The 71,768-nt window shown below is 45.4% G+C and overlaps 4 protein-coding genes and 1 pseudogene across 5 annotated transcripts; 2 read left to right on the top strand and 3 right to left on the bottom strand.

Annotated features, from left to right (window-relative positions):
• Window positions 1–28,110: 28,110 nt before the first annotated feature.
• Window positions 28,111–30,259, bottom strand: LOC125537973. The gene is made up of 5 exons (XM_048701294.1): window positions 30,054–30,259; window positions 29,189–29,936; window positions 28,932–29,084; window positions 28,580–28,837; window positions 28,111–28,466 (listed from the first exon to the last, which is right to left on the bottom strand). The coding sequence occupies exons 2-5, from the start codon at window positions 29,246–29,248 to the stop codon at window positions 28,338–28,340; spliced, it is 600 nt and encodes a 199-aa protein (XP_048557251.1). The 5' UTR covers window positions 29,249–29,936; window positions 30,054–30,259; the 3' UTR covers window positions 28,111–28,337.
• Window positions 30,260–31,058: 799 nt separating this feature from the next.
• LOC125537960 lies at window positions 31,059–32,143 on the bottom strand. Of its 2 annotated transcripts, none has more exons than XR_007296150.1 (2): window positions 31,859–32,143; window positions 31,059–31,759 (listed from the first exon to the last, which is right to left on the bottom strand). XR_007296150.1 is itself a non-coding variant. In XM_048701281.1 (2 exons), exons 1-2 carry the CDS (start codon window positions 31,947–31,949, stop codon window positions 31,489–31,491), a joined length of 333 nt encoding a protein of 110 aa, XP_048557238.1. In that variant the 5' UTR covers window positions 31,950–32,130; the 3' UTR covers window positions 31,065–31,488. The 2 variants fall into 2 exon arrangements, 1 of the variants encoding a protein (XP_048557238.1); XM_048701281.1 differs by having other exon boundaries at window positions 31,065–31,730; window positions 31,859–32,130.
• A 2,445-nt stretch (window positions 32,144–34,588) lies between these two features.
• LOC125527388 (uncharacterized membrane protein YuiD-like) lies at window positions 34,589–37,060 on the top strand. The gene is made up of 5 exons (XM_048691901.1): window positions 34,589–34,925; window positions 35,580–35,736; window positions 36,449–36,499; window positions 36,661–36,756; window positions 36,880–37,060. The coding sequence occupies exons 1-5, from the start codon at window positions 34,735–34,737 to the stop codon at window positions 36,940–36,942; spliced, it is 558 nt and encodes a 185-aa protein (XP_048547858.1). The 5' UTR covers window positions 34,589–34,734; the 3' UTR covers window positions 36,943–37,060.
• Window positions 37,061–37,785: 725 nt separating this feature from the next.
• Window positions 37,786–39,357, bottom strand: LOC125527378 (pentatricopeptide repeat-containing protein At1g07740, mitochondrial-like). The gene has a single exon (XM_048691893.1). The coding sequence runs from the start codon at window positions 39,317–39,319 to the stop codon at window positions 37,985–37,987; it is 1,335 nt and encodes a 444-aa protein (XP_048547850.1). The 5' UTR covers window positions 39,320–39,357; the 3' UTR covers window positions 37,786–37,984.
• Window positions 39,358–48,449: 9,092 nt separating this feature from the next.
• On the top strand, window positions 48,450–49,547 carry LOC125537952 (annotated as a pseudogene).
• The last annotated feature ends 22,221 nt before the right edge of the window (window positions 49,548–71,768 follow it).

Here is a 71,768-nt window from a genome sequence, read left to right as displayed (position 1 = left end):
CTCCTACTCATGCTAGTGGGTTTCATCTATTTACTGTGGCAATGACAGGTCATGCAGAGGATAAGGGGTTCAACTACCGCGGAAAGTAACAGATGAATCGTTGTTGTCCTAATGCAGTAAAAGAGAGCAGGAGCAAGAGAGTGGGATTGTATCGGAATGAGCAAGGGGGTTTTGCTTGCCTGGCACTTCAGAAGATAGTATAACTCTTCATCGGTGTCATCGATCTCATCGTCGAAACCACGTCTATCGAGAGGGAACAACCACCAACAAACAAAGTAGAAACACAATCAATGCCATGCAACAATATGATGCATGAATGTGACATGGCAATATGCTGTTGATTGGCCTAATGCAACTAGCCACAAGTTAAATGGAGTTGGTTTGAACACTAGGTTCAAATTCAAACTCCATTTGTGCTTTCTTAAATGCCATTTAATTGAATTGTCCTAAACAGAGGACGTAGGTTGCTCTAACATGCATGCAAATGGTACAGATGGATAGATTGGATTTTTCTTATCATTTTTCATATATAAATTATTTCATTTGGAGTTACGGTTGAATTTATATGAATTTTAGAAGTTTATACTATTTTTTTTGAATTTCCTGTATAAGAATAAATCTAGAAAAGAGTTATTGCGTCAGCATTGCGTCAATGTGATGTCAGCGGTCAACAGGCGTGGTCCAGGTCAACCCTGACCTGTGGGTCCCGTTTGTCAGTAGTTAGTTAACTAACTAAATTTAGCTAGCGTTAAACTAATACTAATCCTAGTTTAGTTAGTGGCATGGGGCCCACATGTCAGTGACCCAGGGGGTCAAACTGGGCCCACCCGGTCAATGGTTAGCGGGGGTCAAACCCACCGGCGACTCGACGCCGGCGAGGCCCGAGACGGTGGCGCGGCTCGGAAAACGCCCACAGGGCACGGGCGAGGCTGTTCTTGGGCTCGTTGGAGAGCTCTTGCAGGCGCATGTCTAGTGGTGGTGGAGGCTGGGCCTATGGTGGCCGGAGCCAACGACGACGAGCAAGTCCGCGGTGGCCGGAGTTCGGTCAAGCTCGGGGTCGACGTTGCGGTGCACGGGAGGACTAGCTGATGGTGGTGTTGGGTTTCTGGGAGCATGCTAAACACGTAGCAGTGCTCAGACGCGAAGGTTGCTAGCCTATTCGCCGGCGACGATGAGCGCGGCAGCGGTGAGCTCTCGGGTCCGGTGACTAGCACACCTATAGCATGCAAATGAACATGGGAGAGGGGGGAAAGATGGCGGGTCTCACGACGATCACGAAGAGGGGCTCAGCTTGCTCAGGGACGGCTTGGCGACGGCGAATCGACGTCGGCGGTGACCGGCTCCCGAGGTTGAAGACGGTGGCGATGATGACGCTACGGAGCGTCCCGGTTGGCTTGGCTCGGTGGACATGACGAGGAAGATGATGCGGAGCTCGTGGGCACAACAGAGGGGCGAGGGAGTAACTGTGGCCGTGGTGGTTCTCGTCGGCGGTCTCGGGTGCGTACGGTCGGTCATGGGAGAGAGAGTCAGAGGAGGGGGGAGAGAGAGCTGCGAGGGGAACAGGGGGAGAAGGTCTCGGGCGTCTCCGTCGCGCATCCAGAAGAGCCGGGGCGCCGCGGTGGAAGCTGGAGCTGGCGCGCGTGCGGCGACCACACGCCCTCCTGCCCACTGGCAGGAGGTTGAAGACAGTAGGAGGGAGGAGGAGGTGGGCTGGGCCGGCAGAAACTGGGCCAGACTACAGGGAGGCCAGGTGAGGTTACTCTCTCTCTCTCTCTTTCTAATTTAGTTTCTGTTTTCTATTTTTTCTGCAATTGTTTTGACTTAATTAAAATGCTAGGACATTTCCAAAAATCATGAAACTAATCATGGCTACTGTTTATAATATATCCAACAGTAAACATTTTAGTTTATGATTATTTGAGCATTTAAAATATTTTATAGCTTTTAAATGCCCAAATGCAAATAGAGTATGATTTAATTCAGAGCCCAAATATGTCATGGAAAAATGTGCATCACCTCTGGTTACTGTTTATAGCATTTTCCATAAATGATGAACATTTTTTAAAGCCATTTGGATTTACTGAAAATATTTTAGTTGAACCTAGTGACTTCCTTTGATGCTAGGGGTTTAGGCAATCCCCATTTCAAGTTTCTTTGGAATTTAAACATGATGGCATGATGAACAAGCAAAGTCAAGCAAGGGCTGAACTGGGGCTGTGACACATTGTTGGAATATACAAGCCAAGTTCTATAATGAAAAATTCCCACTAGTATATGAAAGTGACAAAACAAGAGACTCTCTATCATAAAGATCATGGTGCTGTTTTGAAGCACAAGTGTGGAAAAAAGGATAGTAGCATTGCCCCTTTTTATTTCTTTTATTTTTTGGGCCTTTTTTCACCTTTTTTGTTTGGGACAATGTATTAATGATGATCATCACACTTCTATCTATTTACAACTCAATGATTACAACTCGATACTAGAACAAAATAAGACTCTATATGAATGCCTTCGACGGTGTACCGGGAAGGGCAATGAATCAAGAGTGACATGTATGATAAATTATGCATGGTGGCTTTGCCACAAATACGATGTCAACTAAATGATCATGCAAAGCAATATGACAATGATGAAGCGTGTCATAAATGAAATGGTGGAAAGTTGCATCGCAATATATCTCGGAATGGCTATGGAAATGCCATAATAGGTAGGTATGGTGACTGTTTTGAGGAAGATATAAGGAGGTTTATGCGTGACAGAGCGTATCATATCACGGGGTTTGGATGCACCGGCGAAGTTTGCACCAACTCTCAAGGTGAGAAAGGGCAATGCATGGTACCGAAGAGGCTAGCAATGATGGAAGGGTGAGAGTGCATCTAATCCATGGATTCAACATTAGTCATAAAGAACTCACATACTTATTGCAAAAATCTACAAGTCATCAAAAACCAAGCACTACGTGCATGCTCCTAGGGGGATAGATTGGTAGGAAAAGACCATCGCTCATCCCCGACGCCACTCATAAGGAAGACAATCAAAGAACACCTCATGTTTCAAATTTGTTACACAAAAGTTACCATACATGCATGCTACGGGACTTGCAAACTTCAACACAAGTATTTCTCAAATTCACAACTACTCAACTAGCACAACTCTAATATCACCACCTTTATATCTCAAAACAATTATCAAGTATCAAACTTCTCATAGTATTCAATGCACTTTCTATGATAGTTTTTATTATACCCATCTTGGATGCCTATCATATTAGGACTAGTTTCATAATCAAAGCAAATTACCATGCTGTTCTAAGGGACTCTCAAAATGATATAAGTGAATCATTAGAGATCAATAATTTCTATAAAATAAAACCACCACCGTGCTCTAAAAGATATAAGTTAAGCACTAGACCAAAATTATCTAGCTCAAAAGATATAAGTGAAGCACATAGAGTATTCTAATAAATACTAACTCACGTGTGTGTCTCCCAAAAGGTGTGTACAGCAAGGATGATTGTGGTAAACTAAAAATCAAAGACTCAAATCATACAAGACGCTCCAAGCAAAACACATATCATGTGGTGAATAAAAATATAGCCTCAAGTAAAGTTACCGATAGAAAAAGACGAAAGAGGGGATGCCTTCTGGGGCATCCTCAAGTTTAGGCTTTTGGTTATCCTTGAATTTTACCTTGGGGTGCCATGGGCATCCCCAATCTTAGGCTCTTGCCACTCCTTGTTTCATAATCCATCAAATCCTTACCCAGAACTTGGAAACTTCACAACACAAAACTTAAACAGAAAATCTCATGAGCTCCGTTAGTATAAGAAAACAAACCACCAACATAAGGTACTGTAATGAACTCATTATTTATTTATATTGGTGTTAAACCTACTGTATTACAACTTCTCTATGTTTCATAACCTCTGATACTAGCCATAGATTCATCAAAATAAGCAAACAACACACGAAAAACAGAATCTGTCAAAAACAGAACAATCTGTAGTAATCGGTAGGTTTAGAATACTTATGTAACCCCAAAAATTCTAAAATAACTTTCTGGAAGTAAGGAATTTATCTATTAATCATCTGCAAAAAGAATCAACTTAATCTCACTCTCCAGTAAAAGATGGCAGCAAATATCGTGAGCGCTAAAGTTTCTGTTTTTTTACAGCAAGATGGCAAAGACTTTCCCCAAGTCTTCCCAAAGGTTCTACTTGGCACAAACACTAATTAAAAGCATAAAACCACATCTAAACAGAGTCTAGATGAATTATTTATTACTAAACAGAACCAAAAAGCAAGAAACAAAAATAAATTGGGTTGCCTCCCAACAAGCGCTATCGTTTAACGCCCCTAGCTAGGCATAAAAGCAAGGATAGATATATGTATTATCATCTTTGGTTTTAATTTTTTTAGCGGAGTCATGCTCGAATCCAGGAGGTTCTTTACGCACTACTAGGAAAAGGCCTGTTAGTGGCGCACCTGTTTTGGCCATTAATGGCGCACTACAGGTGCGCCACTATCATCACGCCATTAGTAACTAATACTAATGGTGCACCCCTAGTGCGCCATTAGTATATCAGACAATAGTGGCGCACCAGGCATTGCGCCATTAGTATATCAGACAGTAGTGGCGCACCAGGCAGTGCGCCATTAGTATGTCCCATGGTGCGCCATTAGTATGCCTCCCAAGGGGCCATATTTACCTTCTGCTCTGGGTTACTAATGGCGCACTAACAGACAATGCGCCACTAGTATTTTTAGAGCAGTGTGCCACTAATGTGCTGTATGGTACGCCACTAGTATGAATATTAGAATTTTTTTTATTTTTTGATATTTGCACAGGTTACAAAATATATTACTGCACAGAATATAGACAGCACCACACAGCAACATCAGATTTATCGAATACAATAGAAGATTAGTCTCCGAATACAATTCATCATATTAGCTAGTCTCCGAATTCAAAATAACGAACAAAGTTAGAACATTACAAGTCTCGAGACCGCGAGTAGCGAGTTTGTCTTCACATTACAAGTCGATATCGGTCATCTAAACTACCATCACATAGAAGAGAGCTGCGGTCATCATGATTAGCATCATCGCGATGAAACTGATCTTCATCCGGTTCCTCCTCCGCTCCCTCCTCTCTCCCGCTAGGTAGCGCACGTATCTAGCTTCCGCCTCCGCCCTAGTGGTGTACCCTTTGTAACTGTTACCGCTGAAATGGTGAACCTGTCTCCGACACTCCTCCCGGTCGTCGTAGACTCCGGGAACCTTACCCTTGTACACGACATACGACGGCATCTCTATGCACTAGCCAAACAAAATGTTAGTAGCAATTCACAAACAATACATAAGCAATATATAAGTATGCAACAAAAGGATCGGAAGAGAAAAGCAAGACATTAATAGCACGATTCGTGGTCCTACTAATAAATAGCATCGATTACATATAAGTTGAACGACTGTCCAAACCAAAGAGACGTACAAGTTCATTAAAGTTTAATTACAACATGAGCTAATCGATATTTCAGAACTACACATAGCATCACTACTTTTGACTCGACTCAGGGACCGGAGCATGGATGAAGCCGCTGTTTGTCGTGATGGTCATGAAACCGCGGGCGTTGCCAGCCTGCATTTGTAGCGTTGTTTCTATCTCACTGTTGGACGGTTGATATCTGAGGTAGAACTGCCCGAGGTATGAAGTACATCTTGATGGATGATTTCCGCAAACTCCGACTGGATGCGAAAGAATTCTTGTCTGATGTCCGCGTCCTGGATTGCCGACAATCTTGCGGCCCAATCTTTGAGATTATTTGGTAGCAGAAGGTGATTATGGTCCCGTACGATCACCCGCATGTGATGGAGGGCATAGTAGGCATCCTTCGGACCACCAGGCGACTGCTTGATGCAGGGGAACGTCGTTTTATGGGCGAACACGTGCTTGCCATACCTACGAATTGGCCTGCTGAAGGTGCCTCCAGATCTGGCGTAGGCGGGGAGAACATCATCAAGAACTTTCTTGATATTTGTGTAGTCTTTCTTCGACTGACAGTCTGAGTCGAAATACGTGGCCATGGAATATTTCAGGCTTAAGAGGATGAGTGTGCAATGTGTGTCACTGCACAAAACATGGAATGTTAGAAAAAAAAAGAACGATCGAATAAGAAATCATATGTTACGGGGCAGTGAGGGGATGACTTACTCGGGAAAGTAAGGCACGAGGAAGTTATCCTTATCTGGGTTTGCCCGAATGACGCCTTCGAGGTATGAACTCGCGACTTGCCGGTCCCCAGCGCTGCCCAAGATCTTAGCACGCATGTAGAAGGGGTCGACTATCACGATGTCCTGGGTCTTGTCTCTAATGATCCGCATCTCCATACTCAGCGAAAATAGCCGAACGAAGGTGTAGTGCAGCGGATGAAGTTTAAACATAGCGAAGATGTCATCAAACCGCAGGACGATCATACCCCTGATGGCGCTATCCACAAAGCCCTTGCCCTCTGGCACCTTGGCCATGAAAACCGGGTATGCCACATCATTCTCTCGAAAACGCCGCTTCTCCAAAGAAAGAACACTATCATGCAGACTCTGCATAGCACCGGTTGCAGCATTGAGCAGATTAGTCGGTAGCATCGGCCTACCTGCCACATGCACCCTCCTCAAGATATCCTTAGGTGAAGGTGGCCCGTCCTGAGCACGGATCGTACTCGGTGCCGGCTGGCTCGCACCCTTGTTACTCTTTCTTTTTTGTCCCTTCTTCTTCTGTTGTAATGGGATCGAGTTCTGCTCACAGACAACCTTCTTGAGTGTGTTGGGGCTGATAATATTTTGCACCTCGGCTATCTGAGGCTCAGTGAAGGCGGCAGCTGGAGGCGTCTCCTGAGAACTGAACGCTAGACGATGCCTGTTGCAACTGGGTTTCTCCATGGTACCAGCTAGATCGTCTTTTGCAGGGTTGGGTTCTTGAGAAGGAGGCCCCAAGAATTCTTCACCGTACCCATGTTCGTTGAAGTACTTATCGACGTTGGTAAATGTACCATCGTCGTCGTCGTCCGGATCATGTGCCATATGCATGTCCGGATCCTGTGCCATATCCATGTCCGGCATGTCCGGTAGTGTTGCGGGGGTCTTGCCATGGCTTGGCGCCGGCACGGCTGGCGGTGTTGTCTGTGGGGTGGTGTCCCCCACCCTCAAACGAATCTGGCCCTTCGGCCAAAGCATGGGCCAGCTTATGCAGGCGCTGAGGGTCATCACATCATCTTCATCGGCCCCATGGGGTCGATATGGAGGTAACATGTCGTCGAAGCTCGGCAGCACCCGAACCAGTTGAACCCTATAAACGGTGGGTGGCATCTGATTACCATGGAACACGCGGCTGCCCGGTTGAACGATTCCTCCCTTGGCGACATCGACCAACTCGTCGTTCACAAAGTGCAGGAAAGTGCACGGAACATCGCCGGCGCCCTGCAAAAACATGTAGGGTGTCAGGGATGCCCAGTCAAAGGCAAGGAGATGAAGTCATCGGCCGAGAGGCTTAGTTAGTTACCGTGATGGCGTCGAGCTCGGCTAATGTCGAGGCACCGCCAACGGCGGGCGTGCAAGTGACGGAGGGGCCGCTTGCTGCCGAGGTGTCGGTCGGCGTATTCTTCCCACACCCGGGTGTATTAAGCTGCAATGTCGGCGCCGCCGCGGGAGACACCAATGGTGCCACCGGTGCGTTGCGCGAGTTGCTGCCCGTGAAGCTGGGAATCGGGGGCGGCCCCTGTTGGCCGCCCGCAATCCACGCCTGCAGCCCAGAAACCAAGGTAGGCATAATGGCGGTGATCGTCGCTTCCAGTTGGTCTCGCACTTGCTCTTCGACGATCTCTGGAATCCGCGCCACTTGTGCCTTGAGTTGTTGAACCTCGCGCTCCTGGCTTTCCGAGCTGGTCTTTCTCTCCTTTCGCCCAGCGGTATAGTACTCCGACCATTTCGTGGACAAGCCTTTGCCGGCCACACGACTAGCTGACGTCGGCTTACTAAGCTTATCCTTGTTTTTCACTATGTTCAACACCCTATTTAAAGGGGTGTCGAAAGGGGAGCTCTGAGACGACCCCGCGCTACTGCTTCCAGTGTCCTGCAGAAGGAACGTGAACCATTTAGGAATTTGGCTTCATTAATTAGAATGCAACCATATGGAGCTAATTACGCGGGGGTGTATTCCTTACTAGAACACGCTCAAGAGCCTTGGTCTTCGGATCCATGGTAAGCTCCTTGGTTACCGGGTCAATCTTGTACCGGGCCCTAACATAGTTCCTGGTCTGCTTGTCACGGTATTTCTCGAAGAGGGGCGGTAGGCCTTGCTCGGCATGCTCTGCGTCCTCCTTGTCCCATATAGGTTCCGCCACTCTATAACCGTCGGGACCGAGTTTGTGGACCCCTAAGTTCAAGTCCCGCATCTCTTTCCCCCACTGACTTGATTTCGCAGATGCGTTGCTCTCGCACTTGATCTTGAACTCCCGGTAGTCATCTTCGCTGATCGAAGGATTTTTCTCCTTGATCTTCTCATAACTATCACCTTTTTCAATCATGCTCTTCACCGAGACTCTCCAAGTAGCCAGGGACGTGCTCATCTTCGTGAGGGCGGCACTGTTCACTTTATTCCCTAAGAGGCGTGTGTTTGCAAAGTCACCGGGGAACTTGTATCGTTCGTGCAACTTCGTGAAGAGGAGGTTGCGCAAATTCCCTCGGTCATGATGCCTTAGGTTCTCGGTGTTGATCGAGACGGTGCTCCGAAGAATGCACCCGAGCTGTCCCGCGTACCCCTTGACTATTTCTTTGGGCACCGTTGGATGCCCCTCGGAGGACACTTCAGTAAATTCCTCCTTGACGGTGCCGAGCACGTTCGGGCGCCGGTCCTTCCGTTGCTTCTTCGGTTGGCTGCCATCTGTGCGTGCACCGCCATCATTAGTGGTGGCATCCTCGGCGGCACCATCAGTCGTGTCATCCCCGACACCACTAGGGGTTGTGTAGTCGGGATTGGTGTCTTCTGCGGCGTCCTCATAGCGGTGAGGTTCTTCCTCCATCTCCTGGGACAGCTCCAAGAATGCCTTGCCCGAACCGCCGGCCTCATCGTTGTGGGCCATGTTTCTCTCTAAATAGGAAAAAAATTGGTCAAAAAGTTGGTTATTCTCAAGGAACAAGATCATGGTCTCATCATTTAGGGTTTTTCGACACCGAGGCATCCTAAAAGCTAAGCTTTTATCATTTAGGGTTTGTCGACGCCGAGGCACCCTAAAAGCCTAAGCTTTCATCATTTAGGTTTTTATCGACACCGAGGCACCCTAAAAGCCAAGGTTTTATCATTTAGGGTTTGTCGACGCTGAGGCCCATGCATAACACAAGAGGCAGTTGATCCTACTTAATTAAGTACTAAGATACCCCGGCCCATGCATTAGTCGCAAGTACCCCATATGTCTATTTTTAGCAAAGTCGTGCTAAAATTCACGGAAAATTTCAGCATGACCTTTGCTGAAAATAGGACGTATGGAGTACCCGAATTTGCCGGAACAGAAGTTAATCGACATTCCGGCAAACTCAAGGGCCTCTCGGGGTACCTGCAAAATCATCACGACACGATGGTCGGAGACAAAACCCAGCAAACTAGCACCACAGTGTGCCTCTACTTTCATATGGAGGTGTTGCAACAACGTATATACTTTATCACATTATAAGTCTCACACCATCAACTATGACAAAATCTGAGAGTATAAGTCTGGTTACATTCACCCAAGTCCAAACATAAAATTATGTCCAACATAGTACAACCCACTTTGATAATTTCATAGGATTTAATATACCAAACGAAACCTGACAAGTGATATGTATTTTAAGTATCTACAGAACAGCCTCTAAAATTTTCATGTTGTAACTTTATTTTAATACCACCTCAAAATATTGTACCCAGGAACATATATTTCGGGACAGCAAACTAAACTGATAGCTGCTCTCAAACTGTACATCCAAACGACACAAATAAATACTCTAAAGAAACCTTGAAACTTTATCTAAAACTTATGTAAAGGGCCAACTCAAAATTCTGAGCCTAGCTAACTCATTTTTCAGATATAAGCTTGCTGTCCAGATTTGACAGTGCAGTTTTTAACCGAACCAAGTTCAGTTTACAGCCAGAGCCACCCCAGTTTTTAACCCAATACGAATCACAGATTAATAAATTCTGGAGTTATGCTCACAACAGAAATATATGCGCAGGTGTGCAATGACAAAATTCTGGAGTTATGCTATGCAATCTAGAATGTAGTCTCTAAGGGGGACTAACTAGCAGCAGCTCATCTAGAACACATGCGATACGGCTGGGCGCGACCCGGGCGTAGTGGAGGCGCGGTCGCGGTGCGGTGAGCGCGCCTGGGCGGGGCCAGGGCGCGGCCAGGGGCCGAGGGGAGCACGGCCACGGGGGGCGGCAACCAGGAGCTAGGGCGCGGTGGTGCGACAGTCTACGGCGACGAAATCAAAGGGGGGGAAGGGGAACCGGTGCAGCTCACCGAGAGGAAGATAATGGAGAGCTCGTGCGGGGCCGGGGTTGAGGAGGTGACGCGGATCGACGGTGAGGCCGCAGTGGCCGGAGGTGGAAGAAGGCCTCGATCCGCACGATGCAGAGTCGTCGAGCTCGAACGGGTGGCCGTAGGTGACGTAGAAGAACACTGCAAAGCTCCTGGACTCCTTGGTGGGGTGCGGGGACGACGGTGGTCACGGGGACGATGCAGTGACGGCGACGACCTAGTCGGGTGAAGCAGCGCGAGGGGAGGAGAAGTGGGGAGGTGCTAGGGTTTGCACAGGGGTGTGGCTCGGCCTTATCCAACAGGGGAGCCGGAGCGGGTGTGGGGCGGGCGCGGGGGTCATCGGAGCGGGCGCGGGGGTCATTGGAGCGGGCGCGGGGGGTCGTCGAAGCGGGTGTGGCGAGGGAGGGAAGGGGGATCTGGCGAGGGAGAGGGAAGGGGGATCGGGCGAAGGGGTATCCAGCTAGAGGGGGAATGTTAGTAATGGCGCACCATCTAGGGGTGCGCCATAAAAACACTGATAGCAATGGTGCACCATCCTCTGGTGCGCCATTAGTAACTTTTTTCTGATAGCAATGGCGCACCCTCCTCTGGTGCGCCATTAGTGACTTTTTTTTCATTATTTTTTGTTGCATCTAATAATTTGTTTTTTTATCAAATTTGTTATTTTCATGAGGACTAGAACAAAAGATATCATCAAATATCATCATTTTTTTGAAAATATCATCAATTTTTTTATTTTTAATTGAAAATATCATCAAATTTGTTATTTGAAAATATCATCAAATTTGTTATTTAAAAATATCATCAATATTTTTTTTGGATTTTTAGTTGCATTCATTTGTGAATTGGTAAAACATTTATGAATATGAAAAAATATCATCAAATTTGAAGAATATTCATGAATTCAAAACGTGCCCATGAAATTTAAAAATATTCATGAGTTCAAAAAATATTAGCAAATTCAATATTCATGAGGACTAGAACAGAAGAAATATCATTTTAAAATGTCGAAATACAATCGAGAAATGAAGACTATGATTTAAATACAATCGATCTTAGCTAGCTATCTTTTCACAATCTTCTTGCCCTTCTTTTCGCAAATGGAGTTCTTCTGTTGAATGGACGTGCTTTAGGTAGGGTGGTCCTGCTTCTTCTTGTGGTGTATGGAACTTCATCGTCATCGTCATGTTCCATCTTCGGGTCGCCGTACTTGTCGAAGTCTTGCTCATTGGCGACTCCATCCATTCTGATGATCTTCCTTTTGCCTCTCCTCACGACAACACGACTAGGCTTTGACGGGTCGGTAATGGAGAAGCATTGGTCCACTTGGGAAGCCAGTACCCATGGCTCATTTTTCGCGGTGACTTTGCATCCACAGTCTTGGATTTGGCTTCGGGTATAACCATGGTGGTGAAATACCGGTCTTCTTTTATGACGCTCTTGGCCCATCTGACACGAAACATCGGGACCTTCTCTCCAGCGTAGCTCAGCTCCCAGATCTCCTCGATCCTTCTGTAGTATCTGTCCTTGTCGTTACCGGTGTAGGATTCCATCGTTACCCTGGAGTTCTGATAACCATCGCTCTTCATGTCCTTGTCCTCGGTGTAGAATGTGTAGCGTTGATATCGTACACCTCATAGGTCATCAGGTTGTGCTCGGCGCCCTGTGATAAGGCGAATATGAGTTTTTCTTCCGCGGAATAATCCTCATGTAAAGGGTACGACAGAAGCTTCTCCTTGAACCCAACGCGTGAAACATGAGTTGTGCTCTTTCATTATATCTCCATCCGTCCTCTGTTGGCCTCGGTCATTGTACATCTTCTCAATAAAGGTTTTGTGCTCTACCACCCAAGGATCGACCACGTCTATGTGTTGTAGCGCGACTAGGTTTGCTCTTTCAAAGTCGGCGAGTCGACCCTCAAAGTCGACATGCATTTCGCGGCAACCCTCATGGTGACCCCATCCAGCGAGCCTGCCGAGGTGCCTGTTGATGGGCAGACCAACGGGGTTCTCGATGCCTAGATAATTCGTGCAGTAGGAGATGCGCTCTTCGGTCAGAAAGCCCCTGGCTATGCTTCCCTCTGGACGTGACATGTTGCGAATGTATCCTTTGATGACACCATTCATCCTTTCGAACGGCATCATGCTGTGTAGGAATGTCGGCCCGAGTTGGATGATATCCTCCATGATATGGACCAGCAGATGCACCATAACATCGAAGAATGCGGGCGGGAAGTACATCTGAAGCTCGCATAGTATCACCATGATATATTCCTATAGCCTTCTGAGTTGCGTCACGCCAACCGACTTCCGAGAGATGACGTCGAAAAAGTTGCATAGGCCAAATAGCGTTTCACGGACGTACGCGTCCATGATCCCATGGATTGCAACTGGAAGTATCTGCGTCATCAGCACGTGACAGTCATGAGACTTCATCCCGCTGAACTTCTGCTTCGCTGAGTCTAGGTATCTGCTTATCTTCCCCGCGTAACCATAAGGAAGTTTTACTCCTACGAGGCAGGTGAAAAACTGCTCGACCTCCTCCTGACTTAGAGTGAAGCATGCGGGAGGGTAGTCATTTCCGGTCTTCTTGGCCTTTTTGCCTTTGCGACGACTTTCCGTGTCCTGCTTCGCCTCATCATCATCATCATCATCATTAGCATGAAGCTCCTCCCTGATGCCCATTGATTTCAAGTCTGCCCTTGCTTTCGGCCCATCTTTGGTCCTCTCTGGCATGTTGAGCAGGGTACCAAGCAGACTCTCGCACACGTTCTTCGTGATATGCATGACATCAAGGCTGTGAGGCACACGGTGGATCTTCCAGTACGGCAAGTCCCAGAAAACAGACCTCGTTTTCCATACCTTCAGCAGCGGCTCTGGCGCCTTACGCTTCTTTCCCAGCTCTGGCGCCTTTTTCTTCTTTCCCAGCAGTGGGCAATCTTTCCAAATTTTCAACAGCTCGTCTATTTCCTCGCCGCTCCTCGTACGCGGGTGTCTTCGGGGTTCGGTTTCACCATTGAACAGATCCTTGCGTTTTCTCCATGGGTCATCGTCACGAAGCCACCTTCGATGTCCCATGAACACAGTTTTCAAAGACCTGGGATCTCTATCTAGCTGGCGATACATTGTGTCATCCATGCACCTGACGCATCCAGAAAATCCGTGGACCACCTGCCCCGTGAGATATCCGTAACTGAGATAGTCGTGCACCGTCGTGAGCAGTGCGGCTCTCATAGGGAAATATTCTTTCTCTGTGGCGTCCCACGTATTGGCTGGCGTTTTCCACAGCATGTCTAGCTCCTCTTTCAGCATCCCCAGATACAGATTGATGCCGTTCCCTGGTTGTTTCGGCCATTCAATTAGCATACTCATGTGAATGTACTTCCTCTTCATGCACAATCAGGGGGAAGGTTGTACATCCACACAAACACATGCCAGGTGCTATGTGTGCTTCTCTGGCTGCCAAACGGATTGACTCCATCGGTGCTCGTGCCCAGCATGATGTTCCTTGGATCGTCCCCAAATTCTGGGTGTTCGAAGTTCAACGCTTGCCACTGGCTCGCATCCTTAGGGTGACTTAGCATCTTGTCTTTTTTATTTATCTCCGGATCATTTTCGTCATCTTCTTGCTTCTTCTCCTCCCTATCCGCGTGCCAACGCAGGAGCTTTGCTAGCTTAGGGTCCGCGAAATACCGCTGCAGACGAGGAGTGATCGGAAAGTACCACACCACTTTTCGAGGAGCTTTCTTCCTCTTCTTGTATCGAGTGACGCCGCACACCGGACATATGGTAGACTCCATGTGCTCGTCCCAATAAATGATGCAATTGTTCATGCACAGATGGTACTTCACGTGCGGTAAATCTAGAGGACACACGATTTTCTTCGCCTCCTCGAAACTGGTCGGGCACTTGTTCCCCTTGGGAAGACGTTCGTGCCAGAATGACATGTTCTCGTTGAAGCATGCGTCGGTCATTTTGTGTTTTACCTTCATCTCCAGAGCCATGAGCGTTACTTTCAGGCGGGTATCCTCGGGCCTGCATCCTTCATACAATGGAGTAACCGCGTCTATCTCTAGTTGATCCAGCTTGGCTTTCTCTCGGACGGCAGCTCTTGCGTTATCCGTCTGCTTGAGAAGCAGCTCTTGAATATGAGGGTCATGCACCCAACCCATCGATGGTCCATCATCGTCTGCTCCGGCATCTTCATCTTCATGATCATGCCCTTCGTCTTGATCTTCCTCATCATCATGTCCAGCATCACCGTCATGATCATGTCCTGGAGATTCTTCGTCTTCTCGCCCGCCCTCGCCGTCGTGGTTGTCTTGCTGCCCTTCCTCATTTCTTGCCCGACCCCCATGGACGACTTCATGGTCATCTTCATCACCTTGCCACCGATAGCCATCCATGAAACCACGCAAGAGCAGGTGGTCCCGCACCTACCCAGAATCCAGGTCCGCAATAAGGCTCTTCAGCTTGCATCTTCGACACGGACATCTTATCTTCGTCTCGTTCTTTTGAAGCATCTCGGGCTTCGCGGAGCTCAAAAACCTATTCACGATGCCTTCGGTCATCGTGCGGACCATGGTCGCCTGCGGGGTAGAGCAAAACGATATTTTAGAACCAAGAAAAAATTTGGCATGACTTTGCCTAAAATAGGACCAAAAAGAATGCATAGTGCCAAATTCTCGCCGAAACGGAAATGAATCAACATTCCGGCAAAATATTGGCAACTATCGCATTTCAAATACCGGTACCTGCAAACACAAACATATATGCAACACCACAAATATATGCAACACCACAAACATACGTACATCTAGCTAGGCCATAAAAAGTGCATGTGCACGTTGTTGGAGGCAGAAAAAAGTAGATCTACAACATAAAGAAAGCTTTCCCCTTACTTACCTATCAAAAAAGGTAATTTAACCACTTAATTTGGGTGAATCTATGGTGCAAATGAGGTGAGGAGGAGGAGGTAGCTGAGAAAAGCTTGGAGGAGGAGGAGGAGGAGAGAATGAAGTGGGGAAAGTGAGTGTGGTAGGTGGCTGTCCAAAATATCTAGCTGGTCTCAGGTTACTAATGGCGCACCACCTAAAAATGTGCCATTAGTAACTGTGGTTACTAATGGCGCACCTGCCAGGGGTGCGCCATTACTAGTTTTGCAAAAAAATATAATTCTCAGTAGTGGCACACCGTGGGTGTGGTGCGCCATTAGTAGTTTGAGCTAGTAATGGCGCACTTCGCCCAGGTGCCCCATTACTACTTTTGGAAAAAAAAGTAAAAAAATTGTCAGTAGTGGTGCACCGAGCGTGTGGTGCGCCATTACTAGTTAAAACTAGTAATGGCGCACTGTGCCCTGGTGCGCCATTAATAGTTTTGGAAAAATAAAATAAATTTTTTTGCTAGTAATGGCGCACCGTGTGTCTGGTGCGCCATTAGTAATGAGGACACTAATGGCGCACCTGTATCTGGTGCGCCACTGCTATATAGCAGCGGCGCACCACATACATGGTGCGCCATTAATGTCCATATCAGCTATAGCCCTTTTCCTAGTAGTGACGTTTCCCTTCATATTCAGAAATTTTTAGATATAAAGAATCCAACCGCTTATTGCAAAGGGTAATCAACATATTCATGCGGTGAAGGTTTCCACTAACACTCTTAAGAGGTTCAAGAGACTTTTTAAGATTTTCGTTACTTCGCAAATCTTTTCAAAAACTTGTGTCTCTTCCTGGGTATGATGTGACCCCTTTTGTTGAGGTAGTGCTCCCACTATTCCCTCTATGATTTCATGAGCAATACTAGGATCAATTTCGATAAAATTCCCTTTGGCAACGCAATCCAAGAGTTGTCTATTCGACATATTCAGCCCAACATAAAAATTGCAAAGTAAAATTCTAAAATTCACCTCTAGGGTGCAATTACGATAAGATTCCATCATCCTAAACCAGGCATATTTTAAATTTTCTCCTTGTCTTTGTTTGAAGTGAAGAACTTCAAACTCGGGAGACAAAGTGGCAGATAAGGGACTAGCCATGATGACACACGGTGATGCAAGAAGCAAGCTAAAAGAGACGAACTAGAAAAGAGAAGGGGAACGGAAAAAGACGGCGAATAAAACGGCAAGGGTGAAGTGGGGGAGAGGAAAACGAGAGGCAAATGGCAAATAATGTAATGCGAGGGATAAGAGTTTGTGATGGGTACTTGGTATGTATTGACTTGTGGTAGATCTCCCTGGCAACGATGCCAGAAATCCTTCTTGCTACCTCTTGAGCACTGCGTTGGTTTTCCCTTGAAGAGGAAAGGGTGATGCAGCAAAGTAGCGTAAGTATTTCCCTCAGTTTTTGAGAACCAAGGTATCAATCCAGTAGGAGACTACACGCAAGTCCCTCGTACCTACACAAACAAATAAGAACCTCGCAACCAACGCGATAAAGGGGTTGTCAATCCCTTCACGGTCACTTATGAGAGTGAGATCTGATAGAGATAATAATAATAAGATAAATATTTTTGGTATTTTTATGATATAGATTGAAAGTAAAGATTGCAAAATAAACGGTGCCAGAAATAGCTTGTTGATGGGAGATTAATATAAAGGAGAATAGACTTGGGGGCCATAGGTTTCACTAATGGATTCTCTCAAGATAGCATAAGTATTACGGTGGGTGAACAAATTACTATCGAGCAATTGATAGAAAAGTGCATAATTATGAGAATATCTAGGCATGATCATGTATATAGGCATCACGTCCGTGACAAGTAGACCGAAACGATTCTGCATCTACTACTATTACTCCACACATCGACCGCTATCCAGCATGCATCTAGAGTATTAAGTTCATAAGAACAGAGTAATGCATTAGGCAAGATGACATGATGTAGAGGAATAAACTCAAGCAATATGATATAAACCTCATCTTTTATCCTCGATGGCAACAATACAATACGTGCCTTGCTGCCCCTGCTGTCACTGGGAAAGGACACCGCAAGATTGAACCCAAAGCAAAGCACTTCTCCCATTGCAAGAAATATCAATCTAGTAGGCCAAACCAAACTGATAATTCGAAGAGACTTGCAAAGATAACCAATCATACATAAAAGATTTCAGAGAAGAATCAAATATTGTTCATAGATAAACTTGATCATAAACCCACAATTCATCGGATCTCGACAAACACACAGCAAAAAGAGTTACATCAAATAGATCTCCAAGAAGATCGAGGAGAACATTGTATTGAGATCCAAAGAGAGAGAAGAATTCATCTATCTAATAACTATGGACCCGAAGGTCTGAGGTAAACTACTCACACATCATTAGAGGGGCCATGGAGTTGATGTAGAGGCCCTCCGTGATCGATTCCCCCTCCAGCGGAGCTCCGGAAAAGGCCCCAGGATGGGATCCCTTGGGTACAGAAGGTTGTGATGGTGGAAATAGGGTTTCGTGGTGCTCCTGGATGTTTTCGGGGTATAAGAATATATATAAGAGGAAGAAGTAGGTCGGTGGTGCCACAAGGGACCCACGAGGGTGGAGGACGCGCCCGGGGGGTAGGCGCGCCCCCTGCCTCGTGGCCTCCTCGTTGGTTGCTTGACATCCACTCCAAGTCCCCTGGATCACGTTTGTTCCAAAAATAACTCTCCCGAAGGTTTTATTTCGTTTGGATTCCGTTTGATATTCCTTTTCTGCGAAACACTGAAATAGGCAAAAAAAAACAGCAATTTCCACTGGGCCTTGGGTTAGTAGGCTAGTCCCATAAATAATATAAAATTGTATAAATAAGCCCATTAACATCCAAAACAGATAATATAATAGCATGGAACAATCAAAAATTATAGATACGTTGGAGACGTATCAGCTAGATATATAGACTTAATTACAGAAGTAGTACTTACACACGGTAGCATGTCACGAGTGTTTTGTCGAGGGCCTTTTGATTGTATAATTGGAATAACTCATCAAATTCAACAGTGAACAGACCAGTTCCAACGGGGTCGTGCTCCTCTTTAATTCTCATTGTCAAAACATCCTTTCCAGACTCGCTGTAGGTTTTCATGTACCATTGATGGAATCTTCGCATCATCATTGTTAGAGGAGGACTTCCATCTTTGAGGAGAGGCTTCCCGTACTGGTATCTGAATTCGTCCACCTCCATTGTTTCAAACTATACATCATCGCCCAGGCAATCAGCAGGATTGGTACCGGGCACCATCCCCAGCAGATTAGCGACGAGATCGCTAGACACCTTGAGCGGGGGCCACGATTGGTTCGCCTGTTCGCCGAGCTGGGGCATTTTTTCCCACTTCTTCGTTTTGCTAACCTTTTATCACTGGAAGTAGTTCCTGACCGCCACGCATCTTCATATGTCATTTTAAGAGTGCGGACATAATTGGAATACGGCGAAGGCGGTGGTGGTCGCTTCAGGGCATCGATAGTGCGTTGAGCTTTCACCGGATCTATATTCTCCTTCAGAGGTGGAGGTTTCTTTGCAAAAAATCCCTCACTTGGGCTTCACAGATCTCCGTGTTTTCCTTCTCGGTCCTCTCGTATGGTAACTTTTCCAGAGTCTTGAGAGATGGACGTATCTGAATTGCCGCCTCCCGCCTCTGCTTGTACTGCTAGCCGCCGAAGCGGCGGCGTCTCTCTTCCGTTGTTGCTTATGAGGCGCAGAAGGAGGCAGAGTGCTCCAATGTGCCAGAGGAGCCGGAGCGCCGACGTCTGGCTTCCACCGTTGCTGACAAGGCGGAGGAGGAGGCGAAGTGCTTCGATGCGCCGGAGCAGACGAAGGAGGAGGCGGAGTGGCCTCACGCACCGGAGGAGGCGGAGAAGGAGGCGGAGTGCCCTGATCACTCACCGGAGGAGGAGGAGGAGGAGGCGAAGGCGTCCAGTTTGGAAGCTTGATGTACTCCTTCCGCCATAGACATGTAGTCCTCAGAGCATGACCCAGCTGATTCTCCGCTTCACCTATAGGGTGGTCAAGCTCGAGCTCCTCAAATCCCTCCGTTACTTCATCCACCATCACAACAACATAGCCATGTGGAATCGAACGGCAGTGAAAACTTCCGTCAGGTTGAGGAGGTGCAACAGAGCCGACGGCCGCCTAGATGAACTAGGACGTGCGTCATGATATTGAAGAAGGATGGTGGGAACACCAGCTCGAAACTAACAAGACATTGCACCACATCACTCCTTAACCTTGGTAGGATTTCTGGATCGATCACCATCTGAGAGATTGCATTGAGGAATGCACATAGCTTCACAATGGCTAATCGAACATTTTCCGGTAGAAGCCCCCTCAATGCAACCGGAAGCAGTTGCGTCATAATCACATGGCAGTCATGAGACTTTAGGTTCTGGAACTTTTTCTTTGGCATATTTATTATTCCCTTTATATTCTACGAGAAGCTAGACGGGACCTTCATACTGAGCAGGCATTCAAAGATTTCCTTCTCTTCTTTGGTAAGAGCGTAGCTGGCAGGACCTTCATATTGCTTTGGAGGCATGCCGTCTTTTTCGCGCACACGTTACTGGTCCTCCGGTGCCTCCGACGTATCTTTTGTCTTCCCATACACGCCCAAGAAGCCTAGCAGGTTCATGCAAAGATTCTTCATCACGTGCATCACGTCGATTGAAGAGCGGACCTCTAGGTCTTTCAAGTAAGGTAGGTCCCAAATTATAGATTTCTTCTTCCACATGGGTGCGTGTCCCTCAGCGTCATTCGGAACAGATAGTCCGCCGGGACCCTTTCCAAAGATTACTTGTAAATCATTGACCATAGCAAGTATGTGATCACCGGTACAGACGGCGGGCTTCTTCCAGTGATCTGCCTCGCCTTTGAAATGTTTGCCTTTCTTTCGACACTGATGGTTGGTCGGAAGAAATCGACGATGCCCCGGGTACACATGCTTCCTGCATTTGTCTAGATATATAATGTCGGTGCCATCTAAACAGTGCGTGCATGCGTGATATCCCTTGTTTGCCTGTCCTGAAAGGTTAGTGAGAGTAGGCCAATCATTGATGGTTACTGATGACCCACAAGTGTAGGGGATCTATCGTAGCCTTTTCGATAAGTAAGAGTGTCGAACCCAACGAGGAGCAGAAGGAAATGATAAGCGGTTTTCAGCAAGGTATTCTCTGCAAGCACTGAAATTATCAGTAACATATAGTTTTGTGATAAGGTAATTTGTAACGGGTAACAAGTAATAAAAGTAAATAAGGTGCAGAAATATGGCCCAATCCTTTTTGTAGCAAAGGATAAGCCTGGACAAACTCTTATATAAAGGAAAGCGCTCCCGAGGACACATGGGAATTATCGTCAAGCTAGTTTTCATCACGCTCATATGATTCGTGTTCGGTACTTTGATAATTTGATATGTGGGTGGACCGGTGCTTGGGTACTGTCCTTCCTTGGACAAGCATCCCACTTATGATTAACCCCTATTGCAAGCATCTGCAACTACAACAGAAGTATTAAGGTAAACCTAACCATAGCATGAAACATATGGATCCAAATCAGCCCCTTACGAAGCAATGCATAAACTAGGGTTTAAGCTTCTGTCACTCTAGCAACCCATCATCTACTTATTACTTCCCAATGCCTTCCTGTAGGCCCAAACAATGGTAAAGTGTCATGTAGTCGATGTTCACATGACACCACTAGAGGAGAGACAACATACATCTCAACAAAATATCGAACGAATACCAAATTCACATGACTACTTATAGCAAGACTTCTCCCATGTCCTCAGGAAAAAATGTAACTACTCACAAATCATATTCATGTTCATAATCAGAGGGGTATTAATATGCATAATGGATCTGAACATATGATCTTCCACCAAGTAAACCAACTAGCATCAACTACAAGGAGTAATCAACACTACTAGCAACTCACAAGTACCAATCTGAGGCTTTGGGACAAAGATTGGATACAAGAGATGAACTAGTTTGAGATGAGATGGTGCTGGTGAAGATGTTGATGGAGATTGACCCCCTCCCGATGAGAGGATCGTTGGTGATGATGATGGTGATGATTTCCCCCTCCCGGAGGGAAGTTTCCCCGGCATAACAGCTCCGCTGAAGCCCTAGATTGGTTCCGCCAAGGTTCCGCCTCATGGCGGTGGAGTTTCTTCCTGAAATCTTGGTTATGATTTTTTTTCCTCGACGAAAGACTCCATATAGACAAAGATGGGCATCAGAGGGCTAACAGGGGGCCCACGAGGCAGGGGGTAGGGCGCGCCCCCCACCCTCGTGGACGGTGGGTGGCCCCCCTCTGGTACTTCTTTCTCCCAATATTTTATATATATTCTGAAACGTGCTCCTGTGAAGTTTCAGGACTTCTGGAGATATGCAGAATAGGTCTCTAATATTTGCTCCTTTTCTAGCCCAGAATTCCAACTGTCGGCATTCCCCCCTCTTCATGTAAACCTTGTAAAATAAAAGAGAATAGGCATAAGTATTGTGACATAATGTGTAATAGCAGCTCATAATGCAATAAATATCGATATAAAAGCATGATGCAAAATTGACATATCAGTTACAAACAACAACGCATGTAGGTCAAATTCTTGTTGTTTGTGCTCATCCCACACACGTACACCATTTCCATTCCACAGCTGTAAAAGTTCTTCAACTAATGGCCTTAGGTACACATCAATGTCGTTGCCGGGTTGCTTAGGGCCTTGGATGAGAACTGGCATCATAATGAACTTCCGCTTCATGCACAGCCAAGGAGGAAGGTTATAGATACATAGAGTCATGGGCCAGGTGATGTGATTGTTGCTCTGCTCCCAAAAAGGATTAATGTCATCCGCGCTTAAACCAAACCATATGTTCCTTGCTTCACCTACAAAGTCCTCCCAGTACTTTCTCTTGATTTTTCTCCACTGCAACCCGTCAGCGGGTGCTCTCAACTTCCCGTCTTTCTTACGGTCCTCTCTGTGCTTCCTGCATTTGTCCAGATATATAATTTCGGTGTCATCTAAACAGTGCGTGCATGCATGGTATCCCTTGTTTGTCTGTCCTGAAAGGTTAGTGAGAGCATGCCAATCATTGATGGTTACAAACAACAACACATGTAGGTCAAATTCCTGCTGTTTGTGCTCATCCCACACACGTACACCGTTTCCATTCCACAGCTGTAAAAGTTCTTCAACTAATGGCCTTAAGTACACATCAATATCGTTGCCGGGTTGCTTAGGGCCTTGGATGAGAACTGGCATCATAATGAACTTCCGCTTCATGCACAGCCAAGGAGGAATGTTATAGATACATAGAGTCACGGGCCAGATGCTGTGATTGTTGCTCTGCTCCCAAAAAGGATTAATGTCATCCGCACTTAAACCAAACCATACGTTCCTTGCGTCACCTACGAAGTACTCCCAGTACTTTCTCTCGATTTTTCTCCACTGCGACCCGTCAGCAGGTGCTCTCAACTTCTCGTCTTTCTTACGGTCCTCTCTGTGTCATCGCATCAACTTGGCATGCTCTTTGTTTCTGAATAGACGTTTCAACCGTGGTATTATAGGAGCATACCACATCACCTTGGCAGGAACCCTCTTCATGGGGCGCTCGCTGTCAACATCACCAGGGTCATCTCGTCTGATCTTATATCATAATGCACTGCATACCGGGCATGCATTCAAATCCTCGTACGCACCGCGGTAGAGGACGCAGTCATTAGGGCATGCATGTATCTTCTGAACCTCCAATCCTAGAGGGCATACAACCTTCTTTGCTGCGTACGTACTGTCGGGCAATTCGTTATCCTTTGGAAGCTTCTTCTTCAATATTTTCAGTAGTTTCTCAAATCCTTTATCAGGTACACCATTCTCTGCCTTCCACTGCAACAATTTCAGTGTTGTACCGAGCTTTGTGTTGCCATCTTCGCAATTGGGGTACAACCCTTTTTGTGATCCTCTAACATGCGATCGAACTTCAACTTCTCCTTTTTCACTTTCGCATTGTCTCTTTGCATCAACAATGACCCCGCGAAGATCATCATTAGGCACATCATCTGGTTCCTCTTGATCTTCAGCTTCCCCCCGTTGTAGCATCACCATATTCAGGGGGCACATAGTTGTCATCATCCTCTTCTTCTTCGGTGTCTTCCATCATAACCCCTCTTTCTCCGTGCTTGGTCCAAACATTATAGTGTGGCATGAAACCCTTATAAAGCAGGTGGGTGTGAAGGATTTTCCGGTCAGAGTAAGACTTCGTATTCCCACATATAGGGCATGGACAACACATAAAACCATTCTGCTTGTTTGCCTCAGCCACTTCGAAAAAATTATGCACGCCCTTAATGTACTCGGAGGTGCGTCTGTTACCGTACATCCATTGCTGGTTCATCTTCGTGCATTATATATAATTAAGTGTGTCAAAAACCATTACAGAACATCATGATTACAGAAATGACCAAAATAATAGAAGTTCATCATCACATTAAAACCAAAGTACATACATAGTTCTCATTGAACAACATATAGCTCTCCAGAGCATCTAATTAAACCATACATTGAAACTATCTAAAACATTTCAATGCAACAACAAATGCGATCATAATTGCAACTAAGGTAACAATTGATCCAACGGCATAATGATACCAAGCCTCAGTATGAATGAGAGAGAGCGGCGATGGCACGGACGGGCTCGCACGCTCCTGCTATCCGGCAAGGACGGAGTGGCGACGCGTGGCGTATAGTATTAAATGCAATTGTATGTACAAAGCACCGTTACATACGTTTGCAAGCGAGTTGACGAAGACGGTGACGGCGAATCTAACAAGGGAGAATCGGTACAGGATATTATTGTTCCGTTGGTACAGATGGGTTGTGACTGCTCACGTTACACAATTCCGTCTCGTGATTCCGTTGCATAAACGCGCGTGCGGGATGCCTAGGTGAATACTATAATGTAGGGCACCGTCATCTGTCCGGGGCTGGAAAGTAAAAGCAGATCTGTCTTCTACCCCTGGGGCGGTGGCGATAGCGAGGAGCTCATGGCTATGGAGGTCGCGACCGCCGGAGAGGAGGAAATCGATTTCTTGTCCGATCCGGTCGACAGGTAAACCTTGCCGCTCCCACTTTATGTTCTCTGTGGTAGGATAGAGCAGTTCCTTACTTTCATACTCGTCCCGCTTGAAAAATAGATTTCCACTGCTGGATCTGGACGGAGCAGAGCCGCTGTTGAAACATGGTGCGAACCAAGCGCCAGTGTGCGGGCCTGCTGAATCCAGCATTGCTGAAGCGGGAGATGCCATAGTAGCCATGGAAACTGATCTGAACAGCACTTGCGAAGCAGTAGTGCTGTCTGCAGCAGCTTCAGAGCAATCTACAGGGAAAGACAACCCTGAAGCCCCTGGCTGGACGAAGAGGTACATCTGCACGCATTAGCTTTACTATGTTTGATTTGTGCACTAATTGTTCCTCCATGTGCATGCCATGTGCTAAAACACCTAAGTGAAAAAAATTCTGAAATACATCTCTATACATGCAGAATCCGGGTTGGGCATGTACCTGAGGAAAGACCCCCATGTGCTTCTAGGATGAGTGCGCTGGAACTAACACTGCGAAGCTATGCAGAAAACAAAACTGAAACTGTCATAGTTCCTGCTGTGGGAAGGAACTTTGATACACTCGGTGAAGCTTATGATTACTACAATCTATATTCATGGAGGTTGGGTTTGAGTAAGATATGGCAAAAGCCGGCTAAATGTCGAAAGAACCAAATGCATGCAGGAGATAGTTTGTGGATGTTCGGTGAGTAGTCATTTACTGTGATACGTATCGCTGCCTATGAGTGAAGATGTTATTGACAAATACTGTGATGTTCGTTTTTTTGTACATTTTTGGGAATACCAAAGAAGGATAACAAATGTACATGCCGATGTAGATGCCCTGCTATGATACGGCTGCTGCGTTCAGCCGATAATGGCTGGTATATAAATGAGTACAGGACAGATCACAACCATGCTCTCACTGAAAAATGTGGTGAGAAAGTTTACTGGCCTTCACACAAGCATATTGATATATACACACGTGATGTGATTAAACAACTCCGTGAAAACAACATTAGCGTTGGCAAAGTTTACAATATAATCGGAAGTTTCTTCGGTTCAATGAGCAATGTACCATTCACCAAAAGAGCTCTCCGAGGGTTGTGTGGCAAGATCAGTCGTGAACAAGCTGATAATGATGTGAAGAAGACAATGGATGTTTTTGCAGAATTAGGAGCAAAAGATTTCGGGTTGTACTACAGAGTACAGCCTGACGAAGAAAGCCGCATACACAATCTGTTATGGTCAACTGGTGCCAGCAGAGCACAATACTACTACTTTGGAGATGCAATAACCTTTGATACAACTTACCGCACAAACATGTATGACATGCCATTTGGACTGTTCGTTGGAGTCAACAATCACTTCCAGAGTGTGATATTTGGTGGTGTGCTCATCAGGGATGAGACAGAGGAAAGTTTCAAGTGGGTCTTTAGTGAATTCATCCGCATGATGGGTGGGAAGCATCCACAAACAATACTAACTGGTGAGGAATGCAATAAGATATTTTGCTTAATCTCTCGTATTGTCGAACACTGTGTTGTAGACCAATGCAGAGCAATGGAATTAGCTATTGAGAAAGTTATGCCTGACACAACACACCGATGGTGCAAATGGCATGTGCTCAAAAAAGCAAAGGAATATCTTGGATCGTATTACACAAAACGCAGCAAATTCAAGTCAGATTTCCACAAAATAGTATAGCACATGTTGACAGTAGACGAATTTGAATCAGCATGGGAGGAGATGATTGAAACATATGGTCTGCAAAAGAACAATTACCTCACCCAGATATATGAGACAAGAGAGAAATGGGCGAAGCCATATTTCCATGGAAAGTTTTGTGCTAAGATGACCAGTACGCAGCGCAGTGAAAGTGCCAACCACATGTTGAAGACTTATGTTCCAGCTAGTTGTCCAATGCATCTATTTGTTCGTCAGTACATGCGGCTTCTTTTTGATAGAGAGGCAAGTGAGAACTATGAAGAGAGGAGAACCAAAATAGTAAGTTTTTCAGAAATTGTTATTCGGATTTTTTTAGTGTGTGATGTCATGTCATCTTATAAATATAATGTCTGCTTTTTCAGGTGTCCCCTGTAATGAGAATGAACACACCCTTGGAGCATCATGCTAGCAAGGTGTACACTCGAGCTATATTTGACATGTTTGGCCAAATCACATATGAAGCATCACAGTACAGAGTTGAAGAAGTTGAAAAAGGTAAAACATACTTTGTCAGACGACACCATCCAGAAAAACATGAAATGTGGTGTAGGGTTCTATATAAGGTAGAACTTGTTGATGATGGACCACAAGTGTTCTGTGAATGTGGCAATTTTGAGCACACTGGCCTGCTCTACTGCCATGCTGTCAAGGTAATGCACTGCCACATCCTGCTGCTAAAAAATCTGAAAAGTTCTCTTTTGAATGCATGTATGATGAAACACCACCTATGTGTGACAGGTACTGGATTTCATTGGCATAGATCACATACCAAAGAAGCATATTCTCAAACGTTGGACGAAAGATGCATGAGATATACTGCCAGCCCATCTGTCATACCTTCAGAAGGATAGCATTTCTGTAAAGTCAGTAACATTCAGACATTCAAATCTCTACAGCCATGCACTTGAAGTCGTGAGGTTAGGGGATGCAAATCCAGAGGCATATGGGATTGCAATGGAAATGCTCAAGATAACAATGGATAAGTTAACACCTGTAGCTGCTACCCGTGATGGCATGGGATTGGAGGACAGAACTCATCAGATGCAACTTAAAGACAAGGAACCCGTTCCAGCAATCGCATACACCAGCAGCAATGCAAGTGATGCAGAAGGCAGCGTTATCGGTGATTTTGTAGGGCTGAAAGCACCAGAGCGGAAAAGGAAAGCTGGGTGACCTACCAACAGCAGAGATAAACCTCCATACAATGATCGGGGTGCAAAAAGCAAAAGGTTAAAACAATGCAGACCTACTGAAGATGGTGATAAGTGCAGCACGAGCAAGCGCACTCGTTTCTGCAGCATATGCCGCGAACCTGGACACAAGAGCACAACTTGTCCGCAAAGAGGTGATCTTCCTCAGAAGGAAAGGAAGGAGGCAAAATGCTCAAATTGTGGAGTCGGTGGCCATAGGAGAAACACCTGCAACAAGCCAAGAGTTGTTCTCCATATTGCTGCCAACACTGATATAGACGCAAATAGAATTAGTGCTTTGGTTTGAACTCATGTGATACACGATGTTGAGGGCTTTGCAGCCAGTAGATGATAACTCTCTGTAATAAGACATGGCATTTGTTGCTGTGCGGCACAAATCTTGTAACTTATTGTGGTCTGAACAATTTTTCTGCTCTGTATTTTCAAAATGGAATTTTATTTTTCTGTAAATTCATTCCCCCGAGTGTATATATTCACTTCTACCTTAGTCCTCGCATGCAGCATTAAAATCCTATCGCGGGTGTGGATGACAGCTGTGAACACAAGCCATGATGTGTGCGCTGAGCGCGAACCGCCCGCCGTTTGAATTTTGTACTGATCGGGCGCGCTCGGGGCACCACGCTGTGCTTAAATACCAATACCTTGCCTCTCGTCCGGCACCCCTGACTCTCACACCAACCTCCACCACTTGCCACCCCAATCCCCCCAAGCCCTCTACATCCTGCTGCCTATGAGCAAGGTGTGCGAAAAGCAAATCGGTGTGTGCATACCGCATACAAGTTTACACAAGTGATACAATTCTATCAGCAAAGCTAAGCATGTCAGACTGCATCCTACTCCGCAGCAACGACATGCTCAGCGTGCACTTTGCATTCTGCTGCTTCAGCATCAGGCTCAGCTCTTCAAGGACCTGCAGATTGCACAATGCTTGTCTTAAAAACCGATATCCATCAACATTTCAACAATAAAAAGTCATTGCATTACCCACCCAGAACCCCACCTAATTAGATGAACAAAACTTACCGGATCACCGTAGCAAGTCTGGCGCAAATGATTTGCAAAATCCCTTGGCCCAAGTGAATGATATGCCGACCTCACATCACCCAAATAGTCAGCTGGTGCCGTCGTTGCATGCACACCCAAATCCGGAGTCCGTTGGTCCACTCTATTAGGCACCCTTGGAATTGATTGCTTCAATGAACCTGATGATACATGGTAGTCAATGCATCCTTGGCGCGTCGTGTCTGGCCGCGTGTACATAACTAGCTCTGCAGGCCGCACCTACAAGCATGGAACAAAAAAACTTAGACAAACAAAATCACTTCTCAACCTCGACCGAAATGAATTTTTAGACCAACAACTACAAAAAACATACCCCTGCAGGGACATAACCCCACTTCCCGTGCTTCATGCCATAAGCCATTATGATCATCTGCCGAAACCTTTTCTGTTCGAAGCACTGCACGCAGGGCAATTCAGATGGCGACATATTGAACAATCCAAGGTCAATGTTGTCCAGCAAGAAAAGCTGCCATGGATTATAATCAAGTAAGCAACAAGAATTCAATAGTACACACACATCGCTTCCTGAAAATCCACACCCAAACTATGAAAACCTAAAAATGTGTTCACCTGGAAAAAAAAGGTGGCACGCAAACATATGAACCGTTGCCGCTTTGCTTTGATAATCATTCTGCAACTTCACAACAGCTGACATCAATTTCTGCATAGCATACTCACACCAATTGAACTGCGGGATCAATTCTGGATTGGCCAGAGCACCCCAGAAATCAATGGTCATGGTGTCATGCTTGGTACACGGTGCTATCAAATAGCCCATGACAAAGATGACGAATGCAATTTGAAAACAATCCTTTTCAATTTTACTCGAATCCTCTGAAATATCTCTACTTATAAAACCTTCAGCCACCTTCAGATTATGAGCAACTGTACTGTCCATCCCAATTGACTGCTTGATGAAATTGATTGCAGACTGAGAAATTTGTGCATCCCTGCCACCCACATCTCGATTCCCGCATGGGATGCCAAAAACCTTGTGGAAATCTTCTGCTGTGAAACCAATCGTATTGTCATTATCAATGGCGATTGCACGACACCGAGCATTCACCTTCCTCATAACCCAAGCACTCATCCTCAGGTCCAACTTGACAAGCATTGGGAGCTTCAGAATTGCACCAAAACCAATTTCGGTTACAAGCCATCTCTTGTATTCGTCAAATTTTGCAACCATCTCTACAACACGCTTAACTGACAACCGAGAAGTAATAACTGGCTGATGTTCTTCTGTCGGATCAAGTGCAGGCTCTCCCTCACCCACCGCTCCATCAGAAAAATCATGTTCCTCAAACTCTTCGTCCATCTACAATATTGCAACTGAATCACTACATGGATCTACTCCTCAATTCCAAGCTACAAAATCTATATGCAAAACTACATGCCACAGCCGAAATTAGATCTGACGCCATGAAAAACGTACCAGCGAATACCCGGGCAACGAGGCGCCAAGCGCCGCACCCGAGCAGCTACTGCAAACCTCCCTTCAGAGCCGACGGAGAAGATACCTGCTTCACGAGATCCAGATCTAGCGACCTTTCTTTGAACTAAAGCTCCGGCTGTGACGTCTCTGACTGGATAGCCATTCAGATGCGGATAAGGGGGTAGGTGGTCAAGCACATCGGACAAGGCTCCGGGCGATTTAGATGCCAAGGGATGCACGGGGCAGGGCAGTCTACGCACGACGGGCCAACCCACCAGAACGAACAGCCCAATCACTTTGAGGGACGAGGAGTACTACTGTTACACGCTTGTTTCACCTCCTATGCGTTAATATTACTGACCGGATATTAAAAATCAAAAAAACTTGTGCTTGACGAATGTTAAACAAGCATCTGACAGTACAACAATTTTGTATAGAAAATCTTAATAATGTATATGAAATTAAGCAGCGTGTGCAAAAAAAATTAAGCAGCATGTGCAAAAAAATGTTCAAAAGTGTATAAATAAAATGTTTCTCTTGCCTAAGAGTGTATACCAATTATATACAGCATGTGTGAAAGGAGTTAATCATTACTTATAAAAATTATCAAGCATTTGAATAATGGTGAAAACAAGTATTAAAAAATATTATCGGCCAATTTAAAAAATGTAAATGCATAAAAAAAAAGAACGACCACCCATGAAAAAGCACCACTTCTGTTTAAAATATTTATATGTGTTCATAGAAAATGTTGCCATAATAAAAGATGTAATTCTTTTATTTTCAAAAAAAATCATTATCAGTCAATTCAAAAACATACTAAAAAAATATGCATCTAAAAAATATGGACATATATAAAAATATAAACTTGTATTTTAACAAATATATCTTTGCCGTACAGGAATAAATGTAAAAACTAAATCTAAGTAACACAAAAGGAATAAAAAAATTATGCCTGAATATCTGCATACAAACAATGGTTAACCATGTTGGTGACCATCCGTTTCATACATGCACGCCAGCTCCTAAAAATCACGGCTTAAAATGCAAAAAGGAAAAATGACATTCATGCTGAAAAGCCATCTCTCGAAACTCCCATTCTGACAGGATAAAAAAAGACATATTTCACACACCGTAGGCATCATCATTCATAGTATCACACAGGACATTACATCTGCAGCTCGTCCACACTTAGCACTACATGGCAGCGTCACGTCCACACATCGACCAACTAGAAAAGCATAACGTAATTTTGCATAACACTAAGCCTATGCCTAGTTAACCACTCTGCCGTCTCGGCCAGATAAGAACGGCCACGTCACCTAATTAACCAGGCGCAGGACAACATCTGCCACCAGCAACAGCAGAATTGCCACCCCAATTACCAGGTTTGCTACAGATACCACCAGGTTGATGGAGGCGGCGTCGGCGACTGTCACACCCTGCCGACCGGCAGCTGGAGCTGTCGCGAGCATATATCCTGCGACTGCACTAGCAAACGATGCAGCCTGCGACGCCTCCGGCGGCCCATTTTGCTGCACCGGCTGGCCGTGGTCAGCCTGCACAACTTGAGCTTCGACAGCTTGCCCACCCTGTATCTGACCCGGACCGATTTGACCCACAGCAGCTTCTCCTCCTTCAAGATTGGCCAGATGCGCTGCATAGCCTTCCTGCCACCTGTAGAAATCGCATCCGCACGCTGAAGGCTGCAATGGATCCACAAGAACACGTACCTCGTGATAATCTACCCAGCTAAACATCTCAAAAAACACGGTTGTGATTCCGGCACTTGTAGAAACACTGACCGGCGTTCTGCCCGCGCCTAGCAACGTAGGTCACCACGTTCCTGCCGCAATCCGGACAAGGCACGATTGGCGGAGCAGCTGGATCCGCCATCTTCGATACCTAGGGATCTATCTGCTCCGATTTGGTGCGACCTAGAAGAAACTGTGGGGTGAGTCTAGGGTTTCGTCTTGCGATTTTGGGGATCGAACGGGGACCAGATCCAGAAGGGCCCGTGGATTGCGTTAAATACATCCAGTGGGCCGCCAACTACTTACTGTACCTCACCGTTACAGGCCGTCTCGTACTTCCGGTACACACAAGTCCAGAACAGTAGACAGACGACGCGTTACATAAACACCGTGAAATCCTCGTCTAACGCCTGAGCCACCAACGTCTCTTGCCCGTTACGTACGCACATTAACTGTACTCACCCGTCGCGTACAATACAGCGGGCCCCTCGCGCCTCCAGCGGATCGAACGCATACAGATTCCGAGAGCGCGCGAGCTCGTCCGCGCCTAGCAATTATCGCAGTATGAATGGCATATTTTCTAATATTTCTAATCTTCAAACGCATTGCATCCATCTTGATCTTGTGATCATCGACGACATCCGCAACATGCAACTCCAATATCATCTTCCCCTCCTCAATTTTTTTCAATTTTTCCTTCAAGTAATTGTTTTCTTCTTCAACTAAATTTAACCTCTCGACAATAGGGTCGGTTGGAATTTCTGGTTCACATAACTTCTAGATTAAAAAAATCCATGTCACGTTTATCGGCATAATTGTCATAAACACTAAATGAAACAAATAGTTATAAAAGATAATATATATACCACATCCGAATTAGAGACAGGACGAGGGCGACGGAGGCGGATACCAAAACCATCGCACTATATAATATCAAACAATAATAAAAGTAAGAAAATTACACAAGTATCTATGTAAATCATACAAGTAAGAACTTTTTCTTTTAGAAAGAAGATAAGATCAAGAGGCTCACCAAGGTGGTGCCGGCGGCGAGATCGGCGCGGGCGATCGACGGCGGTGAGGACGGGGACGGGACATGACGGACCGCCAAACCTAGACAAATCTTGAGAAAAATGGAGCTTGGACAAGGAGATTCGAGAGGAGAAAGCTTAAGTGTGGCTCGGGCATTTCATCGAACACCTCATGTGCATAGGAGGTGAGCTAGAGCACCACAAAGCTCTTCCACGGCCGGCCGAAAAAACAGAGCACTCCAGTGCTCTGCTCGCAGGCAAGGGGGTATATATATAGGCATCTATTTGGTCCTGGTTCGTGACTGGATCCGGGACTAAAGGACACCATTTGGTCCCGGTTCCAGCCACCAACCGGGACCAATGGTTGTGGGGCACATTGGTCCCGGTTCCAGGCACATTGTTCCCGGTTCGTGTCTGGAACCGGGACCAAAGGGGCCAGACGAACCGGGACCAATGGCCCCCGAGGCCCGGCCGGCCCCCTGGCCTCACAAACCGGGACCGATGCCCCCATGGGTCCCGGTTCATGAGTGAATCGGGACTAATGGGCTTACCCGGCCTGGACCAAAGCCATGTTTTCTACTAGTGATGCAACATCACCATCGCAAAAGCTTGTGGCACCTGTCGTCGTCACTTGTAGCACTCACTGTTGTCGCACGGAGCATCGACGATGGTCATTTGCAACACTGTCAGGCAATGCCCGCCTCGTCACATCACACAATGTCACCGTCACAAAGCTTGCAGCACCCGCCCTCACCATACATAGCATCATCGTCTGCCCCTTGCATCACCATGCAATGGCGACCCTTGAAGTGGCTGTCTCTTGCAACAGCTCGTGAGAGGCTTGCATCACCACTCCTGCCCATGTTGTGTCATCCTACTACCCCCTCATCCCGGTAATGCAAGGCGAGCAGCGTCGGGTAGCAATGCATGTGCAAGGGGATGGGGGGGGTCACCCATGACTGTGTGGAGAGATCATCAGACACAACACACAGGGTGGGGTGGGGGGTATGAGTGTGAGAGAGCTAGCGATAAAGGGATAATGGAGGAGGAAGTATATGCGGACAATAGTTTCAACGGAAATAAGTCAAGAGAAGATTGAAAAGGGTGCACATAGTGGACTGTTATAGACGTGTGTAGGACAATTTTCAATTGCACGATGTGAGTGATGCACACATCTTTTGAATACGAATCTAATGGTATAATGTGTCATATAACTCATACTTTGTTCACCCAAATTAGGATTAGAATTCGAGGGGCATTACATTTTAGGAAGGAAGTACGATGTGTAACCAGATACCAACCACGTGTTTCTAGCCATATGTGGATTTTTTTTGGCACATTCTACACTGTTATAACATCTCGTGTAAACTAACTACATTTTTAAACAAATCCTACCCTAGTACCCTACTATGAGAGCAACTATAATAAGATGACATAAACATGTTATAAGAGTTAAGAGTTACCACCTCAGATTTATGATGAGGTGGAGGAAATAGGCGAGGAAAGAGAAGAAAGATGGGTTGTAAATAGTCAACTGCAACCTGAGCTCCAACACACTTTGTGAGAGAATAATGTGGGGCTAATCACTAATATTATGTATGATATAGATATATTATTCTTACTATTATGTCCTGAAAGATTCACACCTTTTATCTAAAAAAAAGATTCACATCTATTACACATTCGTAAAATAGCTAAATCAAAACAGGTGCACCCTGCACCAGATATTTCCCCGAAGCGGCCCCAAGCCAAGCCCCACTCCGCCACACGAGTGAGCAGCATACGCGCGACAGACGATCCCGAACCGAGAGAGGGGGAACACGGAGCCGGCCGCGGAGGGGGAGCCCAGCCAAGCCAGCCAGAGTGAACAACCGTCCCAACCACCGACGGGCGGGCATGAGGGCCACCGAGATGTTGACCGCCGCGGCGGGGGCTGCCGCCGGGACGACGCCCTCCACGGCCTCGGTGGCCGGCCTGGCCGGGGCCAGCGGGGGCGTCCCCGCCGCGGGCGCCGGCGGGAACTTCCCCCTCGGCGCCGCCCTCCTCGCCTTCGCCTTCGCCAACCTCGTCAACGTCCTCTCCATCTGGTGCGCCCTTCCCTCCCTCCCTCCCGCCCGCTCTGCTAGATCCGACGCGCCCTCCGCTTCGCTGTCGGTGCGATCTCTTCAGGGTGTCGCTCCTGCGATCCGGTAGTTTTTTTTTCTGCTGATAGAAAGCGTAGCGAAAGGGTTTCCTCTTTTGATGTGGAAGCAAGCGGCTTGCTTAGCGTTTCAGAAATCTTAGGTTCCGTTCACGGCGGAGACTAGAGGGATGAACTTGGCTGCAGTAGGAGGATTGTGTACGCAGACGAGGATTTATCGGTTCGATGCACGCCTATGCGATCTGTGTTGTGCCGTCTGCACTGAAATTCAGTACATGGTCTTATTCCTTGGAAAACCCATGCGCGATCGGTTAATCAGGCTGAGTTAGCTGTTACATTTTCCCGTTTGCTGCCAAAATAACTTGTAAGAGATTAGTACTGCTTTTCCAAAATCACTCAGTGGAACCAGAACTATTTCCACCGCACAACCGGACACCAGTATCGCATATATGTATATTGCGTCGCTGATAACTGAATAAGACTATCCTGCTCAAAGGAAAAGCGCATTACTGTATCTTCAGAACCATTGCAGTTGAATAGCAAGTTGGACAGTTGCGCTGCTGTTTCGTTAAGCTGTGCTTTGTTCGCCCTAGACATGCAGGTTAAAGGAGAAGAAGTGGGATGCAAGGAAGTTTCTTACATCTTCCGGAGTTATTTCATCTCTTTCTGCGGCCGTGGCAAGTTTGGCTGTGGCGGTTGGCCAACAAGAAGGCGGAGATAGCTCTGTTTTCGCCCTTGCATTGGTTTTTGCTGCCGTTGTATGTACTTGACCCAACCAGGTTCCATGCATTCCTTTTTCAAGCAAGTGAATGTCGCAATCAAGAAAGTGCTTTTTCTCTCATAACTTGATATACTCGTGACTAGTTGCATCTCCGTTAAGAATTCTCTTCCCTTTTGGTATTATTTGTTGCTTTTAAAATGTAGTACATGTTTATCAATACCCCAATTCAGTAGGCATTTGATTGCTTCTTGCTTTGCTGGGGATGGACATGGATTTTCCCCAAAAGGCACCTTGCTGAAAGATAGTCTTGTCTATTAGCTTGATAGAGTGATTTAGTGAAAGAATAATAAGAAAATTCCAAAAATATGGCCTTGTCATTCATGAGGTGGTTAACTACTTTTATGGTCAACTTTTATAGCTGTGCAGTGACGCTGGATGTGCACATCTTCATCCTAAAGTGATTCCATTAATAAAGGTCTATAAAGCTTAGGAATAAGAGCTAATTTCGAATAATAAAGTGATAGGAGCTACTGTATTTGTGAGTTCACAAGCTGGTCTGTAACTTATGTACTTTAATTGTTGCCATGCCAAGTCTGCAGCTGTGCTCTAACATAATCGTCTGTCAGTTTAACTTTATGTTTTTCCTTTTCTCAAATCTTATTTAAAAAAAAGATCAGTCATGAGTGTATTCATATTCACATAAGCTCTTTTCTCAGTATGGGTTTCTAAGCATATATTTCTCGTTACAGGTAATGTATGATGCATCAGGAGTTAGGTTTCACACAGGCCGCCAAGCTGCGGTAAGCTCATGGTTTTGCACGCCCATTGTTCACATCAGTGATTTTTGCCTACTAGCAATATTTTTTTTATCGTGTTATTGTTTCATATTTTCACCTACCATGTTCCTAATGGTCTATTGTTTCCTTTCCATCCTCTAATAGTCTATTAAATTCTGCTGCAGTTGTTAAATCAAATAGTTTCTGATTTATCACCGGAACATCCAATTATCTCTACCTTCCGGCCGCTTCGGGAACCTCTTGGACACAGTCCATTTCAGGTAGCTCGATTCATATTTCACGCCAATTTAAGAAACTGAATTTGCCATTCAGACTTGTTACACCCGCAACTCGCAGCTATTTTTAGGTGTACGTTTGTGCTGACTTATGCCTTTTTTGTGCAGGTTTTTGCCGGAGCCCTTGTTGGTTGTACAGTAGCGTATTTAATGGGGAATTCTTCTGTATGAGAAATACTGTAGTTGGCAATTTGCCTTATACTCAGATTACACTACTTTTATACGAGGAACATTTTTTGTGCAAAGTCTACTTTGTATCTCTGGCCATATAAAGTGCCCTTCTGTTGAACTGGTTGCGTGTGTTGTTCTTTGCTGGTTACAGCATATTTTGCGCTGGTAGATAGATGATGGTCGTCGAATTTACGACACCATGCAGCTGTCTCCGGCTTGCTCTCTCGCCACCCTCCCAGGCCTTGCCGTCACCGGAGGAGGCCGCCAGGCTAAGCCCCTCGCCTTGTTCTTCTCTTCATCCCCTCCCATCCCCGGTGAACTTCTCTGAGGTTTCTCCAGATTCTCCATCAAAACGCCATTCAGTAGCAATTCTTGTCATCTCTCTCCCTGTTGTGTGTGCCCTTCACTTACATTTCTCTTTGGGCTACGACCACCCGTTGGTGGAGATATGTCCACTCACCACATTCTCTACGATCATATCACTTAATCACCATCACTTGTTCTCGCTGGCGTTAAAGCGACGCTTCTCCCTGGTGCATGCTCGGCCAGCCAGGCTTGCCCCTCAGCATTGTTAAGGTTTTTGATTTGGTTTCGGTTTCTCATGTAAACTGAATCAATGGTTTTTGATTGAAAACAGACTGATGTATTTCCATTGATTGCAAAATTAGTGGAAAGGGGTGCGAGCCCGGTTGGAAAAAAAGGTTTTCGATTCGGTTTCTTACATAAACCGGATCATTCTTTCCGAAATGAGATCGACATACAGGTGGCGATTCCTCCCCCGGTGACCATTTTAAAAAACGACAGTTCTGAAAGTGGTATGGAAAGATTGATAAACTGCACACAGATTTCTAACTTGAAATAAACTGACGAACTTCACTTTCAGCAGTAAGACTCGCATCTTTTATCTGCCATTATACCCAGGAGCATTATGCATTTTGCCTTGCACAACTAAATGCTTCTGGAACTGAAGCAAGATAAAGAGAATAGACAAATGAAAATGCCACAGCTGAAGGCTGTCAAAGCCTCACATGGACTGGAAATGTCAAGATGACAACGCTAGCTCATCGACGAGCTTCACCTCACCTGCACCGCCGCTGCAGACGCATGTAGCAAGAGACCGCCACCCTTCTGCATCCATCCAAATCCCACTTTCCGCCATCTTCTCCAAGACGAAGCAGGCTTCCTCCGCCTTGCCGTCCTCGCCGAGCCCTTTCGCCAGGTGCTTGAAGGTGTGACCTAGGGGACGATGCCCGCTGGACAGCATGGCGTTGAAAACCCGTAGCCCCAACCCGAAATCGCCGGCTCTGCAGCACCCGTCGGCCAGGACGCGGTACGTCGCCGCGCTTGGCGCCGTGCCGTCTTTGAGCTGCATCTCGACGAGCGCCTTGTGCGCTTCCTCCACCCTGCCGCTGTCACACAGGCACTTGATCAGGACGTTGTAGCTCGCGTCGTCGGGCCCGAGCTTGCGCTTGCGCATGTCGGAGAGCAGCCCCTTGATGGCGTCGACGTCACCCTGCCTCGCGTAGGCGCTCATCAGCACGCCGTAGTTCACCGCCTCGGTCTGGCAGCCCTGGTACTCCATGTCGAACATCAGTTTCTTGGCGTCGTCCAGCCGACCGGCGTCGCACAGGCCCCGCATCAGGAGGGAGTATGTCACGGCGTTCGGCGAGACGCCCCGGCGCACCATCTCCTCCTTGAGCCGCTCCGCGGCGCCCACGTCCCCTTCCTGGCACGCCGCCCCGACCAGGGTGTTGAAGGTGACCACCGTGGGCCGGACGCCGCGGCCGAGCATTTCGTCGAGCACCACGCGGGCGCCCGCGGACCCGTCCCGGCCGCACAGCCCCTTGAGGATGATGTTGTAGGAGACGGCGTTGGGGCGGACGCCGAGCTTGGCGGCCCGGGGGAGCATGTTCCGGGCGGCGTCCACGCGGCCGTTGCAGACGAGGCAGTGGATCAGCGCGTGGAAGGTGGCGTTGGAGTGGGAGCAGAAGGCGGGCACGGCGCGGAAGAAGACGAGGAGAGCCGCGTCGGGGCGGGAGGCGGCGCCGAGGCGGTCGATGAGCCCCGCGAAGACGGTGGCGCGGAGCGGGGCGCGGCGGGCGCGGAGCGCGGAGAGGAGCGGGAGGAGGAGCGGGAAGAGGCGCGCGCGGGCGAGGCGGTAGAGCACGCAGGAGGCGAAGGGGTGGTCGTGGAGGCGGCGCGGCGCCGAGAGGAGCGCGGCCGCCGCGGCGACCGGGGAAGGGAGCGACTTGAGGTGGAGCAGGAACGGGTGCGGCTCCGGCGGCGGCCGCGGCTTGTAGAGGAGCTTGCTCGGGTCGCGCCGGTGGCGGGCTCTCGAGTTCGGAAGCATCGGTGAGGCCCTTTGGGTGATTGGCATTCCCCTTGTTTTGTTTATGGGTGACTAGCGTCGAGTTGGTCGACCGGCCAAAATTTTGCCCGGTCGCCGCACGATGGAACATGGATCGTTGGATTATCTCTTCGCCCTTTCACCACGTGCTCGTAGTTTTCCACAGCTCCATTCGCTTCGCGTTGCTCTGCTCTCCACCTCATCCGTCCTCGCCCCAAATCGCCACGATGCGGCCCCACTGCTCCGCCGCGCATCCTTCCACTAGCATGGAAGCACCGACGAGCTGCCACCGCCCCATCGAGGCATTGGGGAGAGACATCTCGAGGGCTTCGCACGCGCGCCGGTCGTAGCACCCTTGCGGGCCGGATGCACCCCCTCCCGCCACCGCTTACATCTCGAAGGGCCGTTGGCCGATCTTTATTAGATAGGGAAGAGAGTTACATCATGGACAGTCTAAAAAGTTTAGATTGAACTCAGAGTTCCCAATACAACTCTGCGGAGGACCAGCCTTCCAAAACAGAAACGCCCCAGCAACAGCTAAGTTAGCAGATCTACGATGCATCCGGCGGCCCGCCACATGGCCACATCTTCTTGTATCCGCTCCAAGACGCCGATCGGCGAGCATGCCACATGATCAAAAGTTCTGGAATTTCTTTCTTTCCATATCCTCCAGTGCAGCAAGATAACCACCGTGTCAAAGTTCCTACGTATGTGCTTGGGTATAGCGGCAAACACTGTCCCACCACCGCTTACATCACATCAATCGTTGTCGAAGCCCTGCAACACTGCCTCACCCCTTGAGCTAGCGGCAACACCGACATCACCTTGCGGTACGTGCTCACCGCAACGACGATCGTCCCTCGCTGTCTTCCCCAATTCATCGGTTGCAGCTCCATCGAGCACGATTGCGGCTCTTGCTACGTAAAAAGATGCCATAGCAAGGCTGCTGTTGGTTGCAGTCTCCCCATGTGGCCGATTACAGCTCCTCTGTCGGTCGGCTCCGGCATCTCGCGACAACGGTCGCAACATCCCAAGGTCTAGCAGGGCGCATATCCGGTTCCAGCGTGGCGGGTAGGAAGCTTGCAACAAAATGCCTTGCTCGTCCCAGCACGACAGCCCGCTGGTTTCCAACATCACGGGACCATGGTTCCAGCATGTCTGACGTTGCAGTCCGCCATAAACAGCAGGGCTGGATGCATCTTCAGCAAAAACGTCGGTTGCAGCTTTTTCAGCCGTCGGTTGCAGCTCTTGTCACCGCCATTTTCAGCATTGCTGACCGGTTGCAACTCCCATCACCGTCGGTCCCAACATTCTTTTTTTGTTGGTTCTAGCATTGTTGGCGACCGATTCCAGCTCCATCGATGGCCGGTTCCAACATTAGGCCAACTCCACCGCGCGACCCCATTCTGTCCGGCCCCGTCCGTTTGGGGTAAAAGGGACAAACCAGACAGCCCAGCACGCGGGAGCAAACGGATTTTTGTCTGTTTTCTATCCGCTTTCGACCCATCCCCGGCCCAAGTTTGCGCTGATTTTGGGATGAAACGGACAACGCGCGGACGGGCGGGACGCGCGCGCTTGTCCTCCACTGGCTCGTCTGTCAGTGCCACAAAGCAAAAAAACCCCGCGCCCATTTGGCGCCATTTCCCCCAAACCCTCCCACATCCCTCCCGCCGCCCCCTCCCTCCCCGTCCATGGCCGACGCTCAGCCGGATTCCAACGGCCTGGCCGTCGACCCGCCCAGAAAGGTGAAGAAGAAGGCGGCCAAGGCGCCAAGGAAGCCGCAGTCGGAGTGCACGCCGGAGGAGATCGCCAAGTTGGACGTGGAATCGGCGAAGAGGAGGAACCGAAGGGCGGTCATCAAGGTCAATGCCGTCGCGGCCAAGTTCGCCGCCGAGCGCGATGCTATCCTTATCCTAGTCTTTTTCTTGCTACGTCCATGAGACTTCGGCCTTGTATATGTTTGCATGTTCAATTGTTGTTGATCATGTGGCGTAGGCATTTCAATCTTTGGAAGCCTTCAAGGCACGGCACAATGACAATCCATTCACTCTTGTGCACTGTTGAATGATCATCAACAATTGCCCCAAGTTCAAGGATCAATACCGTGAACTTCAAAGGAAGAGAAGTAAGAAGACGGCCAAGTTCGCCGGAGGTGGAGATGGCGAGGCATTGAAGAGGCCGAGGGGCAAGACCAACTCCAAGGTGAACGACATACGTGATGCCTCATCCATGGCCTTGCATGAGACTTTGCATGACATGATGTCTCAAAAGGATGTGAGGGACGAGAAAAAGCGGCAAAGCAAGGACGAGCAAATGAAGCAAATACCTAGAGTTTCAAAGGAAGAAGCTTGAGATGAAGGAGGCTGCCAAGAGGAGGAAAATCGACATGAAGGAGGCGTCCCGGCAAAGGCAGCTCGACATCGAGGCCGCCAATGTCTCGGCCAGGCAGCGGCTGCTCGACATCGAGGCCACCAATGCCGCAACCAAAGCAAAGGAGGTGGCCCTTGCGATCATGAGCGTGGACTTGACCAAGATGAGCGAGAAGACAAGGAGCTGGTTCGAGGCCAGGCAGAAGGAGATGTTCGATGCCGGCGGCCTGAACTAGGTCGTCCGATCGGCTGCGGCTGTTCTTTTTGGAGGCTGGCATGGGTGCCGCCCGCCCGCGCGGGCCGCTGGTTGTGTGCCGGCGAGAAACACATTCATTTTGGAGGCTGGCTGTGTTGTCGGCGAACAAAACTATTCATTTTGGAGGCTGGCTCTGTTGCCGGCGTGGACGTGTAGGCTGCTGACTCTGTTGCCGGCGTGACTAGGGCCGCTGGTATTTGAAACGTTGTTCTCTTTTTAATATGGAGGCGGACAAGATGGGGCCAAAGGATGCGGCCGCGCGCTGGGCGCACGGACACCGCATCCCAGGACAGACCCAGACACGACTCCATCATCCTACCTAAAGGGACAAATCCGACCAAACCGAACGTCTGTTTGGGGTCGCACGGTGGAGTTGGCCTTACCGACGCTAGTTCCAGCACGCGTCGTCCTCGACTGCAAATGTTCAGGGGGTGTTTGGTTGCTGCCCTGGGAGATGTGCCTGAGAAAATTTGATGCCTGATGTGTGCCTGAAGATTGAAGAAATTTTGCCTGGCCAAGCTGCCTGCAGTAGGTGCTGTTTGGTTTGTTGCGAGAGCCTGTACTACTAGTAGACAAGTGGGCCAGCTTCTGATCTCTTTAATCAGCACTGTTTGCTCGACTTTCGATGCCAGACAAGTGCATTTGCGTCTCCAGGGGTCCAATCTGGGTGGCCTGGTTCAGGCTAACCATGTGCCTGGACAGCTGGCCAGGCTAATCATCCTCGTATGTGTTCCAGGCCAGGCTACCAGCAGATTCATCAGGCCACCAACCAAACGGGGTCTAGGCAGATTTCAGGCACACTACAGGCAGGCATTTTTGTCTCAGGATGGCAACCAAACACCCTCTTAATGCGCCGACTCCGGCAACGACGACCTAGTGCCAGCGATGTCTCCAACAACTCCGATGGCCTGTCGAAACAACGCGTGACTACAGTTGTCGCTGCTGCAGCTCTCCCATCTTCGTTGGAGGCACTGGTTGGGGCAGAGACGTGTCACCCGGTGGACGAGGCAAAACGAGCGAGCGTTCGCTGCCAGATTTTGCCGTTAGCGACTTCCTGGAATCATTCCTCGTCACCACCAATGGCGCTGACAACCGCTGCGAGCGAGAGACTGAGAGGGAGAAGAAAGATTGTTCACAGGAAAAGGAGAGTGGATGTGGTGCATTGGGGAAGAGATAAGGTAGCACTTATGGTGAGTGGGTCTCGTGTGCATGTGTCGCGTTTTTTGCGATTGAACCTGTCCAATGCGCCAGCATGGGAAAAGCGACCGAGAAGCAATCATTTACCCTTGTTTATATGGAAGATCTACTTTGTTAAAAAAGTGTGTATAAGTGACCAAAATACTTAAACTAACGGAGCAACTAAGAACTGGATGTGGAGTTTCTACATCCAGGAGCAAATGCTCCTGGTGTGAACAGTAAAATCAAATAAACTAAAAAACAATTCAAAAAATTCTGAATTTTTTTTGTGCCATACTTTCACAAATGTTTGTTGTGCCTGCAAAATTTCATCGCAAAATCATATTGGTCGAAGGAGTGGTAAAAGAAACAAAATCGATGCTCCGAAAATGTTACTTACAAAAGCATTTTGGAGCTCTGATTTTGTTTTCTTACACGCCGTCCACCAATGTGATTTCATGATGAAATTTTGCGTGCACGACAAACATTTATGAAAGTATGTCGCAAAATAATTCCAAAATTTTTTGAACATTTTTTCTATTTTTTTGATTTTACTATTCATACCGGGAGCATTTGCTCCTGGGTGTAGAAAGGTACTTCCGCTAAGAACTTTGTTTTTTATAAGGAAGAAGCAACAACAACCATTATATATATAAATAAACACACACAGTACATGTGAGTTTTGTATGTTGCATGTGTACTATTAGTCAAAACCGTGAGTATGTACGTGTACTATATAGTATATATAAGAATATTTGGATAATATATATCCTACTTTTTAGGTGGTATGTACTATTTTTTAGTATATTGTTTTATGCGTACTAATATAAAGCCAAATCGAGAAAATAATTTGTCAGGACTGAAAATCCAAGGTGTTACGGCAGCTCAGTTCAGTCGGATTTTTTTTTCTGAAGAAGGATTTGTAAAGTTTTATTTGGGATCAATTCATCATTTTATTTTTATTTTATCTTTTCTTTATTCTTTATTGCTTTTCTTTTATTTTACTCTTTAAAAATGCACTAACTTTTTCCAAACTTGATGGACTTCTGTCAAAATCGATTAACTCTTTTGCAAAAGGGATAACTTTTTTAAATTTTGTGAACTTGTTTTTCGAAATTGTTGAACTTTTTCAAAAATCAATGATTTTTTTTCCAAATTTGTGAACATTTTTTCAAGCTTGATCTTTTTTTCCAAAATCAATGAACTTTTTTCAAATTCGTGAGCTTTTTCTCAAAATTGATGAACATTTTTTTCATAAACAATGAATTTTTTTCAAAATCTAGTGAACTTTTTAAAAATTATTGCTATTTTTAAAATATCATGAACTTTTTTTCAAAATCAATGAATTTTTTCAAATCCATGATTTTTTTCAAAATTCAGTGTTTTTTTGAATTTGTGAACTTTTTCCCCAAAATTGAAGAACTTTTTCCGAATATGTGACTTCTTTAATTCAAAAATCCATGAACTTATTTAAAATCTGTTAACTTTTTAAAATTTCAAGAATTTTTGTAAAATATGCAAACTTTTTGAAATCCATGAACCTTTTCAAAGTCACGACCTTTTTTCCAAATTAGTGTACTTTCTTCAATTTGACAAGCTTTTTGAATCCGTGAACTTTTGTGAATACCTGAACTTTTTGTATTTGTGCTCTTTTTATGAATATGCAAACTTTTTTGAAATATGTGAACTTTCAAAAACATCCAGTTTAAATAAAAATCATGTTTTCCAAAATGTTTTCAAATAATTAAAAAATCAAAGCGCTAATGGTAGAACGATGAAATAAATTGTGCAGCTATAATTGTTCTTAAATAGCTCGCCCTACAATTGGTCACTAGCATCTAGTGACTCTCATGGTTAGCCATACTTGTATGTGGGTGTAATGGTGCGAGTTTGATCCTCAAGGAGGGCCACTTTATTTGGGGGGGGGGGGGGGGGGGGGGGGGGGGGGGGGGGGGCATGCTATCCGCGAGCGAACTTCGTGTCTCGTGCGACCGATTGAAATTTTGCTGGGCTGGCCCAGCAGCATCACCTTCGAGCGCCAGTAAGCTAAACCGACACTGAGAGCGTCAGTTAGGAGCTCCTTGACCCTTCCCGATGCATGATCCCTCGTAGCGGTGGAGGCCTCGACTCTCCGGTTCACGTTCGCCACACAAGAAGGTCGCTGGCGCTGCATGAGGTGGTGCAGTGAACAGCGGGACCAGCTAGAGCCAGCCGCCCCGCACGTAGTTTGGCTCACCGACAGAGCATCTTCATTCGATGATGGATGTGCATGTTGACTCCTATGTCTCATTATTGACGAGGATCCCCTGAGTCGGCCCAGCAAAGGGATTATTCTCATGGAACACACCCCCGACAACACATGTATGACTATCTTGATTCTGTCATAAAAATGTCATGGATGTACATAGGTGACAGAAACACGATCTACTGTGACAAAGCCGTATCATCATAGATGCGTCTTTTTTGTAGTGTTGGAACCTATCTTGTAGAGGCTTCAAATCCCCATAGGCAACTATGAATGAAAATATTCAGGTGGGGACTTGATCCCAAGTGACCATTCAAAAAAATACTACTATATTAAACCGGTGGCTTTCAATTTTTTGGGTTTTTAGCCTCCTACTAGCTCTCACTTCGCCAATCTGGACCATCCATTGAAGATCTATCGGCCCACATACAGTTTCTCTATTGTTACATCCTAAGAGTAACTCTCAAATAGGCAAGTAGAGAAACTCTCAAGCACAATACAGGCCATGTTGGGGAACGTAGCAGAAATTCAAAATTTTCCTACGTATCACCAAGATCTATCTATGGAGAGACTAGCAACGAGGGGAGGGAGAGTGCATCTACATACCCTTGTAGATCGCTAAGCGGAAGCGTTCAAGTGAACGGGGTTGATGGAGTCGTACTCGTCGTGATTCAAATCACCGATGATCCTAGCGCCGAACGGACGGCACCTCCGCGTTCAACACACGTACAGCACGGAGACGTCTCCCATGCCTTGATCCAGCAAGGAGGAGGGAGAGGTTGATGGAGATCCAGCAGCACGACGGCGTGGTGGAAGTAGCGGGATTCCAACAGGGCTTCGCTAAGCGCTGCGGGAGGAGGGAGATGTGTCACGGGAGGGAGAGGGAGGCGCCAGGCCTTAGATTGGTTTGCTCCTCCTTTTTCCCCACTATATATAGGGCCAAGGGAGAGGGGGAGGCGCAGACCTTGCCCCTTCCTCCAAGGAAGGGTGCGGCCAAGGGTGGGGAGGAGTCCATCCTCCCCAAGGCACCTCGGAGGTGCCTTCCCCTTGTAGGACTCTCCCCTTTTTCCCATCTCTTGGCGCATGGGCCTCTTGGGGCTGGTGCCCTTGGCCCATATAGGCCAAGGCACACCCCCTACAGCCCATGTGCCCCCCCGGGGCAGGTGGCCCCACCCGGTGGACCCCCGGGACCCTTCCGGTGGTCCCGGTACAATACCGATGACCCCGAAACTTGTCCCGATGGCCGAAATAGCAATTCCTATATATAATTCTTTACCTCCGGACCATTCCGGAACTCCTTGTGACGTCCGGGATCTCATCCGGGACTCCGAACAACTTTCGGGTTACCGCATACTAATATCTCTACAACCCCAGCGTCACCGAACCTTAAGTGTGTAGACCCTACGGGTTCGGGAGACATGCAGACATGACCGAGACGTTCTCTGGTCAATAACCAACAGCGGGATCTGGATACCCATGATGGCTCCCACATGTTCCACGATGATCTCATCGGATGAACCACGATGTCAAGGACTTAATCAATCCCGTATACAATTCCCTTTGTCTATCGGTATGTTACTTGCCCGAGATTCGATCGTCGGTATCCTTATACCTTGTTCAATCTCGTTACCGGCAAGTCTCTTTACTCGTTCCGTAACACATCATCCCGTGATCAACTCCTTGGTCACATTGCGCATATGATGATGTCCTACCGAGTGGGCCCAGAGATACCTCTCCGCTTACACGGAGTGACAAATCCCAGTCTCGATTCGTGCCAACCCAACAGACACTTTCGGAGATACCTGTAATGCACCTTTATAGTCACCCAGTTACGTTGTGACGTTTGATACACCCAAAGCATTCCTACGGTATCCGGGAGTTGCACAATCTCATGGTCTAAGGAAATGAAACTTGACATTAGAAAAGCTTTAGCATACGAACTACACGATCTTTGTGCTAGGCTTAGGATTGGGTCTTGTCCATCACATCATTCTCCTAATGATGTGATCCCGTTATCAACGACATCCAATGTCCATGGTCAGGAAACCGTAACCATCTATTGATCAACGAGCTAGTCAACTAGAGGCTCACTAGGGACATGGTGTTGTCTATGTATCCACACATGTATCTGAGTTTCCTATCAATACAATTATAGCATGGATAATAAACGATTATCATGAACAAGGAAATATAATAATAACCAATTTATTATTGCCTCTAGGGCATATTTCCAACAGGCCATCCATTCGAGATCCAACAACCCACGTGAATTTTTCTATCTTTGCATATAAGAAGTGACTCCATTATCGTACTTCCCACTTAAAATAGACTATTGGGAAACTTTGGAAATTTAACATTGCTCGCAAACGACCACTAACTCCAAATCCACGCGAGTGAATTACAAGAAACAATCACAAGGTTAGATTACCAGTAAACCACCAGTCTTGCTTTGTTTGACACATAACCACCACTTTCGAGACAATGGTAAAGCACGTTTAGGCAACAAAAATAACCGTTGGGACTAAAGCGCGTTTTGACCGATGGGACTAAAGTGCATTTTGGGATAACATTGATTTGTAGCTAAAATGCGTTTTTGGATAACACATAACATTAATTCATGGCTAAAGCATGTTTTGACTGAGAATATGACCATTGGGAGTAAAGTTATTTTTGGATAACATTGATTCGTGTCTAAAGCGTGTTTTCAGATAACACATAACATTGATTCATGGCTAAGGCATGTGTGACCTCAAATCTGACAGTTGAGACTAAAGTGCATTTTGGCCTTCTGGACATTGGGTGTAAAGTTTATTTTGGGATGACATTGATTGACAACTAAAGCGCATTTCGGGATAACACATAACATTAATTCACAGATAAAGCGTGTTTTGATTGTGAACCGACCGTTAGTACTCGAGAGCCCTAAATAGGGGTAGGGTTGGACCAGAGTAGGCATACTCCATAGCCGCGCGTCCTTTCCCTCACGAGTAGTGCCATCGTACCTCCTTCCCCATGCGTGCTAACATCACCATCAACCCCTCCCTAGCCAATTAGGACCTACCTCCCCTACTTTGATGGCCTGAGAACAGTTCTCCCCATCCAGAAACCACCCCCATGAATTTCTTTGCACAAACTCCAATCTCGGAGGAGCCCCAAAGGCCTAGAATGAGGGCGTCGGCATCATTGTGCACCCCTTCCGTGGTCCGAGGAATGCACACTTTCAAGATTTCTAGCTACAACCTTCAAAGGGGCATCGGCGTTGGTAGGTACTTGTCGTCCGCCGCCTTCGATGTCGGCGGATACTTTTGGCGCATTGAGTACTACCCCGACGGGGAGATGGAGATGAAAATTGGGGACTATGCGTACATTTCCCTAGATTTTGCGAGCACCAACTCCGAGGTGAGGGCGTCCTTCGAGATCAGGTTGGTCGACCAAAGCCAACAAGCTGCCGCCATTGGTGCTGCTCTCCCAAAAGATGCCGATAGTGTTTCGCTCTCATCCGCCACCCTATGTAGGCAAAGACTTCCTACAACCATCCTTGTACCTACAGGATGACAGCCTTATGATTGAATGTTCTATCACAGTTCTGGCAGAATCTAAGGTGGCAGTAACGACGACTTCCATTGACATTCAAGTGCCTCCCTCGAACCTATCTAATAATCTTGGAGAATTACTTAAGGCAGGGGAGGAAACAGATATCACATTCGAGGTTAGAGGGGAGAGTTTCCATGCACACAAGATTGTGCTTGCAATGCGGTCACCGGTCTTCAAAGCGGCTCTCTTTGGGCCGATGGGCGACAGACAAGGCGGACCATGAACATAGAAGGTATACAGCCTGCTATTTTCAGTGCATTGCTTCACTTCATCTACACAGATTCATTACCTTCCATGGGACATCTTTATGGAGATAATGGTGAAGAAATGGTCAAGCACTTGGTCATGGCCGCAGATAGGTATGCCATGGAGAGGATGAAGGTGATATGTGAGAGCATCCTTTGCAAGAATCTTAATGTTCAGAACGTCACTACTACTTTAGATCTAGCCAACTGTTATCATTGCAACCAACTCAAAAATGCTTGCCTTGAGTTTATCACTTCTCCAGATAGAGTACAAGATGTGGTGGCAAGTGAAGGGTATGCTAAACTCAAAAGATCCTGTCCTTCTATCATAGCTGATATTTTTGAGAGGGCAACTAAGTCCCGCAAAATTTAGCATGTTCATCCTTGATTAACTATATAGCTAATGAACATTTGGCTTCCAATTTAGTTTCCCATGATATTTCTGCCAAGAGCGGGCTTTTGCAAAATGATCTATGTATGTGATGATATGCATCACCTTAATTATATCTTCTATCTCATAGCTCATCTTATACATGAACGTTAATCTCTGCTAGCTTGCTAGTGTTCTCTAAAATACTATGGTCTTCAAACTAAACAATTTGTTTATTGTTATACATTGTCTATTTGTGTGCTCCTTGAATTTATCAAAGCACTACCAGTTAGTATCCTAAATAGGTGCATGCCATACTCTCTTTTTTGCAACCTAGGTGTTGAACTACTTCCACAGCTGTATCATCAGAGATGTTGATAGGAGCAAGAGAGAATTTGTTGTAATTAACCATAAGACTGGTAGATTCAAAGAATCTATGCAAGATGTCTTTGATATTGTCTGATTGAAGTAGGTCAGAATAATGGACAATAGGATAACCCAGACCAAAACATTCATCAATAGGTAGTTTTGTTTCATCATCATGCCATGCCTCATTAATCATAATCTGAAGCAATTCAATAGCCAAAACACATAGCAATAGAGAGGCTGGGTCTCCCTGTCTGACCCATCTCTTACGTGTGATTTTCATACCAGGAACCCCATTGAGGATGATGGAATTTCTATATTGAAAGGCCACATGATTTCCAAATCTATCTAAAAGGTGTCATGGAATTAGGAGGATTCCCAGTTGATTTCATTATAACCTTTTTGTTGGAATATCTATACCCACACTGTAGAAGCTCCAAAATCAATACTACCATTCAAAGCACCTACATTGAGAATATCATCCAATGCCTCACATTGCTAAAGAGCAATAGTAGAGGAGGCAAGTGGAACATATCACATATATTGTCATCTTCTATAATTTTTTGCATAAACAAAAATAATATCTTCATTCTTGGCAAAATAATGAAGTTGTGAGAAATTATCTTGAAGAGTATCGTCATGCCAATAATCATTCCATAACAATGACGCATCACCACTATGAGTTTTGCATGCAATTAATTGTTTGAAATTGTTTAAAAGGTTGAACTAGTCCTTCAACCAGAATGACCCCACATTGGATGAGGTCGTTGGGACAAAGCCATTTTTATAGTACATCTTTCCATACGATTTACACATAGGGAGTATTATGATGGTTGGAAAGTTTGAAAACTTTTTTCATCAGCAAAGCTCTGTTCTACCACCTTAGATCCAATACACCTAATCCACTAGCAACCTTGGGTAATAAAACATTATCCCATTTAACCATCCATTTTCCTTGTTTGTTTATATTCTTGCCATACCATAATAAAGATCCTCCATATTTTTCAAAATGGCTAGTGATAGTAAATGTCACTTTGATAGAGAACATTGCATATATAGGCAGAGCAGATATAACTGTTTTCCAATGCACTAATTTGCCAACACGTCATAGCTAGAAGCAATGCTAGAGTACCTCTTCTCCAATTTGGTAACTATGGTTATAGATCATCAACTCTACGCATGTAGATGCCCATAGGAAACCCTAAATAGGTGAATGGCATACTCTCATTTTGCAACCCAGGTGTTGAGCTCGTTTTGTAGCCCTATCCTAAGAGAGTTGATAAGAACAAAAGGGGATCTATTGTAATTAACCATAAGACCAGTAGATTTAGAGAATCTATGCAAGATATCCTTGAGCCTGTCCAATAGCATGGGATCGGCATATTGGACAATAGGATATCCCAGACCAAAATATCATCAATAGGTAGTTTTATTCCATCATTGTGCCATGCCTCATTAATCACAATCCAAAGTAGCTCAACAACCAAAACAAAATAGCAATGGAGAGATTGGGTCTCCCTATCTAACCCCTCTATTACATGTGATTTTCTTACTAGCAATCACATTGATGATGACGGGGGTAGAGGAAATGCTGATTTAATCCTCTTATGACCAAAACCTAGATGTTGTAACATACATATGATAAAAACGTGCTCCACTTTATGAAATTCATTTTCAAATTGTATCTTAAAGATAATAGTATCTTTATTATATTTATAGTATTCTTTAGGTATTCATATGCACATGAAAGGCAGTCTTGTATATTTCTATTCTTGATGAATCCACACTGATTTCTGCTGATTATAGGAGTGATATATTTCTAAACCCTATTTATCAATAGTTTGGTGAGTACTTTAATTGTCATGCTTACCATGGAATAACATGTAGTAAGCAGGGGGCTCTGAAGTATTCATTATAGGAATGACAGAAATATATGCAGTACTAATAGGTCACACGTTCAAAGTTTCATCCTGAAAGTCGTTGCAAAATTTATACAACTGCTCTTTACAACATGCCATCATTTCTTTATGAATAAACCATTGAAATCATCAGGACCTGGTGACTTGTCATTTGGCATGCATTTAATTGCCTCACCATTTCCCTCAGTAGTCCAAATCTCCAAATGACTAGATCCTTGTTGTTTGCTATGTGCAATGTCAAATAGCTTATTGGGTTGCAAAGAAATCCCAAGTCTATTGATACGTATCCAACGTATCTATAATTTTTTATTATTCCATGCTATTATATTATCTATTTTGGATGTTTTATATGCATTAATATGCTATTTTATATTATTTTTGGGACTAATCTATTAACCTAGAGCCCAGTGCTAGTTCATGTTTTTTCCTTGTTTTTGAGTTTCGCAGAACAGGAATACCAAACGGAATAAAACCTTCGCGATGATTTTTCTTGGACCAGAAGACAACCAGGAGACTTGGAGATAAAGTCAAAAGAGCCACGAGGTGGCCACAAGGACGGAGGGCGCGCCCAGGGGGGTAGGGCATGCCCCCCACCCTTGTGGGCCCCTCGTGCACCCCTTGACCTAATTTATGTGCCTATATATTCCCATATATCCCCAGACCAACAAAGGCATCCACAAAAACACTTATCCGCCGCCGCAACCTTATGTACCCGTGAGATCCCATCTAGGGGCCTTTTCCGCATCCTGTCGAAGGGGGATTCGATCACGGAGGGTCTCTACATCAACTCTATTGCCCTTCCGATGAAGCGTGAGTTGTTTACCCCAGACCTACGGGTCCATAGCTAGTAGCTAGATGGCTTCTTCTCTCTCTTTGATTCTCAATACCATGTTCTCCTCGATGTTCTTGGAGATCTATTCGATGTAATACTCTTTTGCGGTGTGTTTGCCAAGATCCGATGAATTGTGGATTTATGATCAGCTTATCTATGAGTATTATTTAAATCTCCTCTGAATTCTTTTATCCATGATTTGATATCTTTGTAATTCTCTTCGAACTATCGGTTTGGTTTGGCCAACTAGATTGGTTTTTCTTGTAATGGGAGAAGTGCTTAGCTTTGGGTTCAATCTTGCAGTGTCCTTTCTCAGTGACAGTAGGGGCAGCACAGCACGTTGATAACCCATAAGTATAGGGGATCGCAATAGTTTTTGAGGGTAGAGTATTCAACCCAAATTTATTGATTCGACACAAGGGGAGCCAAAGAATATTCTCAAGTATTAATAGTTGAGTTGTCAATTCAATCGCACCTGAAAGACTTAATATCTGCAACAAAGTATTTAGTAGCAAAGTAATATGGAAGTAACGGTAACTATGGCAAAAGTAACAGTATTGGTTTTTGTAGAAATTGTAACACTGGCAACAGAAAAGTAACTAAACAAAGATCAATATGTGAAAAGCTTGTAGGCAATGGATCAGTGATGGATAATTATGTCGGATGTGATTCCTCATGCAACAGTTATAACATAGGGTGACACAGAACTAGCTCCAGTTCATCAATGTAATGTAGGCATGTATTCTGAATATAGTCATACGTGCTTATGGAAAAGAACTTGCATGACATCTTTTGTCCTACCCTCCCGTGGCAGCGGGGTCCTATTGGAAACTAAGGGATATTAAGGCCTCCTTTTAATAGAGTACCAGACCAAAGCATTAACACTTAGTGAATACATGAACTCCTCAAACTATGGTCATCACCGAGAGTGGTCCCGATTATTGTCACTTCGGGGTTACCGGATCATAACACATAGTAGGTGACTATTGACTTGCAAAATAGGATCAAGAACTCACACATATTCATGGACACATAATAGGTTTAGATCTGAAATCATGGCACTCGGGCCCTAGTGACAAGCATTAAGCATAGCAAAGTCATAGCAACATCAATCTTAGAACATAATGGATACTAGGGATCAAACCCTAACAAAACTAACTCGATTACATGATAAATCTCATCCAACCCATCACCGTCGAGCAAGCCTAAAATGGAATTACTCACGCACGACGGTGAGCATCACGGAATTGGTGATGAAGGAAGGTTGATGATGACGATGGCGACGGATTCCCCTCTCCGGAGCCCCGAACGGACTCCAGATCAGCCCTCCCGAGAGAGATTAGGGCTTAGTGGTGTGTAACATCACAAATTTTCAATTTGGAATGTTATACATTAGATCATCATTGCATATCATATTTTATTGCTTTTCTGGTTGATCCTAGAAATTCTACGCAACTCAAGGACCCTCGGAGAGAGTTGGGGATTTCGTTATTTTCATATTTGAGTTTTTCTCAAATTTTGAAGATAGGATCATTTGATTTTATTTATTTTATCTTCAATTATTTCTATTATAAAAATATGAGAGAGGGAATAAAATGACTTTCCCAAAATAAAGAAATATTGAGGATTTAATAAAAAAATCAAATAAGATTTATTTTGGTTTTATTTGCTATTTTATTCGAATTTAGGAAAAATTGCACGTTTTCAAAAATTGCATTTAGAGCCAAAAAAATGTTCATCCTGTTCTAAATATTTTATTTAGACGGAGAAAATTTGTTTTGGCATTTTAGATTTCTTTTCTAGATTTTTTTCTTAGGCGCAGCGAAATTGTTTAAAAAAACCCTCGCGCCCGACTGGGCCAAGGGCCCAGCCGAGCCAGGCCGGCCCAAGCCGCCGCCGCCGCCTTCCCCGCCGGACTCGAGGAGGAGTCCGAGCCAGAGCCGCCCTGCGCCGCCGACCCCCTCCCAAGTCAACCCCCCTCCTTTATATAGCCATCCCGCCCCCCCCTCCCGGAGCCCCGAGTCGCCGCCCCGCGCCGCCTGCCACTGCCCGCGCCGTCGCAAGCCGCCGAGTCGCCGCCGCCCGCTGCCGCCGCGCCGCTTGCCGCGCCCCGCCGCCCTGCCGGAGCCCCGCCGGAGAGCCTCCGCCGCCGAGGTAGTCGCCGGCCGGTTTTTGGAAAAAAAACCGATTTGGTTTTTTTTTGAAAACCCTAGTTTCGTTTTTTTAAAATAAATAGATTGGTTTTTTTCCGGTTTATTTATTTAGCAAGCGCCCGTTCGTCCATTCGTTTTAACGAACGCGTTTTTCGTTTAGTTTCTGTTAACGAACGTTCGTTCATTAACTGTTCGTCATTTTTCTTTTTCTTGGATTAAATCCGCGGTTTTTTCGATCGCGATCTCTGATCCGATGTTCGTTCTAGTTTAACTTTTCGCTCGTTTATCGGAATTAGGCGATTCAAGTGCTTGGAGTTTAGTCTCGAAACCCTCTTTCCGTTTAACCAACTCAAACAAGTTTTTTCCACTGTAAAAATTGCCTTAGACCCAGAATAGTAAACGAAGCTTGTTTCTCTTGCCGTTTGTCTTTCGTTGCTTCGTTCGTTTTGATTCTTTTTGCCAACCGGAGTTCTTAAGTTGAATTTTCTGGTTAGTTCTCTTGTCCGAGTTTTACCTGTGCATGAGTACTTATTGTATGTTTGTTTGTTTGCGATAGAGTACCCGGAGTGCGCCGCTTGCTACTTCGAATTGCTAGGTTTCCCGGATCATCAGTAAGGCAAGTAACGCTTTGATCATACCTCCTACTACCCAGTTTTATTGCATTAGATCAATCCTCACACATTGCATGATTAGGATCTAATTAAATTGTGGGTTTGGGGAGTAGTTGAGGTAGAACCTATTACCTGTTTATTATCCAACCTTTGGGAGTTACTCTACGTTTGCTTATTATTGCTATGCTATGCTAGTAGACGTGGATCGGGTGAGTGTATCCATGACAAATGTGAGCTTTGTTAATTAATGGTTTATTTAAGGTGGCAACCTAAACACACATCTGGGTGGATTGAGGCACCTGGGTATTCCAGCGATTGCCTGTTTTCTTTTGGACCGCCACCGAGGCTCAAAGGGATCATGAGATTATTCATACTAGAAACTTCCGTGTGCAGCCACAAGCTACTATGGGCTCTAGCATAGTTGACTAAGTTGTGCGAACTCTTACAGTGGTAGACTAGCAGATGTAGGGGATGTAGGTTGGTACGGTCTACCCGTTCGTAAGGTGCTAGCGCTTCTGAAAGACTATGTCTCGATCATCCGTTTCTCAAACACCATGCAGTGCGAGAAAACCAACGGAGGAGATCGAGTCTTGTGGGGAAAAGTGCGCAAACCTCTGCAGAGTGTATAAACTAATCATGGTTAGTCGTGTCCCCGGTTATGGACATCTTGAGTATCTAGTACCTGGATTATCATGTGAATCTCATCATGTTACTCTAAAGTTAATTGTTGGGTTTTAATGATGATGCTTAATTGGGATTGAGAATGCTGTCAACCATTCTCAATGTTTAACAACTACCATGATAGTTAAATAAAATTTATTCCTTTGCAGTAGGGAAAAATTGGCTTTACGCAAAACTGTAACCATAGAGCTTTCCACCAGCCATATATGCATATAGAATAGCCTATTTTATTCCATTACTCTCTATGTGTTACATTGCCAGCATATTCCATGTGCTGACCCGTTTCGGGCTGCAACGTTAATGTTGCAGACTTTTCAGACGACGATTAAGGTGCCATTAGGTCGTGGTTCTATACTCAGTGATGCCGTTGGAGTTGATGGACTCACTTATCTTCCAAGCCTTCCGCTGTTATCGTTATTAGATGGCCTTAAGCCATATTTATTGTAATAAGTTATCTTTTGAGACACTCGATGTAATAAGTGTGTGATTGCTACTCTGTTATAAATCCTTTAAGTACTGTGTGGTGTCAGCATTACTGATCCAGGGATGACACCGGAGCACAGAGATTGGACCGTTTGAGGTCTGGTCGCTACATGGTGGCTCCGTATCATAAAACGCGATGAATCCTTTTCTTTGTTTTTTTTATCCTCGAACATGAATATATAGAGTTGGAGTTGACGTCGGTGGACCCTCAGGGGGGCCACGAGGCAGGGGGCGCTCCCCAGGGGGCGCCCTGCACCCTCGTGGATATGGTGTGTGCCCCCTGGTATTGATTCTTTCGCCAGTATTTTTTATTGATTCCAAAATGTGTCTCCGTAAATTTCCAGGTCATTTCGAGAACTTTTATTTCTGCACAAAAATAACACCATGGCAATTCTGCTGAAAACAGCGTCAGTCCGGGTTAGTTCCATTCAAATCATGCAAGTTAGAGTCCAAAACAAGGTCAAAAGTGTTTGTAAAAGTAGATATGTTGGAGACATATCAACTCCCCCAAGATTAAACCTTTTCTTGTCCTCAAGCAATTCAGTTGACAAACTGAAAGTGATAAATAAAAAAATTACAAACTCTGTTTGATCTTGTTGTTGTAAATATGTAAAGCCAGCATTCAAGTTTTTCAGCAAAGATTATGAACCAACCATATTCACAATAACATTTAGGTCTCATGTTTACTCATATCAATGGCATAATCAACTAGCGAGCAATAATAATAAATCTTGGATGACAACACTTTCTCAAAACAATCATAATATGATATAACAGGATGGTATCTCGCTAGCCCTTTCTGAGACCGCAAAACATAAATGCAGAGCACCTTTGAAGATCAAGGATTGACTAGACATTGTAATTCATGGTAAAAGAGATCCATTCATACTCAATGTAAATTAATAGTAATGCATGCACATGACAGCGGTGCTCTCCAACTGGTGCTTTTTAATAAGAGGATGATGACTCAACATAAAAGTAAATAGATAAGCCCTTCTCAGAGGGAAGCGGAGATTTGTAGAGGTGCTAGAGCTCGAGTTTTGAAATAGAGATAAATAATATTTTGAGTGGCATACTTTCATTGTCAACATAACAGCCAAGAGATCTCGATATCTTCCATGCTACACACATTATAGGCGGTTCCCAAACAGAATGGTAAACTTTATACTCCCCCACCACCAACAAACATCAATCCATGGCTTGTCAAAAACAACAGGTGCCTCCAACTAACAACAACCCTGGGGAGTTTTGTTTGTAATTATTTTGATTTGAGCATGGGACTGGGCATCCCGGTTACCAGCCATTTTCTCGTGAATGATGAGTGGAGTCCACTCATCTTGAGAATAACCCACCTAGCATGGAAGATATAGACAACCCTAGTTGATACATGAGCTATTCGAGCATACAAAACAGAATTTCATTTGAAGATTTAGAGTTTGGCACATACAAATTTACTTGGAACGACAGGTAGATACCGCTTATAGGAAGGTATGGTGGACTCATATGGAATAACTTTGGGGTTTATGGAAGTGGATGCACAAGCAGTATTCCCGCTTAGTACAAGTGAAGGCTAGAAAGAGACTGGGAAGTGACCAACTAGAGAGCGACAACAGTCATGAACATGCATTAAAATTAATCAACACTGAGTGCAAGCATGAGTAGGATATAATTCACCATGAACATAAATATCGTGGAGGCTATGTTGATTTTGTTTCAACTACATGCGTGAACATGTGCCAAGTCAAGCCACTCGAATCGTTCAAAGGAGGATACCACCCTATCACACCACATCACAACTATTTTAATAGCATGTTGGCACGCAAGGTAAACCATTATAAACGCCTAGCTAATTAAGCATGGCATGAGCAACTATAGTCTCTACTTGTCATTGCAAACATGTTTCATTCATAACAGGCTGAATCAGGAACGATGAACTAATCATATTTACAATAACAAGATAGGTCGAGTTCATACCAGCTTCTCTCATCTCAATCGGTCCATCATATATCGTCATTATTGCCTTTCACTTGCACGACCGAACGGTGTGGATAATAATAATAGTGCACATGCATTGGACTAAGCTGGAATCTGCAAGCATTTAATACAAGGGAGAAGACAAGGTAATATGGGCTCTTGGTTAAATCAACAATAATGCATATGAGAGCCACTCAACATTTTCATCATGGTCTTCTCCTCTCGACCCCCAAAGAAATGAAATAAAACTATTTACACAGAAAGCTCCCAACAAGTAAAAGAAGAACGAGAAATCTTTTTGGGTTTTCTTTTAATTACTACCACTAGAAGCATGGAAAGTAAACTAGCTAAAAATTACAACTAATTTTTTTGGTTTTTTCTTAAGGTTTTTCAAACACACAAGAAGAAGGCTTAGAAAAGAAAATAAACTAGCATGGATAGTACAATGAAAAATTATGAGCACCGACAACTAGAATGAGTGTGTGAACATGAATGTAATGTCGGTGAGAAATACGTACTCCCCCAAGCTTAGGCTTTTGGCCTAAGTTGGTCTATGGCCACTTCTGGCTTGGTGGATATCCAAATTTGTAGCTGGGGTCGTACTGAGATGTAGCAGCTACTGCCTGATGAGCTACAGCTTGGAGGCGAGCTGCCTCCGTCCTCCTCTCATATCTGTTCGCTTCCTCCCTGGTTATAACATATCTCCTTTTTGTCTGAAAGTCAAAGAAAGTAGGAGCAGGGAGGGCAACATGGACAGTGCGCCGTCTGTCAAAGATTACTCGGTACTGGAGGAACTGTTCATTCCTCTCAACAAACTAATGGCGAACCATAACATTATAATCTAGATAAGCAGGAGGCAATTCCATATCATTTGCATGTATGGGCACATCAACATAATTAGCTACACGAGTTGCATTAATTCCACCAAACAAATCTCCACTTATACCGTTAAGATAAAACCTTCGTGCAATAATGGCCCCCAATATATTGTTTATCACCTAATACCGCACTCTTAGGACGCTAAGATCTGGAACGCACATGTGACAAGCCTCATCTTTATCGTTAGTGCATCTACCAATGAAGAGAGCAAAATAATGTATGGAAGGGAAATGAATGCTCCCTATGGTAGCTTGTGTGATTTCCCTAGATTCCCCCACAGTGATACTAGCAAGAAAGTCTTTATATTCAGATTTGCGAGGTTCACTAACATTGCCCCTATGCGGGAGTTTACAAGCAGTGTTAAAATCTTCTAGGTCCATGGTATATGATTTATCATAAAGATTAAATAAAACAGTGTCAGAATTGCGCGAGGATGTAAATTTAAACCTTCTCACAAAGGAATAGGTAGTGGTACTGCCGACACTTATCTGACACGAAGTCCTCAAGATCAGCATTACGCATATACGCGTCAAATTAATCCTTGCTACCTGCTTGGACCATAAACTCCTCTGACGGCCATTCACAAGGCCACACTTGAGCTTCCCTTGGTGGTTCATTGTCCGGCTCACGTATCGCGAGCCTCGGTCCTTGCTTCCTTGAGGAACCACCTTGGTACATTTTCCTAAACATTTTTCTTCCTCTGAAAATTTCTGAAATTTTTAGTGACTCAAAATAAAAGTGAATCAAACTCAACAAGATTGATAGCAACTACTCCTACAAGTCCCTAGAGGCCATATCATGCATTAAAACTACTTTTGACCACATAAATTTGACATGTAAGCTCAAGAACAGGGTCACCTAAGCACCAATAATTTGCAATAAATAAAGCACTAGAACAAAATCTAATTGGACCATTGGAGGAGTCACATACCGAAGAACAATCCCCAAAGCAGTTTTTTGAGGAACTGTACAGTAGGAGAGGCTCCTACTGTTTTTTCATATATATAAATGGGGGGTGTTACATAGGTACAAATCATGTACAAATGGGGAGGTTGCCAACCTCCAACCCCTAGTGTGGGGTGAACAAGCAAGAAGAGGGTAGAACAAAACTAGGCTAAGGAGTGTACAAAGGATGTGATGGAGGCACCAAGGGCCTCTTTGGTTCTGTGCTGCAACAAGCTAAAATCTTAGATGAATCTATCGAGCCAAGTGTTAGTACTAGGTATGGTGCCTCTGAAGTGTTTATTGTTCCTTTCTTTCCATAGGCTCCAAGCAGTAGTCAAAAAAAATATCAAAGAAGAATAACGGTCCATCCCAGGTTTGGTGCATCCCATGAAGGAGTTGTAGTCTGCATGAATATGAGGGCCAAATAACACCCAGTTTGCTCCAACAGGCTTGGCTGAACGAACATGAGAAGATCATGTGATCAACTGTCTCCTCAACTTGCAGCCCACAAAGCAGGCACGTGTGATCATCACCAATGTTGAAATGCCTTCTTTTCAACATATTCCTAGTGTTTAGCCGGTCATGAATGAGAAGCCACCCGAAGACTTTGATACGCATAATGCAATGCGATTTCCACAAGTGCGAGAAGGTAGGATGTGCATCAGCCTCTCTGAAGCAGAATTTATAGTAGTCTGATGCCTCGAACTCAGATTTTCCCCATGCATACGACCAGACGTCATTCAGGGAGGTGGAGGGTTGCAAGTGCATGGATATTTCCTGGAGCTCGTGAACTTCGTCCAACGCTTGTGGAGATAAGGGTAGGTAGAAATTTTCATCTAGCGTCGTGCTGCCCAAGAAATCTTTAACTGATACGTCTTCTTTGGTGGCAAAGGAGAAGGCCCGGGGATGGGTGATCTCAAGAACATTATCATTCCATAGGTCTTTCCAAAAGAGAGCCATGGAGCCATTGACTATCTGGACATGTGAGACTCCTCTATAAATGGGCATGAGTTTGAGTATGTCACGCCACCAGAATGAGCCCAGTGGTTCAGCTGCGTGTGGGATCTTGTCTGTGTAGTAGTCGTCCCAAAGAAGGCTTACCCAGGGGATGTCCATCCTGTTATAGAACTTGTGTAAGAATTTCAAAAGGAGCGCCTCGTTCTGGAGTTTAATGTTGATCACCCCAAGACCACATTATTTTTTAGGCTTGCAAACCATCTCCCACACAGCCAAAGAGCTGCACTTGTCTCCTTGTTCAGTCTTTTTAGTCCAAAGACATCTTCTTCTTATCCTGTCGAGCATCTCAATCAATTTCGGAGGGAATTTCAATGTACACATGCCATATACGAGGGAAGTGACCGTGGCATTGAGCCAGGAAAGTTTGCCTCCATAAGACATCATGGCTATCGTCGAAGTGAGACGCCTTTCAGCAGAGTACACCAGCGGCATAAGATCCAGAATTGTTGGTTTAGACATGCCAAGAGGCAGGCCGAGGTATGTGAAAGGCATGTGGCCCACAGAACAGCCAAGAACACGCGCCAAGTCGGCAGTCACGTCAGGAGATGTGTTGATCGGTACCAGAGTAGACTTATGGAAATTAATTTTCAAACCGATGGACGACGCGTAATCCGTCAGGATCCCTTTGATAGTGGCAGCCTGCTGAGGACAGGCAGGTAAGACTAAGATGGTGTCATCGGCATACTGGATAACCGGATAATCTGTCTGCCCAGCACATGGAAATGGTAAATGGATTCAGACCTGTCAGAACGCCTCATTAACAGCAGCTTGTAGGAGATCAGCGGCAAGAACAAATATAAGAGGCGATAGAGGGTCGCCTTGCCGAACACCACTACGACAGTGAAATTGTCCGCCGGGTACGCCATTAAGGAGAACAGAAGAGCGGCCAGTGGAGAAGATGGACTTGATCCAGGAGATCCATTTTTCATTAAACCCCATGTGCTTCATGATAGTGAGCATAGGAGCATGTTCGATGGTATCAAAGGCCTTCGTGAAATCAAGTTTCAAGATAATGATTGGTCGTTTTGAAGCTTGGCATTGGTGGATGTATTGGAATGCCCACGCGAGGCAATCTTGGATCGTGCGCCCCTTGATGAAGCCATATTGATTCCTGTGAATAAGCTTGAAATGACACGTTGAAGGCGATTAGCAAGGAGTTTGGTGATACGTTTGAGGCAGCAATTTAGCAATGTGATCGGCCTATAATCATTGACTGTCTTCGGAGAGTTTGTCTTGGGGATGAGGGTAATGAGGCCATCATTTATACTTGTGAGATCTAGGTCTCCAGTATGAAAATGGTCACAGAGGGCATATAATTCATTTTTAATGATAGGCCAACAGGCTTTTAAGAAGGCCCCACTAAAACCATCCGGACCCGGTGCGCGATCGGCCGGCATTTCTTTGACAATGGCGTCAATCTCAGCGTGAGTAAAGGGTGCGGTCATGTGATCAAGGTTGTCATTGTGGTGGATTATTTCATGGAGATTGAACTTCATTTCAGACGGGGTAGAAGTACCTAGGCGATCTTTATAAGTTTGGAACAGCATGGCTTCCTTGCTTGGATGATCTTCCACGATCGTGCCATCTTCAGTGCGGAAATTGGCAATATTGTTTTTTCTATAACGCTCCGTGGCCACTGCTTGAAAGAAAATTTGGTATTTTCATCCCCGAACTTGATCCAGCGGATGGTGCATCGCTTTTTCCAATACTGTTTCTAATAGTTAAGTAACCGTAGGACATGCTTTTTCAGGATCTTTCTGAAGTTTGCCTCTGGTGTGGTGAGGAATCTATTGTTTTCAAGTTCATCCAAGTCTGCTAGGGTTTTATTACAGTTAGCAATTGCCACAGAGAGACAAGAGATGTTCTTACTCCAAATTTTGAGGGCACGTCTGAGCATTTTGAATTTATGGCAGAGGACGGTGGCAACATTGTTGGATCTGACAGGTCTATTCCACATCTCTTGAACAAGATCAAAAAACCGGGCTGTAAAATCCAGTATGATTCAAAACGGAACATCTTGCATCGAGGGATAGAGGTTTGGATGGATACCGAGCATGGAACATGATCTGAAATAGGCTCACCCAAGGGTTTGACAAAAATATTAGGGTAAATATTAGTCCAGTGAAGTGAGGTAAAAAAACCAGTCGAGCTGTTCCAAAAGGGGTTCCTATTGCATGTTGCTCCACGTGAACGAACGTCCTTTAAAGGGGAGCTCAATGAGATTTTGAGAGCGGATAATATCGTTGAAGGTGATCATATCACTAGGGCAACCCCCAGGTTTGTTTCGATTATCAGGGGCACGAATATAGTTAAAATCCCCGAGTAAGAGCCAATCTTGATCGCTTGGGATGTGAAGAGCATATAACCAATTAGTGAAATCAGTACGTGCATCGCCGGAGCAAGGACCATAAATATTGGCTAACGTCCATTTGTGGGAAGATTGCGTGCTAATGAAATCAATAACCAGAGCGTATGGATCAGAAGACACCACAGAACTAGAGAAAACAGAACTTTTCCAAATGGCAATTAAGCCTCCAGACGCACCATTCGAGGGAACAAAAGCAAACTTATCGAATTGTCTAGGACAGCAAGACTTAATGAAATGCAAATCAAAGGAAGTCTTTTTCGTCTCCTACAGACAGACAATGGAGCAACCACTAGAGCGAATAACATTAGTAAGGGCAAGTTGTTTGTCCGCAGAATTAAGCCCCCGAATGTTCCAACAGAGAACACTGCAACTACGCAAAAGAGCTATTAAGAGCAGAAGAATTAAGCAGCGGGCGAAGCTGGAGCACCCACAAGATCTACAGGTGGAGGAGTGCCTGCGTCCATGGATGGTGCAGCAGCATCTTCAGCAAGCAGGAGTGCATCAGTGACCTCTTCAGCGGGAACAACACATCTGTTAACAGCAATGTCTTGTATAATGCTGATAGGAGTTGGAGGAATCACCTCAAACTGATGCCCAGTTGCGTTAGCAGATGAAGATGTTGAAGGAAATATGCCCTAGAGGCAATAATAAAGTTATTATTTATTTCCTTATAATCATGATAAATGTTTATTATTCATGCTAGAATTGTATTAACCGGAAACATAATACATGTGTGAATACATAGACAAACAAAGTGTCACTAGTATGCCTCTACTTGACTAGCTCGTTAATCAAAGATGGTTATGTTTCCTAACCATGAACAATGAGTTGTTATTTGATTAACGGGATCACATCATTAAGAGAATGATCTGATTGACATGACCCATTCCATTAGCTTAGCACCCGATCGTTTAGTATATTGCTATTGCTTTCTTCATGACTTATATATGTTCCTATAACTATGAGATTATGCAACTCCCGTTTATCGGAGGAACACTTTGGGTACTACCAAACGTCACAACGTAACTGGGTGATTATAAAGGAGTACTATAGGTGTCTCCTCCAAAGGTACATGTTGGGTTGGCGTATTTCGAGATTAGGTTTTGTCACTCCGATTGTCGGAGAGGTATCTCTGGGCCCTCTCGGTAATACACATCACTTAATCCTTGCAAGCATTGCAACTAAATGAGTTAGTTGCGGGATGATGTATTACAGAATGAGTAAAGAGACTTACCGGTAACGAGACTGAACTAGGTATTGGAATACCGACGATCGAATCTCGGGCAAGTAACATACCGATGACAAAGGGAACAACGTATGTTGTTATGTGGTCTGACCGATAAAGATCTTCGTAGAATATGTAGGAGCCAATATGGGCATCCAGGTCCCGCTATTGGTTATTGACCGGAGACGTGTCTCGGTCATGTCTACATTGTTCTCGAACCTGTAGGGTCCGCACGCTTAAGGTTACGATGACAGTTATATTATGAGTTTATGCATTTTGATGTACCGAAGGTTGTTCGGAGTCCCGGATGTGATCACGGACATGACGAGGAGTCTCGAAATGGTCGAGACATAAAGATTGATATATTGGAAGCCTATATTTGGACATCGGAAGTGTTCCGGGTGAAATCGGGATTTTACCGGAGTACCGGGAGGTTACCGGAACCCCCCGGGAGCCATATGGGCCTTAATGGGCTTTAGTGGAAAGGAGAAAGGGGCAGCCCAAGGTGGCCGTGCGCCTCCCCCCTTCCCCTAGTCCTATTAGGACTAGGAGAGGTGGCCGGCGCCCCTCTCCCTCTTTCCCCCTCGGGGAATCCTAGTCCAACTAGGATTGGGGGGGGGGGGGTCCTACTCCCGGGAGGAGTAGGACTCCTCCTGCGCCCTCCTCCTGGCCGGCGGCCCCCTCCCCCTTGGCTCCTTTATATACTGAGGCAGAGGCACCCCAGAAACACACAAGTTGATCCACGTGATCTATTCCTTAGCCGTGTGCGGTGCCCCCAGCCACCATAGTCCTCGATAATACTGTAGCGGAGTTTAGGCGAAGCCCTGCTGCTGTGGTACATCAAGATCGTCACCACGCCGTCGTGCTGACGGAACTCTTCCCCGACACTTTGCTGGATCAGAGTCCAGGGATCGTCATCGAGCCGAACGTGTGCTCGAACTCGGAGGTGCCGTAGTTTCGGTGCTTGATCGGTCGGATCGTGAAGACGTACGACTACATCAACCAAATGCTTCCGTTGTCGATCTACTAGGTATGTAGATCACACTCTCCCCTCGTTGCTATGCATCACATGATCTTGCGTGTGCGTAGGAAATTTTTTGAAATTACTACGAAACCCAACAGTGGCATCCGAGCCTAGGTTATTTATGTTGATGTTATATGCACGAGTAGAACACAAGTGAGTTGTGGGCGATATAAGTCATACTGCCTACCAGCATGTCATACTTTGGTTCAGCGGCATTGTTGGATGAGACGACCCGGACCAACATTACGCTTACGCTTACGCGAGACAGGTTCCCCCGACGTGCTTTGCACATAGGTGGCTTGCGGGCGACTGTCTCTCCAACTTTAGTTGAACCAAGTATGGCTACGCCCGGTCCTTGCGAAGGTTAAAACGGAGTCTATTTGACAAACTATCGTTGTGGTTTTTATGCGTAGGTGAGATTGGTTCTTGCTTAAGCCCGTAGCAGCCACGTAAAACTTGCAAGAACAAAGTAGAATACGTCTAACTTGTTTTTGCAGGGCATGTTGTGATGTGATATGGTCAAGACATGATGCTGAATTTTATTGTATGAGATGATCATGTTTTGTAACCGAGTTATCGGCAACTGGCAGGAGCCTTATGGTTGTCATTTTATTGTATGCAATGAAATCGCGATGTAATCCTTTACTTTATTGCTAAGCGGTAGTGATAGTCGTGGAAGCACAAGCTTGGCGAGACGACAACGATGCTACGATGGAGATCAAGGTGTCACGCCGGTGACGATGGTGACCACGACGGTGCTTCGGAGATGGAGATCACAAGCACGAGATGATGATGACCATATCATATCACTTATATTGATTGCATGTGATGTTTATCCTTTTATGCATCTTATCTTGCTTTGATTGACGGTAGCATTATAAGATGATCTCTCACTAAATTATCAAGAAGTGTTCTCCCTGAGTATGCACCATTGAGAAAGTTCTTCGTGCTGAGACACCACGTGATGATCGGGTGTGATAGGTTCTACGTTCAAATACAACGGGTGCAAAACAGTTGCACATGCGGAATACTCAGGTTATACTTGACGAGCCAAGCATATACAGATATGGCCTCGGAACACGGAGACCGAAAGGTCGAGCGTGAATCATATAGTAGATATGATCAACATAACGATGTTCACCATTGAAAACTACTCCATCTCACGTGATGATCGGTTATGGTTTAGTTGATTTGGATCACGTAATCACTTAGAGGATTAGAGGGATGCCTATCTAAGTGGGAGTTCTTTAATTAATTTGATTAACTGAACTTAAATTTATCATGAAACTTAGTACCTGATTAGCATCTTGCTTGTTTATGTTTGATTGTAGATAGATGGCTCGTGCTGTTGTTCCGTTGAATTTTAATGCGTTCCTTGAGAAAGCAAAGTTGAAAGATGATGGTAGCAATTACACGGACTGGGTCCGTAACTTGAGGATTATCCTCATTGCTGCACAGAAGAATTACGTCCTGGAAGCACCGCTGGGTGCCAGGCCTGCTGCAGGAGCAACGCTAGATGTTATGAACATCTGGCAGAGCAAAGCTGATGACTACTCGATAGTTCAGTGTGCCATGCTTTACGGCTTAGAATCGGGACTTCAACGACGTTTTGAACGTCATGGAGCATATGAGATGTTCCAGGAGTTGAAGTTAATATTTCAAGCAAATGCCCGGATTGAGAGATATGAAGTCTCCAATAAATTCTATAGCTGCAAGATGGAAGAGAACAGTTTTGTTAGTGAGCATATACTCAAAATGTCTGGGTATAATAATCACTTGTTTCAATTGGGAGTTAATCTTCCAGATGATTGCGTCATTGACAGAATTCTTCAATCACTGCCACCAAGCTACAAGAGCTTCGTGATGAACTATAATATGCAAGGGATGAACAAGACTATTCCTGAGCTCTTCGCGATGCTGAAAGCTGCGGAGGTAGAAATCAAGAAGGAGCATCAAGTGTTGATGGTCAACAAGACCACTAGTTTCAAGAAAAAGGGCAAAGGGAAGAAGAAGGGGAACTTCAAAAAGAACGGCAAACAAGTTGCTACTCAAGAGAAGAAACCCAAACCTGGACCTAAGCCTGAAACTGAGTGCTTCTATTGCAAGCAGACTGGTCACTGGAAGCGGAACTGCCCCAAGTATTTGGCGGATAAGAAGGATGGCAAGGTGAACAAAGGTATATGTGATATACATGTTATTGATGTGTACCTTACTAATGCTCGCAGTAGCACCTGGGTATTTGATACTGGTTCTGTTGCTAATATTTGCAACTCGAAACAGGGACTACGGATCAAGCGAAGATTGGTTAAGGACGAGGTGACGATGCGCGTGGGAAACGGTTCCAAAGTTGATGTGATTGCAGTCGGCACGCTACCTCTACATCTACCTTCGGGATTAGTATTAGACCTAAATAATTGTTATTTGGTGCCAGTGTTAAGCATGAACATTATATCTGGATCTTGTTTGATGCGAGACGGTTATTCATTTAAATCAGAGAATAATGGTTGTTCTATTTATATGAGTAATATCTTTTATGGTCATGCACCCTTGAAGAGTGGTCTATTCTTGTTGAATCTCGATAGTAGTAACACACATATTCATAATGTTGAAGCCAAAAGATGCAAAGTTGATAATGATAGTGCAACTTATTTGTGGCACTGCCGTTTAGGTCATATCGGTGTAAAGCGCATGAAGAAACTCCATTCTGATGGACTTTTGGAACCACTTGATTATGAATCACTTGGTACTTGCGAACCGTGCCTCATGGGCAAGATGACCAAAACGCCGTTCTCCGGTACTATGGAGAGAGCAACCGATTTGTTGGAAATCATACATACAGATGTATGTGGTCCGATGAATATTGAGGCTCGTGGCGGATATCGTTATTTTCTCACCTTCACAGATGATTTAAGCAGATATGGGTATATTTACTTAATGAAACATAAGTCTGAAACATTTGAAAAGTTCAAAGAATTTCAGAGTGAAGTTGAAAATCATCGTAACAAGAAAATAAAGTTTCTACGATCTGATCGTGGAGGAGAATATTTGAGTTACGAGTTTGGTGTACATTTGAAAAATTGTGGAATAGTTTCGCAACTCACGCCACCCGGAACACCTAGCGTAATGGTGTGTCCGAACGTCGTAATCGTACTTTACTGGATATGGTGCGATCTATGATGTCTCTTACTGATTTACCGCTATCGTTTTGGGGATACGCTCTAGAGACGGCCGCATTCACGTTAAATAGGGCACCATCAAAATCCGTTGAGACGATGCCTTATGAACTGTGGTTTGGCAAGAAACCAAAGTTGTCATTTCTGAAAGTTTGGGGCTGCGATGCTTATGTGAAAAAGCTTCAACCTGATAAGCTCGAACCCAAATCGGAGAAATGTGTCTTCATAGGATATCCAAAGGAAACTATTGGATACACCTTCTATCACAGATCCGAAGGCAAGAATTTTGTTGCTAAATTCGGAAACTTTCTGGAGAAGGAGTTTCTCTCGAAAGAAGTGAGTGGGAGGAAAGTAGAACTTGACGAGGTAACTGTACCTGCTCCCTTATTGGAAAGTAGTACATCACAGAAAACTGTTTCTATGACACCTACACCAGTTAGTGAGGAAGCTAATGATAATGATCATGAAACTTCAGAACAAGATACTACTGAACCTCGTAGATCAACCAGAGCAAGATCCGCACCAGAGTGGTACGGTAATCCCGTTCTGGAAGTCATGCTACTAGATCATGATGAACCTACGAACTTTGAAGAAGCGATGGTGAGCCCAGATTCCGCAAAGTGGCTTGAAGCCATGAAATCTGAGATGGGATCCATGTATGAGAACAAAGTGTGGACTTTGGTTGACTTGCCCGATGATCGGCAAGCAATTGAGAATAAATGGATCTTCAAGAAGAAGACTGACGCTGACGGTAATATCACTGTCTACAAAGCTCGACTTGTCGCGAAAGGTTTTCGGCAAGTTCAAGGGATTGACTACGATGAGACCTTCTCACCCGTAGCGATGCTTAAGTCTGTCCGAATCATGTTAGCAATTGCCGCATTTTATGATTATGAAATTTGGCAGATGGATGTCAAAACTGCATTCCTGAATGGATTTCTAGAAGAAGAGTTGTATATGATGCAACCAGAAGGTTTTGTCGATCCAAAGGGAGCTAACAAAGTGTGCAAGCTCCAATGATCCATTTATGGACTGGTGCAAGCCTCTCGGAGTTGGAATAAACATTTTGATAGTGTGATCAAAGCATTTGGTTTTATACAGACTTTTGGAGAAGCCTGTATTTACAAGAAAGTGAGTGGGAGCTCTGTAGAATTTCTGATATTATATGTGGATGACATATTGTTAATTGGAAATGATATAGAATTTCTGGATAGCATAAAAGGATACTTGAATAAGGTTTTTCAATGAAAGACCTCGGTGAAGCTGCTTACATATCAGGCATTAAGATCTATAGAGATAGATCAAGACGCTTAATTGGACTTTCACAAACAACATACCTTGACAAAATTTTGAAGAAGTTCAAAATGAATCAAGCAAAGAAAGGATTCTTGCCTGTGTTACAAGGTGTGAAATTGAGTAAGACTCAATGCCCGACCACTGCAGAAGATAGAGAGAATATGAAAGATGTTCCCTATGCATCAGCGATAGGATCTATCATGTATGCAATGCTGTGTACCAGACCTGATGTGTGCCTTGCTATAAGTCTAGCAGGGAGGTACCAAAGTAATCCAGGAGTGGATCACTGGACAGCGGTCAAGAACATCCTGAAATACCTGAAAAGGACTAAGGATATGCTTCTCGTATATGGAGGTGACAAAGAGCTCGTCGTAAAAGGTTACGTTCATGCAAGCTTTGACACTGATCCGGACGATTCTAAATCGCAAACCGGATACATGTTTACATTAAACGGTGGAGCTGTCAGTTGGTGCAGTTCTAAACAAAGCGTCGTAGTGGGATCTACATGTGAAGCGGAGTACATAGCTGCTTCGGAAGCAGCAAATGAAGGAGTCTGGATGAAGGAGTTCATATCCGATCTAGGTGTCATACCTAGTGCATCGGGTCCAATGAAAATCTTTTGTGACAATACTGGTGCAATTGCCTTGGCAAAGGAATCCAGATTTCACAAGAGAACCAAGCACATCAAGAGACGCTTCAATTCCATCCGAGATCTAGTCCAGGTGGGAGACATAGAGATTTGCAAGATACATACGGATCTGAATGTTGCAGACCCATTGACTAAGCCTCTTCCACGAGCAAAACATGATCAGCACCAAGGCTCCATGGGTGTTAGAATCATTACGGTGTAATCTAGATTATTGACTCTAGTGCAAGTGGGAGACTGAAGGAAATATGCCCTAGAGGCAATAATAAAGTTATTATTTATTTCCTTATAATCATGATAAATGTTTATTATTCATGCTAGAATTGTATTAACCGGAAACATAATACATGTGTGAATACATAGACAAACAAAGTGTCACTAGTATGCCTCTACTTGACTAGCTCGTTAATCAAAGATGGTTATGTTTCCTAACCATGAACAATGAGTTGTTATTTGATTAACGGGATCACATCATTAAGAGAATGATCTGATTGACATGACCCATTCCATTAGCTTAGCACCCGATTGTTTAGTATGTTGCTATTGCTTTCTTCATGACTTATACATGTTCCTATAACTATGAGATTATGCAACTCCCGTTTACCGGAGGAACACTTTGGGTACTACCAAAC

The sequence above is a fragment of the Triticum urartu genome, chromosome 1 (genome assembly GCF_003073215.2).
Source record: "Triticum urartu cultivar G1812 chromosome 1, Tu2.1, whole genome shotgun sequence".
Taxonomy (NCBI): Eukaryota; Viridiplantae; Streptophyta; class Magnoliopsida; order Poales; family Poaceae; genus Triticum; species Triticum urartu.
This window is presented reverse-complemented; position numbering and strand designations above follow the sequence as displayed.

Coding starts and splice junctions, on each gene's coding strand:
- LOC125537973 (XM_048701294.1), bottom strand. CDS start 29,248: ATGATTATCAAAGCAAAGCGGCAACGGTTCATATGTTTGCGTGCCACC. Junction 28,838..28,931: donor GGGGTTATGTCCCTGCAGGG/GTATGTTTTTTG, acceptor CCATGCTTGTAG/GTGCGGCCTGCAGAGCTAGT. Junction 28,467..28,579: donor AGACTTGCTACGGTGATCCG/GTAAGTTTTGTT, acceptor TGCAATCTGCAG/GTCCTTGAAGAGCTGAGCCT.
- LOC125527388 (XM_048691901.1), top strand. CDS start 34,735: ATGAGGGCCACCGAGATGTTGACCGCCGCGGCGGGGGCTGCCGCCGGG. Junction 35,737..36,448: donor CATTGGTTTTTGCTGCCGTT/GTATGTACTTGA, acceptor TTCTCGTTACAG/GTAATGTATGATGCATCAGG. Junction 36,500..36,660: donor ACACAGGCCGCCAAGCTGCG/GTAAGCTCATGG, acceptor ATTCTGCTGCAG/TTGTTAAATCAAATAGTTTC.
- LOC125527378 (XM_048691893.1), bottom strand. CDS start 39,319: ATGCCAATCACCCAAAGGGCCTCACCGATGCTTCCGAACTCGAGAGCC.
- LOC125537960 (XM_048701281.1), bottom strand. CDS start 31,949: ATGGCGGATCCAGCTGCTCCGCCAATCGTGCCTTGTCCGGATTGCGGC. Junction 31,731..31,858: donor TAGGCGCGGGCAGAACGCCG/GTCAGTGTTTCT, acceptor CGATTTCTACAG/GTGGCAGGAAGGCTATGCAG.